Consider the following 66197-nt stretch of genomic DNA (forward strand, 5'->3'; position numbering starts at 1 on the left):
AAAATTTAAAAAGGGAATGTTTGCTCATGGGGCTGGCTGCCACTAAAAATTCTCAGGGACATTCCTGAAATTTTTTTTTTTTTTTTTTTTTTGGTACTGGGGATTGAACTCAGGGGCACTCAACCACTGAGCCACATCCCCAGCACTATTTTGTATTTTATTTAGACACAGAGTCTCACTGAGTTGCTAAGCGCCCCACCATTGCTGAGGCTGGCTTTGAACTCATGTCTCAGCCTCCCAAGCCACTGGGATTACTGGCATGAGCCACTGTGCCCAGCTGACATTCCTGATTTCTTGGCTAAGCTGCTCTGATCCACTGTTCATCCTGCCTCTGGACTTCTACACTGCTTCTCCCCAGGGTGCATTTCTAAGTCCTGAGCCTCAGCAGAATGGAAGCCCACCTGTTTACCACTTCTCCCTAGCCTCTGGTCTCCAAGCAATCATACCTACCTTTCCAGGGCTTCTGGGAACTTTCCTGCTAATAGGTTTAGAGAAAGAGTTGGGAATAGGAAGAAACTGCTGGAAAGTTACTCTCACAATAAAGGTGGTCTTGGGGGAGTAGGCCTGATGGAGATGTGTTCTCTGTCACAATTCTAAGAATTTTCCTCAGAAAGGAAGGCTGCTGGGGCCTTCCCTGGCCTGGTGGAGGTACTCATCACAGGGTAGCAAAGCAGGTCACCAGAAAACTGCCAAGAACCTACAGGCTCTTCCCACCCAGAACTTCAGGAGAAATGTACTTACTTTGCCTGCCACATGGAGGGCATCATGCCAGGATGCCACACCCAGCCTCACCCCAGATTCTGGTTCAACAGGTCTGAGGTGCCCGTTTCATCTACATTGAGAAACAGCCACCAGGGTACAGCAAGCATTTTTACCATGAGGATGGAAGGAGGGGTGGGGAAGTAGATATATCTAGTCTACCACAATGTCTATCCTGTTCATTTCTGATCATGGAGGCCGCCCTTTCCCAGGGCAGTCTAGAAGCATGGTGAGAAGATTTCTGGTCCTCCTTTCCGGTTCTTTTCTTTTGTTGCCTAAGGTCTGGGGCGGGGGAACTACAGGTATGTACTATCATGCTCAACTTCCTTGCCTGTTGCTCTTGGGGGCTGATCATGATTCAAACATTTACTTTTTGCAGATTATTGCTCCCCCTGAACGGAAGTACTCAGTCTGGATCGGAGGCTCCATCCTGGCCTCTCTTTCCACCTTCCAGCAGATGTGGATCAGCAAGCCTGAGTACGATGAGGCAGGACCCTCCATTGTCCACAGGAAGTGCTTCTAAAGTCACAACAGGTTCTCAGGATTCTCTTGAGACTGTTGATACCAGTTACTGAAACATTAAACCTGCAAGCCTTACTTCTCTATGTGGACTCTTTTTTTTCCTGGGCTGTGTCACATACACAATGCTAAGGGCTTTTCTCAAATTATTTCTAGTCTACACAGTGCTCCTTTGGTACTTTAGATACTATTCTTATCCCTGTGCTATAGAAGACAAAAATGAGACTCAGAGAAGTGAAGTCTTGCTGAGGATTACACAGAACCAAGATTAAAATTCAAGTATATCTGACTCCAAAGCTGTACCATCGTTTCTCCTCTTCCTTGAACATAAGTAAGAATATGAGCTAGATGACTTTGGGGCATTAAGAAACCTGGGCTTTCAGAGGTGTAAATCCTCATACGCAAGGGCAATCCACTAGAGCACACAAACCCAAGTCATATAGGATGTGACATAAGTGGCTCAAACACATGGTTATTTGTACTTAGAAAAGGAAACTCACAATGGGACTAAGATCTCTCAGGTCCTTTGTCATTGAAGACTGGGTTGCATTTGGCTCCAAAATTAATCAAGAAAGGAACAGCACCCTTGGGAAGAATTTTTATTTTTCTTCATTCGATCTCTTTGTCCCTTCTCTTTTTTCCTCTCCCATCTGCTTCATATTATATTTCTCTCTGTCCCCTGCCCTTGGTCAATTCTCTACTTTTATAAGTAGTTGCTGAATTTTGGGCATGTAGAGTTCCTGGGTAAGACCACATGTGATTTATGTTTCTCACAAAGACAGTTCCTTCCTATCAAGATATCACTGCATAAAAGGGGAGACAAACATGTGAACATGTATCACAATGACATGAGGGCAAACAGAAGCATCCAGAAAGTGCTATGAGAGGGGCTGGGGCTGTAGCTCAGTGGTATAGTACTAGCCTTGCACATGTGAGGCACTGGGTTTGAGCCTCAGCACCACATAAAAATAAATAAATATTTTTTAAAAGGCCACATATTATATTTTTTAAAGAGAGTGCTTTGAGAAAATAAAGCTAAATGTTAAAGTACTCACTAAATGTTAGTTGTACTTATAACATGCTAGGCACTGTGTCGAGAGCCTCACATGACTGCCTCCTCTTTTTTTTTTTAATGTATACAGTTCCTTTATTCAATTTAATTCTTATGTGGTGCTGAGGATCAACCCCCCCACACACACACACAGTGCTTCATACATGCCAGGCAAGCACTCTACCACTGAGCCACAACCCCAGCTCCACGATAGCCTCCTTTAATCTTCAACATAACCATATAAAGCAGGTACTGGTGTTATCTTCCTTTTACAGCTATTTACTAGTTACCAGGCCACCCAGCTACTCAGTAGCAGGACAAGGTCCTCAGCTCTGCCTGGTGCCTCTTCCTTCTCTCCCTGTAGCCAAGTTCCATGTTCCTGATCACATCTTGTCTAAGCCACCCCAGACACACCCACTTGGAGACAGTGGGGCTCCGTAGTTAAATGCAGGGACCTCAGTGTAAGATGTTTTTCTATCGCCATCCTTGCCCTTGCCTTCTGGAGATAGGTGGAGTCGAGGAGCATGTTTTCAAAAACTCTTAGAGGACTTCAGCCCAGAAGCAGATCCTGAAATGAAGATTCAAATGCAAGTGACTTACTAAGGAAGTGCTCTCAGGGAAACCTGGTAAATAGACTAGGAGAGGCACAAGAGGAAAGAGGAAGCCTAGCAAGGGGATGATCTCAGGCAAAGTGCCCCAGCAGGCAGCTTCAGCCTGATCTCCACACTGCAATTCTAGAGTCTAAGCTGAGCCTGACTGGAGGCAGGGAGACTGGGTTTCACAGTCCCACACCTGCCAGCAATTAGTGAGGATATACTCCAGGAGGATGTGAAGAAAAGGCTAGCTGTTGGAAGAGAAAGCACAAGGAGGAGGCTAGAGGACAGACACACACACACACCAGGACAGATAGCACTAACACGATGTGCTTTAGAGGGGTGTGTTGGAATCACAGCATGGGGGAAAGATAAGTAGGCTTACCATCTGATCCCCCCTACCCATCTGACTTCCTCACCACTTCCTCCTCCCGCTCCTCCCTCTTTTCCCCTACTTTCCCCTTTGCCAAATGCCAATGTCTCGGCTTGGCACAGAATCACGAGCCACCACACAGCTTTGTAGGTTCAAACAGCAATTCTTTATTCCCGATCTCACACCGCCTCCACACAGGTTCAGGGGCAATCCCCATCCCCCCCCCCCAGCACAATTCACGTCCTAAATACTTTCTCTCCACGAGAACTCAGCGGGAACTCAGGCAGCAGGCACGACCTACTCCCAGCAGGAATAATCTTCAACCTCCAACTTCCCTAAAACTCCTATTGTCACGCCCTAAACCCAAGGACAGGGATACTTCCTGCAGGATACACCCTAATCCTGGATCCACCCTGGTCATTGAGCAGGGTCACCTTTCTCAAACACACAAGCAAGGTCGCAGCAAATCTCCAAGGCAAGTCCATTTAACATGGGGTACGCTGGCAAGGATTACGATGCGTCATTCCTACTTGGCAATGGCTCTCAGCACCCCTTCTCCTACCACATTCTTTTTTCAAGAAAAAAAGTACTGCTGGGCATGTTGGTTCAAGCCTGTAATGCCAGCATTCAGGAGGCTGAGGCAGGAGGATAGATAGCAAATTCAAGGCCAGACTCAGCAATATAGTGAGGCTCTAAATAACTTAGTGAGATCCTGTCTCAAATAAATAAATTAATTTAAAAATTAAGAGGGCTGGGGATGTAGTTCAGTGGTAAAGTACCCTGCATTCAATCCCCAGTACTTCAGTGGATATTGAGTTATCTAGAAGAATAGTGTCTTGAGGAACATGAAAGACAGGTACTGCTAGTGGATTCTCCCTCCTAATCCTCACCCAGGTCATTTATTTTATTTTACTTGATTTTATTTCGTGGTGCTGGGGATGGAGATCAGGCCCCTGAGCATGCTAGGCAAGCACTATACCACTGAGCTATACTTCCAGCCCGAGGCCACATTCTTAAACACCTCCCTATATGCCTCCCTTTATAATTAGGTATAGCTGTTGAAGGGCCTTCAGGGGAGCAGAGTCAACAGTGAGTATTTTGGGAGTAAGGAATTTATTACAGGAATGAGACTTTACCCAAAGTTAGGAGGAGTTAGAGAAGTGAAGGTCTGCAAAAGAATTGTAGGAGGGGCTGGGGATGTGGCTCAAGCGGTAGCACGCTCGCCTGGTATGCGTGGGACCCGGGTTCGATCCTCAGCACCACATACCAACAAAGATGTTGTATCTGCCGAGAACTAAAAAAATAAAATAAAATAATAATGCTCATTGTTAAGGTCTGTAAACAAGTCAAAAAAACACCTGGTATTTAAAAAAAAAAAAAAAAGAATTGTAGGATAATTAAAGAGGGCTCCCTACTGCATGGGGAGGTAGCTGAGATCCATCTACTGGGCATGTTTGTCTGTCATAGTATCTGACAGTGATGATCTCCCCAGAGGAGTGGCTGGTGATCTCATTCTGCCTTCCAAATCTCACATCAGGTCTTCATATGGCTAGCTCAAGTAAGAGCCCTGTTGGCAGGGCATTCCGGAAACTTGCTTTTCAACAAGGACAAATGAGTTTAGCACATTAGAAAATTATTGATGCAGATAAGATGCAGATGAGATGTAGCTGACCACAAATCCAGGCAGCAAAAGAAAGTCACAATTTTGTATGCTTATCTCCAATTTTTAATGGCTGCATAGCATTTTCTATAATATGTATCAGCATTTTATTTATCACAGTAGCATTTATAATCATTTGGAAAATAGTACATCTTTCAGAGCTATACTCCAAGACCAAGCAATGTGTCTGACATCTAGTAGATGCTCAGCAAATATTGGATTCAATGAATGGATGCGACATGACTAGAGTCCCCTGAAGTACCACCACATTAGCTCTTGTTCATAAACTCCAGCAGATCTCTGACAATCACCCAGGAGAAGAAAGTGCCTCATTTTTCCAGGCAAGTGGGAGGTAATTCTGTTCACCAATATGCCACTACTTTCTGCAAAACACCCAGTTTACCACTGCCAGTAGGAACTAATCACCACCCTTTTGGGGTCTTCTTTTCTCATGCATAGAGATAGGATCCCAACATCTATGTTTATTCCGTGAGCTACAGATAATTGGACCAATACAGCTTTAGGAATTCCTGCCTGGAACTCAGGTGTCTTCTAAGCTTCCAAATGCACCTTCCTTTTGGTCTGATGACAGTTGGGCTGATCTAATTCTCTCTCCTAGGAATTTATAATTAGAACCAAGAAAGATACTGACTTTTTGTTTATGGTATAATAATCAAACAAGCATAAATAAATAAAGGGGGATAGGAATATCGTTACTAATGACAGCATTGGGTAACTAAACACTCTATTATGTATAAGATATTTTGGTTTATTAATTTATACTAAATACCAAACATAAAAAATAAGAACCCTTTTAGAAACAAACCACAGAGTGGGAGAGAAAATGTTTGCAAAGGACTCATACCCAGATTATATAAAGAACAAGACAAATAAAAGACAACCAATAGAAAAATGAGCACAATACTTGAACAGATCCTTCACAACAAAAGATATTCAAACAGTCAATAAACATTTGAAAAGCTATTCAACTTCATTAATCAGCAGGAAAATGCAAACTAAAACTATAGCAAGGCACCATCACACACAGGATAATAAAGTGTAAAAAAGGTGGTCATACCAGTTGTTGGTAAGAATGTGGAACAACCAGAACTATCTCTCATTGATGGCGGCCGTGTCAACTGGGATAATCAGACATTATGGAATTATTTGCTATTTAGGAATATCTACTAAGGCTGAGTATACACATAACTTATAACCTAATAGTTCCACACCCAAGAGAAATACATACTTTTGTTTACCAAAAGACATGTACAAGAATATTCATAGCAACGTTATTTGTTATGGCTCCAATCTAGCAACTCTCAAATGTTCATCAATAGTAGAATGGCTAAAATACATTCGTATAGTGACATGGTGGAATACTATGTAGCAGTGAAAATGAATGAACCACAACTACTGCACATGACATGAATAACTCTCACAGATATTATGTCAAATGAAATAAGTACTTCTTAAATGATCTCATTTATATAAAGAACAGGCAAAACTAATTCCTGCTGTTAAAAGTCAATCTAGTGGTTACCCTTGAGGGATAGTAACTGGCAGGGGACATGGGGCTTTCTGGGGATGCTGGTAATGCCTTTCTTCATCTGAATCCAGGTAACATGGGAGTATACAGTTTGTGAACATTTAACTGAACTGTACACTTACAATATATGCTCTTTTCCTCATACATATTATGCTTCATTATAAAGTTTTTTAAAATTTTTTTTAGTTGTAGATGGACACAATACTTTTATTTTATTTATTTATTTTTATGTGGCTCTGAGGATTCAACCCAGTGCCTCACACATGCTAGGCGAGCTCTCTACCACTGAGTCACAACCCCAGCCCAAATTTTTTAAATTCTCGGCGGACACAACATCTTTGTTGGTATGTGGTGCTGAGGATCGAACCCAGGCCGCACGCATGCCAGGCGAGCGCTCTACCGCTTGAGCCACATCCCCAGCCCCCCAAATTTTTTAAAAATAACTTTTAGGGGCAGATTAGTTGCCTGCATGAATATAAACCTGAATAAGGCTTCATTTAACTTTCTCATGGGCCCAGACTCTAAGGATGCAGACAGTCTGTCAAACTTTTTTGGATGAATATTTTCTGAGTTTACACAGCCAAAGAAATTTTTGTTTGTTTGTTTGATTTGAGTACTGGGAATTGACTCCAGGGGAATTCTACCACTGAGCTACTTCTTCAGCCCTTTTTATGTTTGTTTGTTTGTTTGTTTTGGGGGGGATACAGTGAGTTAAGTTGCTCAGGCTGGCCTTGACTTGAGATTCTTCTGCCTCAGCCTCCCCCTAAACCCCTCCAGTTGCTGGGATAACAGGCAGGTGCCACCATGCCCCATTTAATCAAAGAAAAGTAAAAAGGGGCTGGGTTGTGGCTCAGTGGTAGTACGCTTCCCACACATGTGTGAGGCACTGGGTTTGATTCTCAGCGCTGCAAATAAATAAATAAAGTTCCATCAACAACTAAAAAAACAAATGTAAACAGTATTTTTACACAGAGGCGGTTGCAGAAGTGGGGAAGGAAAAGGACAGACTTTACTCAGAACTCCATTAGCGCCACCCAGGTTATCCTAAACAAATCTTCAACCTGTTTTTTAAAATAACAGTGCTTAAAATACAAACATTTTGTATAACCCTGAGGATCGCCCAAATGTCATATAAGAGGAAAGGAGGGGTAAGACAAGTTAATACAAATGGAAGAAATGATTTACAGTAGAAGGGGTAGAGAGAGAAAAGGGGAGGGGAGGGGAGGGGAGGGGGGATAGTAGAGAATAGGACAGACAGCAGAATACATCAGAATCTAGAAAGGCAATATGTCAATCAATGGAAGGGAAACTGATGTGATACAGCAATCTGTATACGGGGTAAAAGCGGGAGTTCATAATCCACTTGAATCAAACCGTGTAATATGATGTATTAAGAACTATGTAATGTTATGAACGACCAATAAAAAAAAAAATACAAACATGATTTCAGTCATCCAGTATAAACATCAACATAAGAAAAAGGGCCTGTAATTTCTGTGCCAACAGCTTCAAACCAGTTGTCCCATTCACCACTCTGAGACAGTCTCCCCATTCACATTGTAATCAGTCAGATCCTCCTAAAAACCTCCCACATCAAGTCCTGCCATAATGAATGCCAGCTTGGCCTGTCTACTCCAGGTTTGACTCTTGTTTTAAGCATAGGGCCTGGGAGTGTCCTCTGACACCTGAGTAATTACTTCGGAGGTTCTGGTGACCACGGGGTGTGGCAGGTCAAAACCAGTCAGACCTCACTGGTGGCAGCAGCTCAGAACTCCGCAGGGCACTTTCTCCACTGACTGCAGAACTTGGGTTTAGTGCACCAGCAAGTCTCTACCGTGTCTCTTGTCAGCCTTTTACAAACCTGATTCTGAATCCTCTTACCACTTGCCCCGCACCTCACCCCTGTCCCCGCCTAGTTCACACACCTATCAGGTTCACGTCCTTGGGCCTCCGCCTCATTATCATGATGGGGTTCTTTGGTTATTAATCAAATTGATTGAGCGAACATTTATTTATTTATTCAAGAGGCAAAATAAAAGATGGAGTGTAACTAATGAACTAATTTGTTCATTTATTCAATAATGTTCCAGCATTGTGCTGGGAGTTCCTAGGAACAGGAAAAATTAATTCGTGTAAAATTGTCATTTTCTTACTTAAAATCTTCCAGTTTTTTTTCCCATATTAAGTAAAAAATAGACAACAAACACCTGGGGCGGGGTGTTTAAATTAAAATTACCATTATTTCGAAGTCTATAAAAATGCAAAAAAGTGATAGGATTGTACACTTGTGTCTTTTTTTAAGGGCTTTTTTTTTTTCCTTTTTTCCTTTTCAAATGTTACTTGTCCATTACACAAAAACGTAGGGGCTCTTCGCACAGTCGCAACTCCAGGAATCTGCAAACTCTACCGCACCACTACGCAAGACTTTCACAGCTTTCAACACTTGACCAACAGCGCGAAAACAGAGGGGTCCCTTGGGCCCCGCCCTCTCAGCCAGCTTAACCCCACCCACTTCCTGCCTGGATTTCGTCTGACGTCAGTAACGCGCCAAGGCGTGTAAACAGCGGTACCTTGGGCGGAAGTGCTCTCTGCGGAAGTGAGCACCGCTCTGAGCGTGGGTGGGATGGCTGTGGGCCGTCTCTTTTTAAGTGGGCTGCGCACACTCTTCGGTACCATGGCCCAGAACCTTCTCGAGGGTGCGCCCTCCTCCAGGGGCCTGCACGCGGGGCACGGACCCCGAAGGCTCTCCATCGAAGGCAACATTGGTAAGGGCCAGAAAGTGGCTGCTAAGCCGTGGCCTCCTCCAAGCAGGTGACTGAGGCTGGGAAAGGAAGCTGGGCCCAGAACCCCACCCCCACTCCGCCCCAGTCTAATGCGACTTACCGACCTGCTTGTTCTGTGTTGCCCTGGCCTTTCTTCTACAAAGTGCACTGTGGGTGTTTCCCTCTTAGGTTTTTAAGATTTGGGGCCTCAGTAACCGCCCACAAGGACACATTTGTTGGGGCGCAAAAACTACGCAGACTCTAGATAGGACAAGAATTCTACTAGATTGCTATCTTAGATCGAAATGGAAGCAACAAACAGGGTGCAGTTTGTTTGCCTAAGATGGGTTGCCAGATTTAGCAAAAAAAAAAAAAAAAAAACCACAGTTCATAGAGAATTTAAGATAAGCCAGGAATAAATTTTAGTGTGTCACTTGCAGTATTCAGAATACTAAAAAAAAAAAAAAAAAAAAAAAGGATTATTCATTGTTTGTCTAAGACTCAAATTTAACTGGTTGTTTTGTTTTTATCTGACAACCCTACTCCAAGAAAGTTGCTAAACTTCAGGCATTCAGATACCACTTTCACTCGTTTTGCCATGTCCCTGTGCTAGTTGCACTATAAATTTCTTAAGGTTTTCTTGGAAAAACCTCACTTCTTAAATTTAAAAATATGTATTAAGTTTAAAATAATTTTTTAAAAGAATAGTAACCCAGTATGTTAAGTAAAAAGTAATGAAAAAGTAAAATGAAAGCAATTAAAAAATTTGACTTGCTTCCTTGACCAGCAAAGGCCATAAAAAGGGGATTAGCAAGTGTTGAGTACTGAAGACATTAATTATAGCAGCAAACTGAGAATTTCTCATATAATTATTCAACAAATCACCTTTTGTGCTACTTCCATATGTTACTACTGATCTTCACTATAGAACTCTTTTGAACTCTAATAGAGAGAGTAGACAATAAACAACATAAGCACAGTAAAGTGTGTTAAAGTAACTAATGTCATGGCAGAAAAACCAGGGAAAGGTCTCACTGTAGTGTCATTTATCCAAATACGTTAAAAATGTGAGAGAATCAACCATCTGGATAAGTGGGAGAGGAATCTTCCAGGCTGAGGGAGGTGCATGTAGAAAACCTGTGAGGTTGGATAGCATGTTGAGGGAATAAAAGGGAACCTATTGTGGCTGGAGTTGAATGGAACAAGATGAGATCAGATGGGTAAGGGATGGATGGACATTATAAACTTCATAGTCCATCATGGTTTTTTAATCTGAGATGGGAAGCCATTAGATGGTTTGAGGTCTCAGGTGACAAAAGATCACCTCTCTAATATGTTGAAAGTAGGTGTTAGGAGGCCATTGCAATAATAGTTACAATGAAAGTTACATTTTAGGGTAGGGCCAGTTGAAGTTGATGACAGATTGAATATGTAGTGTGAGATAAAGAGAGGGCTCAGTGGTGGTCCCAATTATTTTGGCTTGAACAATGTGAAAAATGGACTTTGGATTTTCTTAAATAGAGAAGGCTGGAAAGAACAGGTTGGAAGAATAGTTTCAAGATTTTGGTTTTTAGTCAGGTGTGGTGGCACACACCTATAATCCTAAAAATTCTGGAGGTTGAGGCAGGACTGTGTCCAGTAGGCTGCCTCTAGCCTCTGTAACTTAGCAATATCCTGTCTCAAAAAAAAGGACTGGGAATATATGTAGCACCCCAGGTGGTAAAGCACCCTGTGTCCAGTTCCCGGGTACTTTAAAAAAATATATGTGTGTGTGTGTGTGTGTGTGTGTGTGTGTGTGTGTGTGTGATTTGAGCATATCTGGTTTTTATGTGCCTGTTAGATATTCAAGAGGATGTGTTAGGCAGTTGGATATAGGAGTCTAGAATTCAGAGACTCTCTGGACTGGAACTATCAATGTAGATGGTATTTAAAGCCAGGAGATTGTATTGATGGAGAGGACTGAGCCTTAGGGTAGGCAGATGGAAGAAATGGGAAAGAACAAGCAGAGGAGAAGTAAGGACCTCTAAGATAAGAGAACAAGCAGGGGCTGGGGTTGTGGCTCAGTGGTAGAGCACTAGCCTAGTGTGTGGGAGGCCCTGGGTTCCATCCTCAGCACTACATAAAAATAAATAAATAAAAGCAGAGGCATTAAAAAAAAAGGATTTATTAAAAAAAAAAAAAAAGAACAAGCAAAAGAGAATGATATCCTAGAAGCCAAGTGAGGAAACTCTACAGCGGGTAGGAATGTGTTTTACTATTTAAGTAAATGAAGGTCTTAGGTGAACTTGAAAGGAATAGTGTTAGGAATGGTAAGAGCAAAAATCTTATTGGCATAGATGAAAAGAGAATAGGAGGTAAGGAATTGGAGACAGTTGGTTAAGACAGCTGTTTGGAACAGTTTCTAGAAAGAGGAGCCATGGCGTGGGAGCTGAAATTAGAAGGGGATTTGAGAGTTTTTAAATTCCATTTTTATTTTTAGGAGGGAGTAGAGAATGTTTATAAGTTGATGGAAATGGCTAGTGAGGGTGGGGGGGACTGATGAATCAGGAGAAAAGTTAGAATTAACTAGAGTGCTTAAGTAAACAAGAAAGAATGGGATCTGTTGCCCAAGTGGAAAGTGTTTACCTTAGCTCAAAGCACAGTTTTCCCTAGTCACAAGAAAGACGCAAAATATATGAGTTGTGGTGGGAACTTGGGGGAAGGTCTTTTGATTGTATCCTCTTTCTTAGTGAAACAGGAAAGATTATGAGAGACTTTGGGGAAAGAGAAAACATGAAACAATTTAGTGAGTGAAAGAAGTGTCCGATTGCAGGGCTGCAGTAAGGATCTACCTGGAGTTAGTGCTTTTGAAGGGAAAGTGAGACCAGTTACCACAGCTGTACCACAGTTGTTTTTCCCCAACCAAATCAGAAACTTGGAAGAAAAATGAGAATGGAAGGTCCTGCTACCTACATGCTGTTTTAAAGGTGGTCTTTCTGTATTTGAGAAACACACCCCTAAAGGGAACACTGTCCTTGGACACCAGAGTATTTGTTCACAAATAAGTTCTTTGAACAGGTCATTAGGTGAAGATTGAGCTCCTAACTCTCCTGACCTTTGCTTCCTCACCTAGCCAGATTCTGTGCTGCTTCCTTGCTTTCTCCTGCAAGAAAAAGTGAGTGACTGCTATAAGTTCACCCACACACAGAGCACAGCAGTGAATGTGGTATTGCTCCTCTCCTTCAACAGGCTGACAATCAAGTGGGAGAAGCACACTTCTGAACATAATTTCCATGCTGAGTGATGTGATCCATGATTAAGCATAGAAACTCAAAATCTCTACAATAGGAATTCCCAGTATTCCTACAAAGAGGAAAAAATGTTACAAACATAGGAAGTAACATTTGCCAAAGTGGTAAAGGCTGAAAATGCACATGCCGTTTAAATAGAAGGAAAGTTGCTGGCTGTTTCTGGAGTTTAAAGGACCTGTGAGAGGGTGGCAAAACAAGAGGTGGGACCATGCTAGGAATTTATCCTGTTGGTAGTGGAAGGCTATTAAGACTTGAAGTTAGTGTGTGCGATGAGCAGATTAACTTAAAAAAAGAATTTGGGCCAGACCTTCTGGTGCACACCTGTAATCCTGGCCACTTGGGAGGCTGAGGCAAGAGGGTTGCAAGTTTGAGGCCAGCCTGTCTCAAAATAAAAAATAAAAAGCTGGGCATATAGCTCAGTAGTAGAGTGCTCCTGGTTCAATCCCCAGTACTGCCCAAAGAAAACAATTGACTATGAATGAATAGAAAGTTTCATTAAAAAGATAATTTTGTTTGTAAGTCTTATTTGCTGCTGTATCCATGGTGCCTTGCCTTCAGTTGAATGAATGAATGGATAAATTAGAATAGCTTGGAGTAGAGAGACTAGTTTGTGAATTTGGAAGGAAAACTGATGCAAGCCAGAACAGAAGGAATGAAGAGACAATGAAGTGATTGTTTGAAACATTTTGAGAGTTTAATTGACAGGTCTTAGTGGCTACTTAAAGTTCAGGGATAGAGAGAAATAAAAGAAGATGACACTGAGTTTCATAATTTGGATACTGACTCAATGCAGAAGATGAAATAAAGGAAGAGGTGGTCTGGGGGAGGTACCTGGACATAGAAGAGACTGGAGATGGAAGCTAGAATTTCATATCTGGAAGTTGTTGACTGATGGGGGTAGTTGTTAAGCCTTGGGAGTGGACTGGGGGACTTAATCTGACTCTTTTTACTTTCATCTTCCATTACTCTCCATTACTCCACATGCCCAGATGACTCTCCCAGACAGAATTAGTCACTCCTCCTCTGTGGGCTGTCATAACATTTTGTACCCACAACTGTGTCAGCACTTGAGTTCTGTTGAAGTTGTTTACATATTTAACACCTTCCCTTGGTCACAGCCACCTAGTGTCCTGTATCACCATCATATAAACCCCCTAATTGATCCATTGTACTCATTTATTGTAGATTCTTGAATCCTTTTCTGTGATATCCCTATGGAAGTTGGTCATTGGTACTTAAAGAGGGAATGTACAGAACTCTTTTTGGATTGGAGGTTTTGTTTGGGGGGTTTTGTTTGGTTGGGTTTTGTTTGTTTTTAAACAGGGTCTTGCTGTGTTGCCAAACTGGTCTTGAACTCCTGGGATCAAGTGATCCTCCTCCTCAGCTTCTTGAGTATCTGGGACTATAGGTACACACCACCATACTCAGCTCTTGAATGCTCAACTCTTTTTGAATCAAGAGTTACATTTTTCTCTGATCACAGGTGGCATTCTGAAACAAATCAGAATGAGAATACCCATTTGGGAAACTTGAACAGGGGTGAACCCTGGTTCCAAATGAAGTTAGATATATTTAAAGGGACTTTTCTTAGAGTTCTGCCATTCTAACTCCTATTCATCTGATCCTGAAATTACAGACAGCACCATGCAAGGAAAATGGATCAGTGAAGTAGCAACAAATGGCATTTAGCACGACTTATGAGTTCATATGCAGTGTATAATTGAAAGTCAAAAGGTTGGTACCTAGAATCCCTGAACATCTAAAAAATGTAGTACCTAACCTGTCTTTTAATACTCATCATCACTGAAGTGTATTATCTTCAAAGTCAGTTATTTTATGAACACAAACCTAAACTGAAGTAAGGATTGCTGTCTGAAATATAATTATCAATGAGTCATCTGAGACCATTCTTACTTTTTATTTTCAAAGATCTCAAGAGAAGGAAACTATTTTTTTTTAATTTTCAGTGTAGACATTTGTACAGAAAGCAGCAGAAGCCTTCTCTAATAGCATTTCCTCCACATTCAAAATTAGACATTATCATCACTACTTTGTCTTTTACTTTTATTGAATATAAAAATTGAGCAAAGAATCCTGGCAGGGAAAGCACCTATTTATTTCAGATATTGAGTATTGATTCTCTGATTCTGTGATTCACTTCATTCCTTCCATCCATCTCTATTCTTAGTACCTAACTGGATACTCATGATGCAAAGGGAGGAAGGTACAGTCTGTGTCTTCAAAAAGTGAGCTCCTAGGCTAGCCGGAGAGAGTGATGAGTGAACAAATAATTACAGTGTAATACCTTGGTAAGCCAAGGCAGGCAGTAATTAACTCTTCCTAGGGATGAAGTAGAGCTGGAGAGAGTTCAAGGAGGCTTCACAGACAAAGTGACAGTGGAAGAATGAATCATTGGGTAGGCAGAGTGGGGGAGGAAGATATGCCAGATCAGTGAGGCTCTTTTGTGCTCAACAGGATGAGTTCACATCATAGTCTGGAAGCTGTGAGGAACCTCCCCCCACCACCTCCTGGTTAATGGTTTCCCATGAAAATAAAATAAAGGAATCAAGGTAAAAATGTATTAAGTTTCTGTTAAGACTGCTGACTGATTATTAATTTTGCCCAGAATGCTTTAGTTTATATGATCCTGGGTACCTAGTCTTAGGATTGGAATAGAATAAGTTCTTTAAGGGCAAAATCTCAGTCTTTTCATCATTTTAGCACTACTTACTACTTGGTAACTCCTCCATAAACATCTGTTGATTGAATGAATGCAGTATCAAATGTGGTTCCTAACATAAAGACTACCAACTTTATTTGGGAGAAAATGTTTAAGTTATTAGATGATTTTATATTTACTGCCTTTGACTTTTGTAAAGGTCTTAGAATTGTATGGGGCTGGGTAGAGCGCTCGCCTAGCATGTGCCAGGTCCTGGGTTCGGTCCTAAGTACCACGTAAAAATAAATAAATAAAATAAAGATATTGTGTCCAACTACAGCTAAAAAATAAATATTTAAAAAATTTTTCAGAATTTTTTTTTCATGTTTTTCATCTTGTTTCAAGAAAATAAAATACCTTAAGTATATTAAGTAGGGCTGAGGTTTTACTTAAGTATATTAAGTAGGGCTGAGGTTGTGGCTCAATGGTAGAGTGCTCACCTAGCACTTGCAAGGCCCTGGGTTCGATCCTCAGCACCACATAAAAATAAATAAAAACAAAAATAAATAAATAAAAATTTTAAAGTATATTAGGTAAAGTATACTTTTTAAGTATATTATTTGGGGTATTATAACAGATACTGTTTTACTACTAGGTTTTAGCATAATTAGCTGTAGCTATAGCATTATAGTTCTTAGAAAAATTTGTGCAGAAAGTCATGTTTTAGGAAAAGATAAACATTAACAACAGAACACTCTGGTCTAGCTTGTGAAATGACAATTCAAATCAATATGTTGAAGTAATATATTCTAAGAAACTACCTCCCACCTTTTTTTAGAGTCATGGCATATATAAAGTACAGTGATAGCCAAGACCCTAAACGGAGGTTTGATGCTGCTTGTAGGCTCAAATACCTCCCAAATGTTAAGGTAGTAATAGTATATTGAAAGATAACAATCTGGAGCTAGATTGTGCTAAGTCTGAGGTAATGGTATAAAAGGCCAGTATTGCTGGAAGAAGTGGGGCTTTCTTTAGATGGTTATTCTGGTCACTAGGAGGCTTCTGTGGCAGTGCAGAACCAAACTACCACTCTTATGAAGCCCTTGGGAACACTTTATAAGACATTTAAAAATGCCCAAGCCAAAAACAAAAAACAGTATCATCAGATATCACCATGCCAGCAAAGTTATGCTATCTTTTTAATATATAACTTTGAATTTTTAAAGTAATTATTACACATCTGTGGATGGAGCTTGGCACAGCTTAGTTCCAGTGCAATTAGTTTAGTAAATATTGCCTTGTGGAGAATTACCTAGGGTGCACAACTCTTAGGACTTTCCACCATCATTTATTGTCATTCTGTGCTAAGGCTGACTTATGATTACTAAACTGGCTTTCCAGAAACCTTAGAAGGGGGAGTGGCATGAAGGGTGCCCTGGATATCAGAAGTGATTATTCCAGTAATTGGAACTGTATATTTCCCATTGTATCTAATTTGATGTTCTGTGTTTTATATGTTTAAATGGCATGAATTGGATTCTTAGTTCATATTGCCTTTAGATGAACTAACAGGGTCTGATGTCAAAGGTAAAGTTGGTTCTCCCTAACCCTCAGAGCTCTTCCCTTCTATCTCCAACAGTTTTTTAGGTAAGTGTTTTTTAACTTTTAAAAAATGCTAGTAATTCAACTGGACACAGAAGCATATTCCTATAATCCCAGCTACTTGGGAGGCTGAGGCAGAACAGTCTCAAGTTTGAGGCCAGCCTAGTCAATTAAGACCCTGTCTCAAAATTAAAAAAATAAAAAGGGCTAAAGATGTAGCTAAGTGGTAAATGCCCCTGGGTTCAGTTCCCAGTACTACAAATATATATGTGTATGTATGTGTGTGTATATGTGTGGGTGTGTGTATATGTACACACACATATATGTATATATTATTATTACCTTAAAAATAATAAACATGTCAGTAATACTAACACTCATTCAATCCTAACAAACAAGTCAGCTACCTTTATCTTTCCATATTATTTAAAGTAGCTTTTCAGCCCATAACTTTTCAACTGAACAAGGACCATGTTTTAAAGGTATTGAACAACTTGCAATCTAAATATTGACCACTGGGCTTGTATTTTAAAGTAAGGCTGACTCAGGGCAGGCAGATATCTGAAAATACATAGACACAACCAATTGGTAGCTGATCAGTGTAGTAGGACTTTGGTGTGAGCTAGAGAAGTCCTGAACTTCATGAAGGAAGTGGGACCTTAGGCTTGGTAGGGGAAAGGATTTTGACACAGGCCTGGAAGAGCAGAGGAAAACATTTATTCACTGATGTGTGGGAAGAGCAGAGGCTGAACAAAATGAAAAGACAAACATTGAGTGGAGGTGAGGACTGAGAAGAGCGTGACTGTACAGAATTCACAAATTCATGTTGTTTGTTCTTATCCTGTGTTTTCAGAAAGGAGTTGGAGTGGTGTGTAATAAATGTCACATATTGGATGTGTGGGCTCTTGTGCTGAGACATAGCACTCCTGATAAGTAACCACAATGGCTGATAGAATTGACTGGAATGGTGCCCCCTTCTTTCCCTTGGCTCCCTTTGGTGGAACTCATTTGAGAAAGACCATTTCCAAAAGAGGAGATGAAGCTCTAAATACATTCTGAAGTTTATATGTTTTGAGTTCAAATGCAGGTATCAGAGGGAACCACAATTATTATTTTGTGTGTTTTATTCATTAGTCAAGACATTAGGTGGACTTTGCTTTCTACCCTGGAAGAACCCCATCTTTAACTTGAAGCACAATTTTAATTGCAGTGATGGAGTCTAACCTAGAATATACAGCCAAGCACAGAGGAGGATTAACTAATCCATTTTAGAGGTGTCAGGGCCCAGAAGAGTCTTCACAGAAGGTATATCTGAGCAGAACCTTATAGATGGAGTAGGAGTCGGCCATGTAAAGAGAGGGGGTGCTCCAGAAAATGAGAAGGCAATGCAAAATTGCATTTGCCTGAGAGAATATGGCCTGATTGGAATTGTAAGGAGTATGGTCCAGCGAGTGCAGGAAAGCTGAGGCTAGGGAATATATGCAGGGGCCAAACCCTGTTGTTTCTCATAGTCTAGGTTAACAGGTTTGATTTTATTCTGAAGATAACAGGAATCTGTTGCATGTGTAATATGACTGCAGCATAGAAATTGGGTTGAAAAGAACAGGGCTAGAGGTGGAGGGGCAAGTGATAATGAGAACCCAATCTTGTGCATGGAGGTACAAATGGACAGAAAAAGCATGGGGGAAAGTTAGGAGCAAATGAAGAAGGATTCAGTGGCCACTTGAAGTTTGGCAGAAGAAGCAGTTCTGACAGTGAGTGGATGATGTTGTTACATCCTGAGATATGGGATACAGAAGGAAGTTCAGTTTAGTGGGAAAGGTGATGACTTCATTTGGGGAATATATTGACTTTGAGGTTTTCCTGGGATGTCCAAATGAAGATGTCTGGAAGGCTTTGCCTCTCTGGAGCTCAGGAGAAGTATGGGCCAGATATGGATGTAAATGGAAAAGATCACTTGGGTATTGTGGTACTAGATTGGATTTATCTTCAAATATTTCTCAAAGCAACCGTTACCTTTCCATATCCTTGCTATTACTCTGATCAGGCTACTGTCGTCATCTGATTGATCTGCCTACTTTCACTTCAGCCCATTTTAACACACCTGATGGAGTGGATTTTTAGAAGAAATGTAATTTTACTGCTTAAAACCCATTGTCACTGACTTCCCTTTGCCTTTAGAATAGAAGTCAAATTTCTTACCATGGCTTCAAGGCCCTGGTTGACGTTGACCCTGGACTGCCTGCTCAGCCACCTGCATCTTGAGCCAGTTTTCTCCCTCATTTGCCCATACTGTACCCATGCTGACTTTAGAGCCTCATTCTTCTCTTTTCCTGTGTCATGTGCCAAGTTTTTTTTTCTCTCTCTCTTCCAGGCTTTCATTCATTCTTCTCCCTCTGCATGGGTTATCCTTCCCCCACCCTTGGCCTGTCATAGAGCAAATAAGACTGTGACTGAAGCTTTACAATTTGTGTAGCTGATTTCATCTATTTATGATGGATCTGTTAAATTTTCAGCTATTACTAAATAGTCATTACCTCTGGGAGATTGAGACCTTAAAATTACAGATCAAACCTTGAGGGGATTTTTTCCTTCCTGTTATTTCTGTTCATTATGATGACTCTGGCCTTGCCAATTATCAATTCAAAGACAAGGGTATGGCTGCCGAGTTTTGAAATTGGTAAAACTTGTTCCCTTGAGGTGGGCATTTGTGATAGAACATAGCAGCCTTCTTCAGCCTGATTTAGAAAGCATCCCAATACATGCTGTTTGCATTGCAGCTGTGGGAAAGTCCACCTTTGTGAAGTTGCTCACGAAAAGATACCCAGAGTGGCACGTAGCTACAGAACCTGTAGCAACATGGCAGGATATCCAGGCTGCTGGCACCCAAAAAGTAAGTTTTCAGTTGTGGGTAGTTGGCAGGCATGGGTGAGTAATTTAATTGTAATAATTTAATTTGCTCTGAGGGGCTAAAATAGCCCAGTTTGAGTCTCCTTTTTTAAAGTAGTTTCATTCCAGAAAGCAGACCACATACACCAAGAGGATATGACTTGTTTAAATATGTTTAGTTTTGATTTTTGTGGCTTTTATATGTCTGTATCAATGCCTGCCTCTGTTCTTTGTGGTTTCCCAAAGCATGTCCAACCATCTTGGCTTTGAAGATGAATTTTGTCATTCCTACCCTTAAGTATTTATATTATTATTACTGAAACTGACCATCAGAATTAATAGTTGATGATGGTGGCTTTAATTTTTTATTTTAATTAAGTTTTAAAAGTTGGACTTTTTAAAAGAGAACTTAACAGAGCATCCTATCACGGTGTTTTGTTTGTTTTGTTTTGGAAACAGGAATTGAAACCATGGGCACTTAACCACTGAACCACATCCCCAGCCCTATTCATATTTTTAAATTTTGAGACAGGGTCTCACTAAGTTGCTGAGGGCCTTGCTAAGTTGTTGAGGCTGGCTTTGAACTTGTGATCCTCCTGCCTCATCTTCACAAGCTCCTTGAGATTACAGCATATACCACCATGTTCAGCTCCTGTTACTTTTTAAGTCAACCCAGAGTTTATAGCTAACATTTATGTATGCCAGGCATTGTACCATGCCAACCACCGTGTATTTCACTTACATCTCATAGCTTAAGTTAGGTATGCTGCATTGGCAAAGGCTGTAGGGTTGCTTTCAACACCAGCCACGTCAGTGTGAATAAGGGAGGGACTTGTTTGGATATGAACTTTAGAGTGGTTCAGGGAGTGGCAGCACAGTGCTCCCTGAACAACTCCTATAGCCACCTGAGTGTCTCATGTAGGTTTCTACCAACTCTTGTTAGATAGTTCTCCTTATATTGACCCACATTGAATCCGTATGACTCTGACTCGTTGGTTTAGTTTTGACTCTTAAGTCTTTTCCATGTGACAACCCTGTATAAAGTTGAAAGTTATGATGTGCCTACTTTCTTTCAAGCTGTGATCACCTTTAGTTTTCTTCATTCTGAAGTAATTTTTTCTAAGTTGTAAGCTCCAGTGTGCATTTTCTACTTAGAAACAACTAAGTGTGGTACTCAGAGCTGAACAGGACATGACGGATGTTTTCTTGGTGGTACAGAGTATCTCAGAACTTGTTCCAGGTGCCATTTTTCTGTTATTCCAGCTTAGAATTTGTTACAGTTTGTGGTAAGCACATAATGTTTATTGAAGATTTTTATTTTTTCTAAGTTGTCTCTTTATGTCCGTATGTATGTGTTTACATATGTATTTGTGAAATTAACATTTCTATTTATTTGTATATGTATTTGGAAATTAACGTTTGTATTTGCGTATGCCACAGGTTACCTGTTGGGATTTCAAAATAGTCCACAAATTGTTACTCCTTCCTTCATGAAATAGAGCTTAATTCTCCTCCCCTTGATTGGACTTAGTGACTTGTTTTTAAAATGTAGAACTTAGCAGATAACAGTGTGGCTTTCTAAGGTCCTAAAAGATATTGTATCTTTCTCTGGGGGAAGCCAGCTGCTGTCTCATGAAGTAGCCCTGTCAGGAGGCCCATACAGCAAGGAACTCAGGCCTCTTGTCCACAGATACGTGAGGGGCTCCTTGGAAACAGGTCCTTCAGCTCGGTGTAGCCTACCAACAATGGAAACCTTAGCCAACATCTTGATGGACAAGATGGACAAGGCAAAACCACCAGCTTATCTGCTTCCCAAATTCCTGCCTCATAGAATGGAGATAGTGAATATTTTTTTAATGCCAAATAATGTTGGTGTTATTTGTTAGGTAATATATCCAATGCTATAATACCATTTTCCAGAGATAAAATGATTAACATTTTTGTTCTTTTACACTTTTTTCTACAGAGGAGAAAAATGTATATATTTACATGTAAAATATATATAATTTGCCTTTTTAAGACAAAAATTGTGAATGTCACCTCCATGTCACTTAATAGACAAGGTCTTCCTTTCATAGTAATGTAATTTTAATGGCTACAGTATACTACATAGTAAGAAATTATCATTTAGTTGGGCATCCTTCATTTTGAATAGTTTCTCAAATCTCCCTATTACAAACGATGATAAATATCCTTGTAGTGAAATTCACCTCTCCTTCAGTACTGAGGATTGAACCCAGGAGTGCTCTATCAATGAGCTATATCACCAGCCCTTTTTATTTTCTGTTTTGAAATAGGGTCTTATTAAGTTGCTGAGGTTGACCTCAAACTTGTGTTTCCCCTCTTTTAGCCTCCTGAGTCACTGGGGTTATAGGCATGTGCCACCACACTTGACCAAAGTCTTTTTCTAATAACCAAATTTTATGTGTCTCTGTATTTTAAGATAATAAAATTCAAATTTTGATGTCCAAAAATGATCTATATTTTTGTTGTGTTTTACACAATTTCCCTTCAGAAAGGGAAGTATTCTCATACTCTCAGCAGCACTATTCCTTTTTATCCTTGCCAATGTGGGAGGTAAGAAAATGTTATATGTCTTTGATTGCCAGTGAGTTGATGATATTTTTTCCTCTTATCCTTTTATAATTGTTCTTTTTAGTGTCACTCCTTGCTTTTAAGCTCTTCATCTTTTTATTTAATATTTATTTTTTAGTTTTGGGTGGACACAATATCTTTATTTGTTTATGTGGTGATGAGGATCAAACCCAGTGCCTCACGCACGCTAGGTGAGCGCTCTACCTCTGAAAGGTAACCCCAGCCCCCTCTCTTCATCTTTTTGTAATGGCTTCATAAAGGCTCCAAGTTCTTTTTTTGTTCTTTCTTTTTTTTTTTTTTTTTTTTTGGTGGTGGTGGGGATTGAACCCAGGGCCTCAAACATGCTAGAAAAGTTTTGCCACTGAGCCACATCCTCGGCCCCATCATAAAAGCAATTTGTATGCAAAGTATATTAACTCTGTCGTGTATTACTGATATCTTCTTCTCCTGTTTGTCATTTTTCCTTTATATGTGATATATTTTGCAATTCTTTTTTTAAATATTTATTTATTTATTTATTTTTAGTTTTTTTAGGTGGATACAATATCTTTATTTTTATGTGGGTGCTGAGGATCGAACTCAGTGCCTCATGCATGCCAGGCGAGCGCGCTACCACTTGAGCCATATCCCCAACCCCTGCAAGTCTTAATACAGTTCAGTTTTTATGTAGTCACATCTATCTTTTTATTCATAGTTACTGCCTTTGATGTTAAAGTTTTAGAAACCTCCTTATAGCCCAAGATTTTAAAAATATCCATATCTATTTCTTTTTGTTGCTTTTTTTGCTTTTATGCTTTAAGTTATATGACTCAGATTTTATGTTTTCACAAGTGGGTATCTACTTGTCCCAGTAATATTTTTGTTTAGTTTATTCCCAGTTAGCATATTAATTTTATTGTTATTGTGACTAGTATCTTTTTCCCAGTCTTTTCAAACTGGTTATTGCTGTTTTGAAGGAAAGTAGTTGGTTGGATTTGACTTGTATAACTGATGATGATGATGATGATGATGATGATGATGATGATGATTTGCTTTATTTGCTTGGGGTTATAGAAAATAATAGTTTTCTGTAAGAGTTTCTAATATCCATATCTCATTTCTATTTTCTTTTTTTAAATATTTTTTTAGTTGTAGTTGGACACAATACCTTTTATTTATTTATTTTTATGTGGTGCTGAGGATCGAATCCAGTGCCTTGCACATGCTAGGTGAGCACTCTACCACTGAGCCACAACCCCAGCCTGTCATTTCTATTTTCTTCCTTTGAATAGAACTTCAAGAACAATATTAAATAATAGCAATAAAGAGAATCACCTTTATCTTTTTTTCTCCTTAATGAACTTCCTCTAATATGTCAGTTTTAAGTTCTATTACTCATTTCAGTAGATGTGGAGGAGGTACCCTTCCATTACTAGGATATTAACTTTTTATCAGGATCAAATGTTGAATTTCCATCAAAAGAATTTTTAGCATCTAGTGAGGTAACCATGGTTTTTTTAATCTCTTAGTATTAGTCATAGATTGATTATGATACCATTCTGACATTTCCAGAAGAACTTATTTTTGGTAATAGTGTAGTATTTTCCATTAATTTACTAATATGTTATTTGGAATTTTGCGTGCATGTTGGTGAAATTAATTGGTATTACTATTTGTATAGACAGCTTTGGACAGATACCACCTGAGTTATGAAAATAAACTGAGAAACTGTGCGTCTTTCTTACCATAAAAAAGTCTATTCCTCAAAGGTATAATATCATCTTTAAAATGATACATATTTGGTGCTGTTTGAGGGGAATAGTTACTAGACAACTGTTTTCTTCCTTAGTTATTATTCAGCTTTTTAAATTTTTTTTAACACCTAGATTCAATTTTGATAATTTCATTTTCCTGAAACATTATCCTTTTGAGATTTTCAAATTTAGTAGTGTACAATTAGTGCTTTTTGAAATATTTTAAACTTGGGCTGGGAGTGTGGCCCAGTGTGATTTAATCCCCAGCACTGCTTAAAAACTACACACACACAACCTGCACCTCAAAGCGTTAATCTCTGAAATATACAAAGAAAACAAAAACAAATAACCCAATCAATAAATGGGCAAAGGAACTGAACAGGCACTTCACAGAAGAAGAAATATAGTCAAACATATGAAAAAATGTTCAAAATCTGTAGCTATGAGAGAAATGCAAATTAAAACTACACTGAGATTCCATCTCACTCCAATCAGAATGGCAATTATTAAAAATACAAATAACAGTAAATACTGGCAAGGATTTGGGGGAAAAGGTACACTCATACATTGCTGGTGGGACTGCAAATTGGCGCAATCACTCTGGAAAGCAATGTGGAGATTCCTTGGAAAACTCGGAATGGAACCACCATTTGACCCAGTTATCCCACTCCTTATTATATACCCAAAGGACTTAAAATCATCATATTACAGTGACACAGCCATATCATTTTCTTATAGCAGCTCAGTTCACAGTAGCTAAACTATGGAACCAACCTCGGTGCCCTTCAACAGATGAATGGATAAAGAAAATGTGATATAATATACACATACATATATATGTATGTGTGTGTGTATATGTATATACATATACACACACAATGGAATATTACTCAGCCATTAAGAAGAGTAAAATTATGGCATTTGCTGGTAAATGGATGGAACTGGAGACTATCAAGCTAAGTGAAATAAGCCAACCCAAAAACCAAAGGCCGAATGTTCTCTCTGATATGTGAATGCTAACACACAACAAGGGAAGAAGAGGGGAAGAATAAAAGTTCATGGATTAGACAATGGGGAGTGAAGGGAAGGGAGAAAGGATGGGAATAGGAAAGACTGTAGAAAGATTCAGACATAATTTTCCTATGTTCACATAGGAATACATGACCGGTGAAATTCCCCATCATGTACAACTGCAAGAATGGGATGCTAATTAGAATAAGTTATACTCTGTGTATGTATAATATATCAAAATATACTCTACTTTCATGTGTATCTAAAAAGAACAGTAAAAAAATGCACATATATGAGATTATATAATATATATGTATGAAAACTCAAATTAGTGAATTTTTTTTTACATTCTATGGTGAATTACATTCTAATTTATTAATTTTGACCTGAATTTATTCATTTCTTTGGCAGACTTTCTTTGCATTTTATAAAGCTCTTGAGATCAAGCGATTCATTTGTGATTTTCTTTTTTTTCTGTCTTAATAAAAATATACAATTGGAAATTTTCTTGATCAGATAATCCTTGTCAAAGTTTTGAGATTTTGATATACAAAGTTTTTACTGAAATTTCCAAAAAGTTTATACTTGCAGTTTTTATTTATTCTATGCCCAAGTGCTAAATTACTTAACATTTTTATTAAATTTTTTGTGTGCAGAATTATTCAGTTTTTAATTTCTAGTTTGATTTTGTTATAGTTAGACAATGTAGCTTATATGGTTTCTAACTTGGCAAAATTTAGATTTTTTTCATAGTTAATGTATGATTACTTTTTGGTAAATGTGCTGTGAACTTTTAAGGAGAATACAATGTGAATTGTGAAGTTTGATGTGATTTTTCAGAGTTAATATGTTGTTTATATGACACAGAATAAATTTATTAACACTTCTAAGAATAAGATGTGTGTTAGTTTAATAATCATTGAAGAAATATTCTAGTTTCAGATGTGTAGAAAAGTAATGAATTTAGTTCTGTTAAGTTTTTGATTTTTTTTTTTTTTTTTTTTTTTTTTTTGTGGTGGGGAGGGTACCAGGGATTGAACTCAGGGGCACTCAACCACTGAGCCACATCCCCAGCCCAATTTTGTATGTTATTAGAGAGAGGGTCTCACCTATTCCTTATCACCTCACCGTTGCTGAGGCGGGCTTTGAACTGGCAATCCTCCTGTCTCAGCCTCCTGAGCTCCCAGGATTACAGGCGTGCACCACTGTGCTTGGCCAAATTCTCATTTTTGGTGTTTACTTTTTCTTTTAATACTGAGATGGTGAATACCTGTAATTACAGCAACTCTGGAGGCAAAAGTAGGAGGATCCCAAGTTCAAGTCCAGCCTCAGCAATTTAGTGAACCCTTAGCAGTTTAGATGCTGTCTCAAAGGAAAAAGGATGGGGTTTTAACTCAGTGGTGGAGCACTCCTAGTTTAATCCTCGGTACCAAAAATAAATAAATAAATTCTAAGAGAAGTATGCTAAAATGTGTACTCATATTTTGTCTGTCTCTTTATATTTTTCAATTTAAATTTTTAATTCTTATTCTTAATTGGCTTTGCATTGTATTTATGTGTTTCAGTGCTCTTTTATTCCCTTTGAAAAGGTTCAGGACTTCCTTATGGGGTCTTTAATTTTAGTTTATTGGTAGTTATTAAAAGTGTTCTTACAGCACTTAATGCTTTTTTCTTGATACAATATAGCCGCATTCACTTTCTTTTTATTTGTATCAGTAGATTTTGCTTTCCCCTATTTTTCAGTCAGTTCCCTTAGTTTTCAGCCAAACTGTTGTTTTAGATGTTACTCTTAGGAACAGGAATTTTTAGTTTTTTTCCCAATCCTTTCTTGGGAATTTTTTTCTTTATTATGATCATGTCTATCACCTTACTTTGTGTTTTCATCTTTATTTCTGTTCTATTTAATTTTTTCTTTCACTTTCCTTTATTTATTCAGACAATTTATTATTTTTATTCTACCAGTGGTACAGAGAAATTAAAATATACATATTGAAACCTATCTATCAATGTTAATGGAGTCTGTGAATGGAGAAAAATTAGTGCTTTTTTTATTATCTCTTTTTTTACAGACTCCATCCCAGGTTTGGTTTTGGTTTTTGTTGTTTTGTTTTTGGTTCCTGGTATTGAAGCCAGGAATACTTAACCACCGAGCTTTATCCCCAGCCTTTTTTGTTTTTTGAGACAGAGCCTTGCTAAATTGCTTAGGGCCTCTCTAAGTTGCTGAGGCTGGCTTTGAAATTGGATCCTCCTGCCTCAGCCTCCCTAGTCACTGGGATTACAGATGTGCATCACCATAGCCGGCCAACCCAACTATATTGAAATCATGAAATTTTGTAGATACAGAATGTTTTTTTAAATATTTATTTTTTAGTTTTAGGTGGGCACAATATCTTTATTTTATTTTTATGTAGTGCTGAGAATTGAACCCAGTGCTTCACTATGCTAGGTGAGCACACTACCACTTGAGCCACATCCCCAACCCCTACAGAATGTTTTTTGAAGTATGAAACTTCTCTCTTAATAGTGATTCTTAAATTTGCAATGTCACACAACCACATTAATAATAGTCACTTTATACTAAACTCTTTTCTGGCTTATTACCACTATTTTCTCTTTACAGCATCTTCCCATTTCTTAATTCTTTATTTTGATTCATTTTCCAGTTAACTGAATTACATTCTAGATAAATTTTTTTTTAGAAAGAATAAGGGGGTGGCATAATTTCTGAGTGGTTGCTTGTCTGAAACCATCTTTCTTTTGCCCTGGAATATAAAAGGTATTCTATTATAGGAAAGTGTTACATGCTTTGGACCATTTGTCTTTCTAAATAATCGTGTCATTTCCCTCTTCATGGGGTATTTTTGTAGTTGCTTTTGTTATATTTTTAAAGAACCGTTGGCATTTTGCCAGGATAGGTCCAGTTCCACAATTCCTTTTGTTGTGTCTGTGTGTGCACGCGCACATGTGCACATAAATGACTATATAAGTAAATACACACACACACACACACACACACACAAAACCTTAGTTCTGATACTCAGTGAATTTCTCTGCTGGAGTCTTTTATTTTATTCTCCACTTGATTCTAGCTTGTTTTTCATTTGATCACTTTAAACTCCTAGTAGTATCATGAAAATTTTTTTCTACCCCAAAATACCTAGAGCTATCACATTTCTATTAGGTCTTCTTCAGTGAAGAAGAAGATGTATACCTCATGAATGTCTTCCTCTGCTGCTTTTTCATTGGGAACTCTGAATTCTTGTTTCCTTAGAGTAAAAATGTTTCTTTGAATGGGTAGCTTTATCTTAGCTAAGGATCCAGTTGTTCCTTGGTATCTGCAGTGGATTGGTTCCAGGACATCCTCTGTTATTATACTCTTCAGTCATCTCTATCTTATTTGTAATACATAATACAATGTAAATACTATGTAACTACTTTTATACAGTATTATTTAAGGAAAAAGGACTAGAAAAGAGTCTATGTGTTCCCTATAGATGTAATTTTTTGTGTTTGGAATATTTTCAATCCACAATTGGTTGAATCCGTAATTGTGGAACCCACAGATATGGAGGACTTAGCTGTACATTGAAGTTGCTGGAGATCATATTGGCTCCTGTGTGTAAAGTTGATACAAAATTGTCTTAGTTGTTGGGAAGTGGAACCCAGGTGACGTTACATCTTGGTGTACCTTTTTATAGGTAAGAAAAGAAAAAGCAAAAATACCCTACAACTACATTACCATGTATATCAAATCTCCTCCTAACATGTCTTTTTATTTATTTTTTTCATAATTTTCTCTTTTTTCTTAGTTTAGGGGAAATTTCTTAAGCTGACACTCAGTATGGATTTTCTGATTCACTAATTGAGTTTGTCTCAGTACACAATCTGCTAGTTACTGTCTTTATATTTCTTTTGGAAATTGCTTTTTTTTTTTTTTTCCTTCTTTAAGAATGTTCTTTTTTGGGCTGGGGTTGTAGCTCAATGGAAGAGCATTCGCCTAGCACGTGTGAGGCCCTGTGTTCAATCCTTAGTACCACATAAAAATAAATAAATAAATAAAATAAAGGTATTGTATCCATCTACAACTACAAAAAGATTTTTTTAAGAAAACAAATGTTCTTTTTCTTTTTTAATGAATGTTCTTTTCCTAGTCAGGTGTGGTGGCATATGCCTGCCGTCCTAGCAAGGAGGCTAAAGCAGGAGGATCACAAGTGTGAGGCCAGCAACTTAACAAGGTTCTAAGCAATTTAGTGAGGTCCTTAGCAAGATCCTATCTCAAAATAAAAAATAAAAAGGGCTGGGGATGTGGATCAGTGGTTAACCACCTCAAGTTCAATCCTGGGGACCCCTTCCCCCCAACAAAGAAAAGAATGTTCTTTTCACTTTCTTTTCTTTCTCTTTCTTTTTTTTTTTTTTTTTTTTTTTGGTACCAGGGATTGAACTCAGAGGCACTGGACCACTGAGCCATGTCCCCAGACCTATTTTGTGTTTTATTTAGAGACAGGGTCTCACTGAGTTGCTTAGCACCTCACTTTTGCTGAAGCTGGTTTTGAACTCCTGCCTCAGATTCCAGATCCTTTCAGCTTTTATTATGACAGCCTCTTCTTTAAAAATTTCATTTTTGTAGATGGACTTTATTTTATTTTGTTATATGGTGCTATGGATTGAACCCAGTGCCTCACACATGCTAGGCAAGCATTCTGCCACTGATCCACACCATAGCCTCCCGACAACCTCTTTTTATTTTATCAATGATATAATCTCAAATCTCATTGAGATATTTCTGTTTTCTCCTGGTTTGTACAACAGCTTTATCTGAGCACACAAGTTGATCCTCTCTCCTTTTGGGTTGCAAAATAATAATATATCCAATTATTGTCTCTTTATTCGTTTATACAACTTAGAAGGATGTTTCCATTTGTTCTTTAACAAAGGTGGCTCTTTCACAAATCATATAGGCCCTTGTATAGTGTTTGTTCCAGAACAGTCTCCCTTTGGTAGTCCAGAGCTTACTGGTGCAGTAGCCCACACTTAGTCCACCTGCTACATCTGCCTGCCCAGTGCCCTACTCCATCATGTGGTCTCCAAACTGAGCAGCAGACTATGGCTGCTCCTACAGTCTCTAATGATTTTTTTTTTTTTTTTTTTTTTTTAGGTGTAGATGGACACAACACAATGCCTTTATTTTTATGGTGCTGAGGATGGAACCCAGGTCCCACCCATGCCGCTGAGCCATAATCCCAGCCCTCTAATGATATTATCAGAGACTTAAGGAGATTCAAATTTGTGCCCTTGCTGTTTCTATTAGGGGCCATTTGTGAGGCTAATGTGTGTTTGTGCATTGGGGGATTATTAGAAGGAGAGAATTCCTGAACACATCTCTGAGTGAATGACTTTCTGATCCATTCAGTTCAGTATACATTGCTTCTTTTAAAGCCTTTCAAAGAGCTGTGATCCTTTTTTATAATCTAAGAGTACTGCCCCCTCCACCAACTTCTGTCTTTGTTTCTACCTGAAATGCTTTCTTCTTCCTCTTCCTTTTTTTTGACTGGGGGAGACTGGGGATTGAACCTAGGAGTGCTCTACCACTGAGCCACACATCCCCAGTCTTTTTTTTTTTTTTTTTTGAGAGAGAGAGAGAGAGAGAATTTTTTAATATTTATTTTTTTAGTTTTCGGCATCGTTGTTTGTATGTGGTGCAGAGGATCGAACCCGGGCAACACGCATGCCAGGCGAGCGCGCTATTGCTTGAGCCACATCCTCAGCCCTCAGCCCCAGTCTTTTATTTTTATTTTGGGACAGGTCTCACTGAGTTGCTGAGGCTGGCCTCAAACTTGGAACCCTCCTGCCTCAGCTCCCCAAGTTTCTGAAGTTATAGAAATACTTTCTTCTTTATCCCATTTCCATTTCTGAAAATTCCATCTGTCACTCACTTCCCAGCTTAATGTCACTTTTTCCCAGAAACTTACTAATGTGATTGACCATCACATTTTGCCTATATTCTAGCTCTGTGTATCCTAGTATTCTTCCATTTGCATTGTGAGTTCATTGAGTTCTGGTTCACCTTCATAAGAAGCATTAGAATGAAGAGGTTAGAGGAGGCTAGGTTTTACTCCTCACTCAATTCTTATTCCCCATGAGACCTCAAACAAATAAATTACTTTAACCTCAGACTAAGTGGACATAGCATTACCTACCTCACAAAACTATTTTGAAAATAAAATGAGATAACATCATAGTAAACATTGAAATATTATTTCCTTTTTCTTTATCATTGTAGCACCTAGTTTATGTAGCACCTCATCCATGCTACAGGCCTTCAATTAATGGTGATTGAATTAATGAATCCAGATCCAAAGTGGTTTCCACAAAACTCACCTTTGATTTAAATCAATGACAGAACCCAGAGTAGAATCCAGGGCTCCCAAGTATCCCACACTTGTTCCCACCTACACATGTCAAATTAATGAAACTCTTCAAATTGCTTTTCATAAAGTCTCTAGAAAGGAAGAGGGTTTTGTTTTGTTTAATAAATTGTAACCCTTCTGTAAAATATATAGAATTCTGTTTGTTTGCTTGAACTTACAAATAAGCAATTGCTTTCTTACCTGCCTTGACATTTTAGAAAGAGCCACAGATGGAATCTTTAAAAAGAGTCAACATAGTGTTACAATGGAAAGATTTGATTCAGATTAGAATTTTAGAAAGCTGTTGGTTGTTAACTCTTAATACTCCACAAATCCTTCAATTAGTGAAATGTGTTTTGTTTTGTTTATTTGTTTTGGGGTTATTGGAGATTGAACCCAGGCATGCTCAACCACTGAGCTACATCCTCAATCCTTTAAAAAAATTTTTTTTTTGAGACAGGGTCTTGCTAAGTAGCCCAGGCTGGCCTCAAACTTGCAAACCTCCTGCCTCAGACTTTTCAATCACTAGGTATGCACCACTGTACCCAACTGTGAATGTGTTAATTCTGTATGGTTTTTCTCCACTCTTTTCTTTTTTTTAAAATGTTTATTTTTTAGTTGTAGTTGGACACAAAGATATTATACCTTTATTTTTTTATTTATTTTTATGTGATGCCAAGGATCGAACCCAGGGCCTCGCACGTGCTGGGCTGCTAGCACTGTATCCCTGAACCATGACCCCAGCCCCCCTCCACTCTTTATTTATATTGAAGGTGGCATATCATCTCCTGTATTCTTGTCTAATAAAGATAGGAAAATCTCTTTACTGATTATGTCATTTCAACTAAGCTGGAGGATCTGATTGTACTTTTTAGTGAAAGGAAACTTGTAATTTCTTGGATTGAATGTTAAACCGTGGGGAAGGGTGGGGAGGTATCGTATTATGGAATAAATACATCCTCTAGGAAATTCTCCTCTTTTGTATTTCCCTTTAGGACAGTACTACTCAAAGTCTGGGAAACTTGCTAGACATGATGTACCAGGAGCCAGCACGATGGTCCTATACATTTCAAACATTTTCATTTCTGAGCCGCCTAAAAGTACAACTGGAGTCCTTCCCTGAGAAACACATACAGGCCAAGAAGCCCATGCAGATCTTTGAGAGGTCTGTGTACAGTGACAGGTAAGATACCAAGCCCTTTGCCAGTTACAAGCCCCATGCTCAGTTCTGTGTGTTTGTTCTTCTTGCATGGACTCTGCACTGGTCTAATCAATTAAAATGGTACTTCAAAAAAAAAAAAAAAAGCTTCCTTGTAAAGACAATTTTACAGATTTCTCCATAGTTGTAATTCTGCTGAATTACATGTCAGAAAAGGAAGTTGTGTTTTTCATAAACTGTAGGCATTGAATTTCCCACAGTGCTCTTGACTACCTTATGTTTCCTTACTTTATGGCATAGAGGCAAACTTGTACTTATCTAGTGTAACTTAAATACTTAAAGTACAGAATAGACACTTAGGTAGCAGTATATGTTCCAGGGAACCAAATAAATCCGTGATTAATTATCACCTAATTGAACACTATAGACAATTAAAATTTATGTTGCCTAAATGACTACAGGAGCTCTATTCACTCTTTTTATTCTTCAGAAAAGGATGTCTAGGCAGAAATAGCACATTTGCAAAATTGGCACCTGTGTTCTATTTATCCTTTTTTTGATCCCTTCCTATGTATTAGGGCTTATTGCTGGCCAGAGTCTAGAGTAAACACAAAATACTTATGTACTTCAGGGGCAGGTCTTCATCGTGAAGGAAAGAGATGTATGGTTACAGCCTGGGAGGTGAGCCCATCTATTCCAAAAGAATTACCCCATCCAGGCACCAGATTTCCTGCATCTGTTTTGCCACAGAGACGAGGCTATAAACTTGGGGTTCGGCTACCTAGAGATGAAGTTAGGGTGGCTTGATCTGAATACTGCTGAGGTTTTTCATTTGTGAACTTTGTTTGTAAAATGGTAAGCAGACTTATTTATTAAGCCCTTTTGATCTATCAAAATGGAACTTTTTCATTTTCCACTCACTGCTAAAGATATTCATGATTCCAAATTAGATAAACTAGTTCTTAAGTGCTTGCATAAAGCCTCCTGGAAGAAAAAAAAATAAGGATTTATTTGTAAATGGCATGTGATTATCTGACTTTACCTCCAACTCATGCAAGACATGTGAAACAAACCCTGCAAGCTACACATTCCTTCTTTCTAGGCCCCAAGAGGAGTGTATTCTAAAAAATGGGTGGATTACAAGTGGTTGGGCTCTGAGTTTTAGTTCTTTTTCTACTATGTACTGGACTTCTCTCTGTTTTTCTCTCTTCTTTCAAGGCATGCCTCTTGAGACTAGGAAGTTGAGTTACATATAATCTTCTGGATTGCTTGGAAACATTCACAGTTGGTCTTTTGACTTCTGGCCCTTAGTGAGAGACCTCCCATAGGAAAACAGAAAAGTAGAAATACTACATTTATTAGAAATGCTTTGTTAAGCTACCTGGATCTTAACATTTACTTGTAAAGGAAGAGATAAAAATTGATCCCACTATGGGAGCTACATCATTCCAGGTACCTTCATCAGAAGGGGCTTTTTTTTAAGGATAACTAATTGCAAATTCTAATCCTGAGTATAATTTTATACCCTTTTAAAAATTCATTCCAGGGCTGGGGGTCTGGCTAGCTCAATGGTAGAATATGATGTTTAGCTTGCACAGGGCCCTGAGTTTCATTCTCAGTTTACACACATGCATGTGCATGCACACACACACACACACACGCACACACACAAAATCATTCCTTTATTTGTTGGCTCAATACAGAATGGCTCTTCTGTTGAGGCCTCAGCATGCTCCTGGGGCTGTATCAGAGAAGGCAGTCCCAGTCACTGCCTGTATGAGAGAATTCTAGTCTAATAGGGACTGTACACATGCGTGTTCTGAAAGAGGAATATGGGTTTTCTGGGAGAGTAGAGAATAGGAAGAAAGAAATTTAAGTCTATTCTGATTGAGTTAAAGGAAACACTAGCATGTGGTTTTAGAACAGAGACCCTGACTGCTAGGCCTTAAGCCCTGTTCTTCTCCACAGCCCCTACATTCAGTCTGCAGTAGAGGTCTCCTCTTAGTGCCCAAAACCTTATCTTCTACTCCCTCTCACCTATCACTACTAGCTTTGGAAAAATAAGGGATGTGCTCATCCTCAGGGCCCATTTTATAGAACTTCTGAATTTTTCTTTATAGCATCTGAATTTCTTCTTCTAGTTATCTGTGGAAAAGCTAACAACATTTTTCAGAACTTGATTTATAAAAGACACCTTTTTCCTTTTGCCTTCAGCTAAGCTATAGCAAAATCATTCTAGACTAAGAAAGTTTGCTTTTGGTATTTTCACATTAGCTTCTTTATAGCTATCAAAAAGCAGTGCAGTAATAACAAAGATATTTTAAATAATCCACCAGTCACTTTTCTAAGCACTTTATGAGTATTATGTGCAATCATCACAATAATGGATTGAGAGAGTTCAGGTGACTTTCCAATGTGTCATGGCTAGTGAGCATTACAGCCAGGATCAGACCCTGCAGAGTTACTCTGGAAACTATTCTCTTAAAGGCACACTCACTGCCTTCCCCAAGTCATTCATACACAAGGATTCTGAATTTCATTTTTCCAGAAGTAGCCAGTTGCTGAGCGTTGCCTTAGAAACTGGAGTTCATTGTTGAGGATGTAAATTGTGTTTTGTATCAAAATGCCTGTGATTTGAAAACAGAATTGACCCCTCCAAAGCCATGATTTCTAGTTAGCTCTGACTTCCTATTTACCAGAGCCTCCTTTTGTTGTGGAAGTAAGCAAGAAGCAAAGCTAGTTTGATTTGCAGCTTTAAAGTCTTTAATCTGACTTAGAAGTTTAGCAGCAGAGGAAGCAAGCCAGTAGGAGCTCATCCGTACTTTGGTGGAGAGCCTACTTTCTTGTTAATACTGAAGTTAGTAAGAAATGTATTTGCTGCTTCGTAGATGACACTACATAAAGGTAGTTCCCTCTTCATTTCTCAGCTAGTCAAAAGGGTAGCTTAGCAGGCAGAGGCCTTCAGTCCTTAAATATAATATGCTGAGTGGCTTTATGCTGGATTCACTTGTTTTTGTTTTTTGGGGGGTAGGTACTAGGCATTGAACTCGGATACTCAACCACTGAGCCACATTCCCAGCCTTATTTTGTATTTTACTTAGAGACAGGGTCTCACTGACCTCATTGGGTCTCACTGACTCTCTGTTGCTGAGGCCAGCTTTAAATTCATGATCCTCCTTTCTCAGCCTCCTGAGCCACTGGGATTATAGGTTTTGTTTGGGGCCTTGCTATCCCAGGAAATCTCAAAAGTTGCACCCTTTGCTATGTGTCTCAGCTGGTTGAAAAATTGTCCTGGACCAATGAGTTACTCTTCTGGTATCCCTTTTCTTGCAGTGACTTATTGCATCTGGAAAGCTGTGGTCTCAGCCTTTAAGTTGAGGTACTGTTTTCCACCATAGTGTTGAGCAGGGAGGGAGCTGTGGGTTAAGAATTTAGATTTCTTAAGGATTGATGAGGAGCTAGAAAGGTTAAGTGCTTTGAGCAGACATGGAACAAGTTGGTTATTGATTTTTGTGCTTGTCTCTCTCTTGTGCTTTTCATTCCATTTTCCATTCTTCCTCCATCCCCACCCCATCCCACTTACATTTCTAACCAGGTACATCTTTGCGAAGAATCTTTTTGAAAATGGTTCCCTCAGTGACATCGAATGGCACATCTATCAGGACTGGCATACTTTTCTCCTGCAGGAGTTTGCCAGTCGACTGTCATTACATGGCTTCATCTACCTCCAGGCTACTCCCCAGGTAACTCTGAACCTAAAACCTTCATTTTCAGGGCTTTATGAAAGTAAGAGGGTGACTTTCAGATTTTCTTGTTGGAGAAGTTAGAACACAGGCATTATCCAGGGCAGAGAGAGCAATAGGTGGACACCTCCTAATCTAGTATTGAGCAACCCATTTCCCACAGGTTTTGTGCAGCAGTGTGCTCAAGCAATTAAGTATGCATTAAAAGGTCCTGCTTAATGAAGCCACAAAGCAAGAATAAATTGGGCACTATCCCTGTCACTCTAGGTTTATGGCATGGACACTCTGAACTGTAGCCAGTGGCCTCAGTGCTTCCTTCCAGTGGCAGGGTCATATGAGATTGTAATGATCTCATTGGTTTTCTGAATAGGATGTGGAGAGGTGCCACAGTCTGGCTGGGCACCAAATCATGAGCCACCACACCTTGTAGATTCAAACAGCAACTCTTTATTCTCAAACTGTCACCAGCACTCTATACACACGTTCTGGGCAAAATCCACGCTCTCCACCTGGCTCCGAATCCCAAATACTCTCTCAATCCCCCGAGAACTCAACGGGAACTCAAGGAGCGGGCGCCTGGAGGCAGCAGGATACGCCTTAAATCTGGAACCACCCTAAACCCAAAGAGCGCCCTAAACCCAAGGAGCCCCTAAACCCAAGGAGCGCCCTAAACCCTGATCCGCTCTGGTCCTTGAACAAGGTCACTTTACATGCAATGTCACTGCAAATGACCTGGGTCATGCCATGCATCATTCCTACTTGGCAATGGCTCTCAGCAGAGAGGGAGAGAAAGAGGATTTTTCTCACCTCATCCTGATATTGCCCTAATTTATTGCCTCTTTTGGAATGTTGAGGAGGCCATGGGTATGGTAGGATGGACTATAGAAGTTCATTCTGTGGCTTTCTGACTTGCACTTTGAAGCCAGCCAACATACAGGATGACATCATGGCAGGAGACTGAAGTCTGTGGAGACAGCATGGTCTTTGGTTTCCACTGACTGGCAGTGAGAGTAGGCAGCCCCAGGGAAAACTTTGCACTGGAGGGGTCCTTGTCTATAAAATCCATGACTGAGACAAGATATCTCTAAAGACTTCTGGAGTAGGATTTCAAGTCAAGGTGAGAGGAACTTGCTGAGAGATGCATTGCTCTCAGCTTTTGAGAAAAACTTAAATGCCAACTATACCACGTAATCTTAGAAGAAAGGAAAGCTGTCTGCATGCTAAAGGCCGTGTTTTTCAGAGCTAGGGCTAAGCCTCATGGCAAAAATGAGCCTGAGAGCAGATTGAATAGGGTCAGAAAACAAGTAGGAGAGTCCCTGTCTCAGAGACTCACAGGCCATGGAGCAGAGGACTGGAAAGAAGGATCTTACCTTGGGAAAGGAGCATCCAAACAACAAACCTTGGGGCTGGGGATGTGGCTCAAGTGGTAGCGCGCTCGCCTGCCATGCGTGCTGCCCGGGTTCCATCCTCAGCACCACATACAAAGATGCTGTGTCCGCCAAATACTGAAAAATAAATATTAAAGTTCTCTCTCTCTCTCCCTCTTTCTCACTCTCTCTCACTCTTTCTAAAAAAAAAAAAGCAACAACAACAACAAACCTTTGAATATGACGAGATCCAGATACTGGGGATCTTTGTTTTGAGGGTTTCTAGAAATTATAAGGCAGAAGCTAAATTAGGAGGGAATAAGAGAGTACACAGAAATAAAGAGTCTAAGGTTTAAAATGAAAATAAACTAGAGGTTCTTGAGGCCAGAGGGCTGAGAACCTTTTATGAAGCTGCTGCTTCTTTTTTGTTTTAAATATATTTATTTTTTAGTTGTAGTTGGACATAATAATCTTTATTTTATTTTTATGTGGTGCTGAGGATTGAACCTAGGACCTTGCACATGTTAGGCAAGTGCTCTACTGCTGAGCCACAATCCCAGTCCTGTGAAGCTTCTTTTTATGACAAGAACCACTCTAGCCTGTGCAGTGGTACACATCTATAATCCCAGCAGCTTGGAAGGTTGAGGCAGGAGGATCACAAATTCTAAGCCAGTTTCAGCAATTTAGCAAGACCCTGTCTCAGATAAAAAGGGCTAGAAATATGGTTCGATGATTAAGCACCCCTGGGTTTAATCCCTGGCACCACAAAAAAGAGAACTAGGCTAAAGTTAGGTGCATTAATGCCATTTGACATTTCTGAGACTTCTTTCAGTGGTTTTCATTGCTTGGGAGCAGGTATATAAGAGGCAAATTAATGAAAGTGATTATTTTAGAGGTAGGTATCAGTGAATAGGGAAAGAGAAATCCCTTGCCAAAGAGGATAGCTTGAAGTAGCTGAGGGTCGGGTTTAAGGTGAGAGAAGGCTTGCTCCCAGGAGGGCTCACTAGTGATAGTACTATGTTGTTGGGTTGAGTGAAGATTGTGGTTGGCATTTAAAAAGGTGACAAGTTTTCCATGGGAGTCATGGGATGACTGGATTCAAGGAAGCAGAAGCTTGAGAGGTTGGGCATTAGAAGGGAGAGTTCTGACCCAACTTGTTCCAAGGGAGACAAAAAAGTTCAGCACAGCAGCTTAGTATCATGAAGACAGTGTTGGGAGGAGCAAAGGAGGAGGTGGGCTGATCTGTTCCTAAGAGTAAAACAGTGCTGCCTGGCCAACTCACAGGCCCCTTTTTCTGGGGAGTGGAAGTTGGACTTAGATACTGGGACCCACAGGAAAGTAAGCAAGTCTCTTTCACTTTTTTGTATGTACTCTGAGGAAATGACCTATGAGAGGAATAGGTGCAGTGATAGTGATGATGATTATCTCTGGAGGGTCTTGATATATTCTTTTGAGGAGATTAACTAAAGTACTTTAGCTGGTATAGGATGAACTGGTATAGGATGAAGTGAGTCAAAGGATTTTTGCAACTTAATGGCAGAGAAGGAAAAAAGCTTGTTGGGGATTAGATGGTGTTGTTTTTGTTTGTTTGTTTTTTTAATTCTAGGGGGTTTTTTGTTTTGTTTGTTTGTTTGTTTGTTTTTGTAGATGGACACAATACCTTTATTTTATTTATTTATTTTTATTGTGGTGCTTAGGATCAAACCCAGTGCCTCACATGTACTAGGCAAGTGCTCTCTCTACCACTGAGCCTGTACATGGGGATTTTAGTTCTTTTTTTGATGGCATTAGACCCAGGGATTCAGAAATGCCCACATCCTTCCTTGTTGCCCAAGGGAACAGCAGAACAGAAGTTAAAATATCTTTGTGTAAAAACTGTGCCAGTGCTCAATACTCAGCACAGAGTGCTGTCAATTCTGTTTAGAGCATGTGAGATGGATCGACCTCAGTAGGGCCTTCAGCTCCTTTTCACCTATTTTCCCTTAAATTCTAAAAAACAAACAAGCTTGTAATTTTAAAAAATCAGAAGAGAAATGGCTGGATCTTGGTGTTTCCTCGGTACCTTGGAATTAGGTAGAGTGTGCAGCCAGCCAGGGTGCCTCAAAGCCTTGCCTGGGACAGTGAAGCATGGAGACTGGCATGCAGTAGATGTGTGAGAACAAATGGTACCTGGGTTTGGGGATTGGGAGGCACAGTGAACAGACCCAGTGGTGGTCACCATCCAGTTCCTGTCTCTGACCCTGAGCGGTCATACTAGCTCTTCTCCCTGTTGTCTAGGAGGTTAGCTAAAGGATCCCTCCCTGCAGTATACACCTACATTGTCTTTCCTGTTCTCATTCAAGTGTATATTCCCTAGGAGGATTGTGATGAGTGGAGCCAGGCAAAAGCACTATTTGAACTTTTTAAAAAAAAAAGAATTTGTTATAACCATGTTAGCAAAGCAAGAATTATGCCACATGTTCAAAATAGGAGTATACCTAGGCTTCTGGGGTGGGGGGGGGGATGTTTGCTTTGTTTAGTAAATTAATAGTAAAAAGGACAATATTAGCTTATTTTAATAAATCAGTGTTCACATCAGCGTCTGCAAGCAATGAATTCTAAGTAGCTTTTGTAAGAATTGCAGTGTTCTAATATTTAAAAAATATTCACTAATTCAGATAATATTTTTTCTCTCAGAGAAGTAGAGAATCAGTAATAGTTTAGGAAATCCCAAACTACTTCCTGATGGGAATATAAATTGGTTGACTTCCAAGGAGGTAGTCTGGCAGTAAGCTCATACTTTTTGGCCTATTAATCAGTTGCTTGGAATTTACTCCGTAGATATGCTCACACATGGGCAGAGTGGCCTGTGTATCAGGCAGCATTGTTTGCCGTAGCAAATTATTGGAAATGACCCAGTGGTCATCAATAGAGACTTAGAATTTATTGTGGTCTGGCTATACATTAGAAAACTTTAAGGCCATAAAAAAGAATGAGAAAGTTCTTTATATACTAATGTGTTCTTTAAGATTTATGCTTAGTGAAGTAAAACAGGTACCAAGTATATGGTGGAACACCTTTAATATGCTTTTTATAAAAAAGTGAAAGTATGTGTATAAATTATTTCTGAAAGTACACAGAAAGTTAATAACATAGGTTGTGAGTAAAGAAAACTAGGTAGCTGGATGTCAGGGATACACTAAAAAGCTGGGATTGGGGAAGGAGAGGAAGGGGAGGTCTTAGAGCTGTCACCATTGAGGGTGGGGACACAGAGGTAGAAAGGTAGAAGGAAAGAAAAAGAGGCAGGTTCCAAGTGATAGAAAGTAGAAAAGAAAGTAAGCCAGGCATGGTGGCACACACTGGTAATTCTAGCAACTCAGGAGGCTGAGGCAGGAGGATCACAAGTTCAAAGCCAGCCTCAGCAATTTAGTGAGACCCCTGCCTCAAAATAAAATAAAAATAGCTGGGGTTATAGCTCAGAGGTAGAGTGCCCCTGAGTTCAATCCCCAGTATCCCCACCACCACCCTACACTCAAAGCAAATCAAAATAAGAGAAAAAGATAGATGGAAAAACTAGAGTAGAAAGTAATTTTTTTCCCCCAGTACTAGATATTGAACCTAGGGCACATTACCACTTAGCTACATCCCTTGCCCTTTGTATTTTTTATTTTGAGACAGGATCTCACTAAGTTGCCCATGCTGGCCTCGAACTTGGCATGCTCCTCTCTCTGCTTCCCAAAACAATAGGGATTATAAGTGTGTGCCACTGTGCCCAGCTAAAACAGTAAATGAATACATGCAATGAATATTTTTTGGCCACCTACTCAGCCATATCCCGTGCTTAGCCCTAAGCAGGACAGATTCTAACCCTGCCTCCTGGGTGTCCCCCAGTCACTGTGTGCCCTCCTAAGTGTCCTTTGCAGACCTCACTCTAAACTCTGATTCATCTGAAAAACAGTAGTATGTGTTTGCCCAGAGCCTTGCCAGCATTCAGTTCTCAGAGTGGAGCTCTGAGGGTGGGTCACAGGTAAAGGGGGACCTCTATAGAAAGTAGGAATTTGAGGTACCCTGCCTTTCCATGAGTCCATGCTGCCTCCTCCCTTATGTCCAAATTGCTAACAGCAAATCAAATTCCAAGGACAGTGCTATATTTAAGTTAGGGGCAATTATTATTAATTGATTAGGGGAAAAGCATAGAAGATGTAACAACTAAAAGTGTTAATCTTTGATACCTGTGTCTTCTCATTAGTTTGGAAAGCTGGACATAAAGTCCTAAGTGAAATTTGCTTAGTTGAAAGATAAGAGGGAAACAGCAAAGACCCCAAGTTTTTGAGAATATTGTCTACTACATTTAGGGATAATGCTCACATTTTTTAAGTATTTGAGAGAGGAGGTCCCAAATTAGTGGGTTAATCCATCTATACTTCTAGTTTACTTCCAGGACAGATGACATTCAATAATAAAACATTTTCCTGGCAGACAGAAAAACAGGGGCAGTTCAGGTAAAACAAACATTTAGAGCAAAAGTTTTGAGAAATGAAGGAGCTTGACCTGTCTCAGAGGAAGAAGGTCAAATCTGGCTTAAGCAACAAGGCCAGGGGAGGAGCTAAGGAAGTTGAGGAGAAATAAGAGGTATAAGAAGTATTTGTGTGACAAGTAACGAAGGAGACATCTGCTTTCTCTGAGCCAGTGTGCTTCAGACTTTCTACCAGATGCAGAATAAATATTGTTCATCACACGTTAATGCGGGGAGGTGGGTTGGTGTCGAGCCTCCCGTTTTTTTGTTTTGTTTTGTTTTGTTTTTCCTTTTCATTTCCTTGTTTTATCTTTGACCCATGAAGATTTTGCATCCTACTCTAGAGAGAGTGTTTGGTATAACATGAAAGAGATGTTTCAAATTACTTACATTTTATAAATAAAACGCCACTCATACTTCCTTGAACCTTGTGGTTATGGCTATAGGCAGTAAGAAGCGTGTAAACTATTTTAAGCAAAGAAAGTAATGTCATTACCCATTGCAGTGCTATAGAAGACTGGACTAAGGGGACAGACTTTCAGGGGAGAACAGCTTTTGCCAGGGGCTTGATATGCCTTAACATCAGTGAATTCTGGGGGATATGTGGGGTGGGTGGAAGATGGGGAAATGCACCAAGATGACACCATTGTGCATGATGGAGACAGATTAACTCCAGACTTCATGGCCTTTCCTCTTTTCAAATACTTCTTTAGAAGGCAGAGAGGCAAAAGACTTGCTATAGTCCAGGTAAGAGTCAGTGAGCACCTGATTAAGGCAGCAAGAGATAACCAATTAGAGATATTACAGAGAATTTTCTGACTTCCTCATTGATTGGCAGATGGAGAAAGAAAGGTACTACCAGGTTCCTGGCTTAGCTGACTGGGTGAATGATGTTTGCCATTAACTAGCTAAGTATACTCCAGAGGAGGAACAGGTCTAAGGTTCTGGTGGAGGTAGAAAGGATGGTATAGATCATCTGATGGAATAAAATTCCGGAACAAGGCAACAGAAGCAAGACTATGACTTGTGTTGCCCACGATGGACACATAGATATTATATTGGTCTCAGTGCTCCCAAGATGGCATTGCAACAGACACAACAGCAGATGAACTCAATAGACCTGGGGATTGTCTTTTAGGTTTGTTTGAAGAGACTGCATCGGAGGGCCAGGGAGGAAGAGAAAGGAATTGAGCTGGCTTATCTCGAGCAGCTTCATGGTCAGCACGAAGCCTGGCTTATTCACAAGACAACCAAGTGAGTTGGAGAAAAGAGCAATATCAGACAGAGATCTATTTTTCTACAGTTGATTGTTCAAAACAAGAGTTCAACCAGACATGTGATGGCTCACACCTATAATCCCAATGACTCTGAAGGCTGAGGCAGGAGAATCTCAAGTTTGAAGCCAGCCTCAGCAACTTTGTAAGACCTTGTCTCAAAATTAAAAATAAAAAGGTCTGGGAATGTAGCTCAATGGTAAAATGTCCCTGGGTTCCATCCCCAGTACACCGCCGCCCCCCCCCCCAAAAAAAAAAGTTGTTGATCTACTTTTTATTAGATACTATTGCTTCAGCTTTTTGTTTCTTTTCTCTCTTGTACATTTCTCTAGATTAAACATTGTAATTGATAGTGGTGACATTTGGCTCAGGATGGAGAATTTAAAAATTTGGAAAAATGTCAGTTTTACTTAGTTTCTGGACTGTCCCCCTTTTAGGTTTAATATGTTGTCCACTTAAAATGTTTAAGAGCTCTGACCTTCAGAATCAGTCTCAGGAATAAAAAGAAATCTTAGCCATTTTCTTTCGAGTCAGCTTTATTGAGGTTTCTGTTGTTATTTTAATGCTGTTTATGTGCTATTTCATTGAGAAGCTATGTGAATTGAGATCTGTTCTCTGAACTATTAAAATTTAATGAGTATATGAAGCTTGGTTCAGATTTCTTTTTTGTGTTCATGCTTCCCATAGGCTCCATTTTGAAGCTCTGTCAAACATTCCGGTTCTGGTATTGGATGTCAATGATGATTTCTCTGAAGAAGTAACCAGACAAGAAGAACTCATGAAGAAGGTGGGAAGGACTTTTTTTTTTTTAACTTTTAAGTTGTAAATGGACACAATCCCCTTATTATGTAGGGTAATAATTATTGAATAATTGACTTGTAATATATGCTTGCCAGCTGACTTCCTCCTCTAAGGTATTCTAAAACTGGAGAAATGAGACTTCTGGATTTTATTCCCAGCTCTGCTACTTGCCGCTATACAACCCTGGGTAGCTCACATTTCTTCTTCAGGCCTATTTTCTCTTTCTCACAAAAACTCATGGGACTGCATACATACACATTGTGGATAACCATTGAATAGTCTGCTGAAAATGTGAAATTTAACTTGGATTTTCTCTTTCCCACAGGTAAACACCTTTGTAAAGAATCTGTAACCCATACTAAGATGTTTTGGCTGTGATCTGGGCTCTCTGACTTTCTGAAGCTAGAAAATATTAAACCTCCTACCCACCTTTTCATCCCCTTTCCCTTTTACCCCTCAAGCACTCTTGACAACAGGGGTGTGGTTTGTGCTGTCTTTAGATTTTGCCATTATCTTTCTTTATATGTATGTATGTATCAAGGACTTTGAAAATAAAGTTGATTGACATTTCTTTATTTTTCTAATCAATTTATTCATTTTATTTCAGGATATCTCTATTGGTGCCTGCTCTGAACTCCCCCATATCAGTTTTCTTTTTCTTTCTTTCTTTCTCATCCCCCACCCTCCCAACCTTTCTATGTTGGGGATTTAACCCAGAGCCTTATATCTCCAGACCTGGTCAAAAGAAAGAAAAGGAGAGAACATCAAGAGCCCAAAGTTCGGCATCTAACATTTAGGGGCAGGCCATCCAGGATGGCACTCTGGCTTACTCAGAATACCGTGCCAGGTGAATTTCAGATACCCTGAATGGAGTATCACTCTCTGTACAGAAAGAAGTTTTTGTGCTGCTCTTCAAGCTTCAAGGACAATTTATTGTTAAGGAGGAAAAATACATGGCTGTATAGAATTAAAATGTTCTATTGTAAGAAGCTTATAGGCCCGTGATTCACCAGTATTGAATTTCCTACACTGAACCTTGAAAAGTTCTGCAGACACACAGGAAAATGAACTTGAGACTTGGAGTATCCTGGAAGACAGAAATATGTGTTTCTGTTCTTCATACTTTGGGAAATGAATGAGAGACTGGCTTCTAACAAATGTGTCATGTTTGGGGAAAATTTCAACAATTTCTTTATACTACTTCAAAATTTAACAGCATTATTAATATATTATTCATAATCATTAATTCATTTAAAGGGTACAACTCAATGGTTTTTAGTATAATCTTAGGATTGTACAACCAGTAGCAATTTCCAGAACATACGAATCACTCCAGATAAAGCCCATATCTTGTTTTTCCCCCCAAGATTCTCCCCTGCCATTTAATCCTATATAACCACCAATTTACTTTCTGTCTGTCTAGATTTGCCTAATCTGGACATTTCATAAATGGAAATACATAGTCTTTTTTTACTTAGCATAATGTCTTCAAGTTTCTTCCAGATTGTAGCATGTCTAATGTTTCATTTTATGGATATGCCATATTTCATTTATCCATTCATTGATATCTATCATTTTGATATAGCTGTCCTAGAGGTGTAGAATGATACCTCATTGTAGTTTTGATACACATTCACATTCCTCTGATGGTTGATGATGTTGACATCTAGTAGGTACTTTCTGATCATTTGTATGTCTTACTTGGGTAACTGAATTCAAATCCTGAGAGTTCTTGATGCTGATCAGATAGATATAATGATTTACAAATATTTCCCCCATTCTACCAGTTGTCTTTTTGTTTTCCTGATAGCATCCTTTGAAGCACAAACAAATATTTTTTTCATTTTAATGAAGTCCATTTTATTTATTTTAGTCATTTATGCCTTTTGTAGCAAATAACCAAAATTAACCCACAATCACAAATATTCTGTTTTCTTTCTTTTATTTATTTATTTTTTATTTTGAGACAGGTTCTCACTAAATTGTCTGGTCTGCCTTGAGCTTACTGTTTTCCTGCTTTGAGGTCCTGCGTACCCGGGATTGCAGATGTGTGCCACGATACCCAGCTCCTATATTTTCTTCTAAGAGTCTTACTATTTTAACTCTTATCTTTAGATTTATGTATAAAGAAAATAATCCAAGGCTGGGGTTGTGGCTCAGTGGTAGAATGCTTCCTAACGTGTGAGGCCCTGGGTTCGATTCTCAGCACCACATATAAATAAATAAAGTAAAATTTCCATTGATAACTAAAAAAATATTGAAAAAAGAAAATAATCCAGGAGTTATCGAGTTATGGCTCGGTGGTAGAGTACTTGCCTGGCATGTGTGAGACCCTGGGTTCCATCCTCAGCACTGCATATAAATAAATAAAATAAAAGATCCATTGACAACCAAAAAAATGTGAAAAAAGAAGAAAGAAAAGAATCCTTCATTCCTTTGCATGTGAGTATCCACTTGTCCCAGTGAACACCATGTGATGAAAAGACTGTTCTCTTCCCCTATTGAAGTGTCCTGACATCGTGTTGAAAGTATATCCCACTTATTCTCATGCTTGGTTGCTGCTTCAGATTCTGGACAAGACCAGAGATGAAGATAGGATATTTGATGTGTTTTGGAAACAGTGATTTTAGCCATGTAGCTTTGAAGAGCCCAGTTATTTAATTCCCATCTGTATTTCCAGGAACCAGTAATGTAGAAATCACCAGTAGACCTAGAATAATAGCAGTAGGCCCTCACTCTTCACTCATCGGCAAATATTTTTTAGTATCTGCATATTCTAGATACCAAGGAGATAATGGTGAACATGACAAAAGGCAGACTGTCCTATGAGAACTTGTCATATATTGAACAAGTGATATAAATAAATTGCAGAAGTGATCATCACATTTTAAAAGAAGTACAAATGTACTATAAGGGTCTGTAAATCAAGGAGCCAACATTACCTGAAATAGGGCCCCTAAGAAAGTGACAACTGTTGTGAAGAATAAATGGGGTAAAATGTTGACATAGAGAAAAAAGTCATGGCCACAGCCTTCATGTAAGAGTGTAGCAACAGGTTCAGTTGTCAAAGCAAAAGACTGAGATAACTATAGTTTGGGAATACTCTCCTCTTTCAAATTTTGAGTCTTGAATCAAGCATTTATCTATCTATCTATTTTTCTACTGGGGATTTAACCCAAGGCCACTTAACCATTGAGCTCCGTCCCCACACCTTTTGTTTTTTATTTTGAGACCGGGTTTTGCTAAATTGCTTAGGGCCTCACTAAGTTGCTGATCCTGGTTTTGAATTTGCAAACCTCCTGCCTGGGCCTCTGAGTTTCCTAGTGCTAGGATTGCAGACAGGTGCCACCATGCTCAGCCAAATTCAGTATTTCCTTCTGTAAGCATTACCTTTTAGAATATCAGTGTCCTCTAGGATAGTCAGCATCAACAGTCTCACTTGGGTGAAATAATTTGTTGTTTCCAAATTGGTAGTAGATCATTTGGAGATAAGCAGTAATTTTGAATTATAAGCATGGGGAAGAGGGGAAGATCTGAGTGGAACCCTAAAATATGGGGAGAACTGCATGGAGACAGGCTAAAACCTTCAAGCACCTCAAAGATTAAAAGGGGTTCCTGGGGATTGTAAATAGCACTGGAATAGACAGAATCTGCTAGCATTTTGCCTAATGGTCTCTACACTGTCAGGTCAGCCTGTGGCTGTTCTCACTCTTGATTTGGACTATCCCCCAGAGTCAAATAACTTGGATTAACACATAAAAATAGCTGCATTTTTTTTTCTGGCTTATAATGTGGCAAAACCTGCTGTTCTGGAACCTGTGGTTTATAAGGTGGATCAAGGTTGTGAAAGTTCTAAGTGAGGCAGAAGGTGATAGTTTCTGGTGAAAGAGACTGTTTGTTAAATGCAAATGCTAGAATCACAGAGAGTGGGGGTGGGGATTTAAAATGCACTTTAAAATGTAAAGACTCTTCAACCTCCTTCAGCCTTCTCTTTAAATAGTAAGCAGTTTAAATACTCTGGCCCACTTTCTCCTTGCAACTTTTTCTGTTTGTTGATATCTTTGACTCTTCTACCTCCCTTTCTGTCTCCTGGGCTGACATCTTTTTCTCTCCTTTGAAGTGTTGTGTCCCCAAGGCACCCTTGGTCATTTCTGACTTTACTCACTCCCCTCTGTGATTATATTAGCTTTCCATGACTCTGACAAAATACATGGGAGAAACAATGTAAAGGGTTTTTTTTGGGGGTTTTTTTTTTTTTTTTTTGCAGGGGGGGCCGGGGGAGGGTGCTGGTTCATATTTTGGCTCATGCTTTTAGGTTTTCATGGTCATTTAACTGTTATTTCTAAGCCTGTGGTGACGCAGAGCATAAGGGCAGAGTGCATGGAGGAGGAAAGCTGCACATCTCTTAGCAGTTTGGAAGTAAAGAAGCAGAGAGGGGCCCAGGGACAAGATATAGCCTTCAAAAGCATGCTACTAAGGACTTAACTTCCTCCAACTAGACACTGCCTCCTCTAAGTTTCCACTACTTCCTAATAGCCCATTAAATTATAAATCCATCAATGGATTAATCCATTGATGAGGTTAGAGCCCTCATGACCCAATCACCTTCCAAATGCCCCACCTCTGAATATAGCTGCCTTGGGGACAAGCCTATAACACATGAGCTTTTGGGGGATATTTTAGATACAAACAATAACAGTGATCTTATAGTAATTTTTGTTGTTGCCACATCAAATGCATAGATACAGAAGCATAAAGCAGCACAAATTTATAACCTTTCAGTTCTCTAGGTCAGAACTCTGGCATGGGTCTCAGTGGTCAAAAATCAAAAGTTATCAGTAGGGCTGCTTTCTTCCTAGATGGTCTTTTCCTTACCTTTTCTGTTCTCTACAGGCTGCCTGCATCCTTGGCCCATTCCTTCATTCTCAAAGCCGATAACATTGCATCTCTGACCATAGTCAGGAAAGTTTCTCTGTAAGGACCCATGTGACTACATTGGGCCCACCCCAGTAATCCAGCCTAATCTCCCCTCTTCAAGGTCTTAGCCTTCACTACATCTGTGAAGTACCTTTTGCTTTATAAGGCAATGTATTCACAGGTTCCAGGGATTAGGATTTTGGTTTGGGTGTAGGGATTGCTATTCTGCCTTTTACAGATCTCAAACACTCCCATTGCTTCTACCGTTAGCATGGAGTAGGCCTTTTTAAAAACTTGAAAATGTTATGGGAATTGTATAAATGACTAAGGAATTAGCATAAAACATTCCTGTATCCCTATTACCCTAGCCTGTGAGCACCAGAAAGAAACTTGAACTTTGACAAAGGCAGATTTATTAACTTGAAGGAGGAAAAGTTTTTCATCCCACCCACACTGAGGCACCTCACCAATCAGAAAGAGTTGTAGGGTTTTGAGGTAGGGTAGATTGTAGGTGAAATTTAAACAGCAGTGTTTTGATAGGTGCAGAGCAAAGCAGGATTGTATAAAAGAATCAACAGCTTGTTCCTACGTGCCAAGCAGACCCATTTTTTTAGAAAACAAAGTTAAGAAAAATGGAATATTGTGTCCAGAAGCCCTTCTCTGGGCCTCTGAAACTGGGTTGGAAATCAAGACCATTTCTTTGTGTCAAAGTGACTTAGATCCTCCTGTGATGCTTTATTTTTACTGATAAAACTTCAGTCAGTGATAGTCTCCCATTTTATTTTATTTTTTCCATTACTGGGAATTGAACTCAGAGAGCTCTACCACTGAACAACATCCCCCATCCTTTATTTTGACACAAGGTCTGTCTAAGTTGCCCAGTCTGGCCTTGAACTTGTGATCTCCTGCCTCAGCCTCCCAAATCACTGGGATTATAAGCGTGTTCCACCACAGCCAGATCTTGTTATGACATTTCACCCCTACTGCATGTCCTGAGGAGAACTACTATTTCATAGTAACTCTGTAGCTGGCTCTACCTCTGTCTCTCCCCATAGCCTGATGAGTGGCAGGGCAGCTTTTGACTTAGTATGAGCTATTTCCTACCCACTTCAATTATTTACTCAACCAACTTTGATTCACCTATAGCCTGCCTTCCACGCTCAGCTTATTTGAAGCAAATCCCAGACAGGAAGATGACTTTTGCAACTAGAGCCTCACAGAACTCTAGATGCCATAACCCAAATCCTTTGTGCTCAATGAGCACAAAATAAGTTTCCATAAACCAGGCTCGTGGTGCCTGTAATCCCAGCTATTTGGGAGGCTGGGACAGGAGGTCTAAATCAGCCTCAGCAACTTAGCAAGGCCATAAGCAACCTAGCGAGACCCTGTCTCTAAATAAAATTTTAAAAAGGCTGAGGATGTGGTTCAGTGGTTAAGCGCCCCTGGGTTCAATTCCCAGTTTAAAAAACAAAAATGTATAGAAATAGCAGAATGACGATTACAAGGAGATGAGGGAGGGAGAAGAGTTCTTGTTCAGTGAGCGTAAAGTCACAGTGAGATGAGTATGTTCCAGAGATCCACTGTACAACAGAGTATCTTTAGTTAACTATGAAGTATTATGCACTTAAACATTGTTTAAAAGTAGACCATGTTATGTTCTTAGCACCAAAAAGGATAGGAGGAGACACAAGAAACTTGGAAGTGATTGATGTATTTGTTTCTTGAGTTGTAGTAAAACAGGTACATATATATGTTCAAACTCAGCCATTTATTTGCAATAGCCATGTACAGTCTTATATACCACTTACACTTTAATAAAGCTGAGATGGAGGTAAAAAAATAAAGTTTTCATCCCCACCCACACACCTACCACCACACCTACCCAGCCCAGCCAACAAAACCATTTATTCTGTTTCCCAGTTCACCTAAATGACATTAGAAACCTTGGTGCTGTCTTTGCCCCTCCTACTCTTTTCTAATACCCATTCTCACCAAATTCTGACCATTCATCTCTGAAATCTTCTCTGTACATCAATTTCTTTCTCTCTTTGAAGGTGTACTGGACACTGTAATTGACCTCCCAACATTCATTCATTCTACCTCTCTTTTTTTAGCAGTCATATGGATTTTGCAACTGTGACCATGCCTTGGAGCAGCTAGAAGCCCACTGTCCCCCTGCCTCCACATTCACTACTACCCCCGAGCTAAACAGCATGCAAACTAAACAGCATGCAAAAAGAACTGTGGTTGCTATGCAGAAGCACAGGTTCAAGACTGTTCTTCTGCACATCAGCTCCACCTGTGTGGAAACACTAGAGTCCTTTATCTCCCACACAAACCCCACAAGAGGCCAAGAGCAGTGGTGCATACATATAATTTTAGCAACTTGGGAAGCTGAGGTAAAAGGCCAGCCTCAGCAACTTAGCAAGACCCTATCTCAAAAAATAAAAAGGTTGGGGGATATAGCTCAGTGGTAAAGCACCTCTGGGCTCAATGCTCATGAAGAAGAAGAGGAAGAAGAAGAGGAGGAGGCGGAGACACACTATTAAAATTCTGTCAAATCTATTGATTTGTTTGGAGCATCTCTTTGATGTCCTTGGCTTTGACCTTCTCAACACAGTTCATGTCTTGGTCATTTGGCACATTTATTTTTTTGATATTGAGTAAATGCCTTCTGTGTGCTAAGAACTGTAAGGATATGCAAAAAAAAAAAAATGTTCAACATCTTTAGCAATTAGAGAAATGCAAATCCAAGCTACTCTAAGATTTCATCTCACCCCAGTCAGAATAGCAATTATGAAGAATGGCAATTATCAACAACGATAAATGTTGGCAAGGATGTGGGGGAAAAGGCACACTCATACATTGCTGGTGGGGCTGAAAATTGGTGCAACCACTATGGAAAGCAGTATGGAGATTCGTTAAGAAACTTGGAATAGAACCACCATTTGACTCAGCTATCCCACTTCTCGGTTTTTGCCCAAAGGACTTAAAATCAGCATATTACAGTGATGCAGTCACATCAATGTTTATAGCAGCTCAATTCACAATAGTTAACTATGGATCCAATCTAGGTGCCCTTCAATAGATGAATGGATTTAAAAAATGTGATATATATATATATATATATATATACACACACATATATACATACATATACATATAAATAAACAATGAAATATTATTTAGCCTTAAAGAAGAATAACTTATGGCATTTGTCAGTAAATGGATAGAGCTGGAGAATAGCATGCTAAGTGAAATAAACCAACCCCAAAAAACAAAGACTGAATGTTTTCTCTGATATGCAGATGCTAATTCACAATGGGGGGTGGGCTAGAGAAGAATAGAGTTACTTTAAATTAGGTAGAGGGGAATAAAGGGACGGGAGGGGGTATGGGGGTAGGAAGGATAGTAGAATGAATCAGACATTATTACCCTCTGTACATACATAACTATATGACCAGTGGGATTCTACATCATATATAACCAGAAGAATAAGGAATTATACTCCATTATATATGATGTATCAAAGTGCATTCTACTGTCATGTAGAACTAATTTTTAAAACAAGTTTTAAAACTTTAAAAAAAATTAGTTGGGGATGTGGCTCAGCGGTTAAGTGTTCCAAAGTTCAATCCCTGGTACCACCAAAAGAAAAAAAAAAAAAAAAAGGTTTGTATCCACATGCAAAGTGGCCTATTGGATTGAATTCCTGAACAGAAAAAGGACATTGTGGAAAAACTAGTGAATTCCAAATCAGGTCTGGAATTTAGTTAATAGTAACATATCAGGGTGGGCTTCTTAGTGTTTGGGTTTTGTCTTTTTTTTTTTTTTTTTTTTTTGTATCTGGGTTGAACCCAGAGACACTTTACCACGGAGCCACATCCCCAGCCCTTTTCATTTATTTATTTATTTATTTATTTATTTATTTATTTATTTATTTATTTATTTATTTATTTTGAGACAGGGTCTCCCTAAGTTGCTTAGAGTTTCACTAAGTTGCTGAGAGGCTGGCTTTGAACTCCCAGTCCTCTTGCCTCAGCCTCCCAAGCTGCTGAGATTATAGACACACACCATTACACCCAAATCTAGACATGTGTACCTTGTAACTTAAGATGCGAGCATTAGGGGAAACTGGGTGAGGGTATATAGATACTGTGCCATCTGTGCAACTTTCTATAAATCCAAAATTATTTCAAAATAAAAGTCCATTTAAAAATGGTATCCCAAAGCTGGGGATATAGCTCAGTGGTAGAGTGCTTGCTAACATGTTCAAGAATCTGGATTCAATCTCCAGAACTGAAGGAGGAGGAGGAGGAGCTCAAGACCACTAGCTCCATTACCTGGGTTTAGGAGGAGGAGGAGGAGGAGGAGGAGGAGGAGGAGGAAGAGGAACCTCTCAAGATAACTAGCTCCATTACCTGGGCTTTTGGAGCCTCCAGTCCTATCTTCTTCTCTCTATGAAAGAAGTATCTGTTCTAGCTAAATGATTTTACTTGTCCTTTGAACAAAGTCCTCTGTCACCAAAGAATCAGTCATGGTCCTTTCTTGCAAATTGCAAATAGATGCAAGTTACTCTGACCCTAATAAGCTTAATTTTCAGAGCCTGTCACTTGCAAGGCCCCAGGAGGGCCCACCATGGCTGTTATGAGAATGTGATCTCCCTGCAACTATTGCTGCTGTCACAGAAAGTTCCTGATGGACCAAAACTCTAGTACATATATCTGGTTTGCAAAGCCTAGTCTTCGTGCCCTTGACATATCAAGGGAGTCCAGGAAGGACTATCTAACTCTCCATATTTCCTGTGGGAGGTGGGCTCCGCCTCCAACCAAGGTGAGTCAGTCCCCAAATATAGGAAGGAAATTTATTCACTGTTTCTCCCCAAAGAATGGCAGGTGTTGACTATGGATGAGTTTTCCAGAGCCAGGGTTTCCACTAGGCTCCATCAGGCTCAGGTGACATTTATGTACTCCAGTTGATTTGAACTGTGTTCCTTGATTCTCTAGACTAGGGTCAAGGGGACTTCATCTCCAGAGGGCACATTATTTAAAACCCTTAACATGAAAAGAGCCCATGGCATGCCTTTAGGACCAATCATGCAAAATTGAAGCACAGGGAGGTTTTATTCTATGAAGCTGGGGGTATTTCCAAGGCAAGAAAGTGCTGGGTGGTTGGGAGAAGACCCTGTATTCTCTATGTCAGTGGTCATCCCATCCAATCCCTCCAATCACCCCACCTAAAAAACAGAGCCTCTCACTTCTCTCTCATCCCCACATCCAGGCCATTATCTGGTGCTACCAGTTTCCCTTAGGATTTCTCAGACCTGCCAGCTCTCCCGCTCCTCTCCTGAGTCAGGTTCCCATGCATCGCTGTCTGACTTCTCCTAGATCCCTGCTCCACACAGCAGCCACACCACTCTCAAGAACACCGACTTTGTGGGGCCATTGGCTGTCTCCAGAACGTGCCTTTGGGTCCCCTGAGTTGGTGAGTAGGCATATGTCCAACCCAACCCTCCTCTGCTCCAGTTTACATCAAAAGGTCATTGTTCCCCTGTGCTCCATTCTACTCAAATTGTATTTGTCACTCATTCTGGAATGGCTTCATCCTCTAACCCTGCCTTCAGTGGCCATCTTCAGGCAGCCTCCATTGACTCCCTCCCCAGCTGGCTCAGGTACTCCATCTTTGAGCTCCAGTTAAGTGCATTTACCTCACTGTTGCACTGACCAAATAGCATTAAAATGATCTCTTTCTAGACTGGGAGTGGGTTCAATGGTAGAGCACTGGCTAGCATGTGTGAGGCCCTGGGTTCGAGCCCCGGGGTGGGGAGGATCTCTTTTCTCTCTCTTAGAGCATGAAATAATCTTATCTCTGTTTATATAGAACTGCAACATGGCCCTTAACTTAAGACTGCCACCTCCCCCAGTATTGGGAACTGAACCCAGGGCGCTTTACCATCAAGGGACATCCCCAGCTTTTTTTTTTTTTTTTGGTACTGGGGATTGAAATCAGGGGCACTTGATCACTGAGCCATATCCCCAGCCCTATTTTGTATTTTAGTTAGAGATAGGGTTTCACTGGGTTGCTTAGTGCCTCACTTTTGCTAAGGCTGGCTTTGAACTTGGGATCCTCCTGTCTCAGCCTCCTGAGCAGCTGGTTCTTTTTTTGTTTGTTTGTTTTGTTTTTTTGGTACTGGGGATTTAACTCAGGGGCACTTGACCACTGAGCCACACCCCCAGCCCTATTTTATATTTTATTTAGAGACAAAGTTGCTTAGTGCCTTGCCTTGCTGTTGCTGAGGCTAGCTTTGAACTTGTGATTCTCCTGTCTCAACCTCCTGAGTCTCTAGGATTACAGGTGTGTGCCACCGTGCCTGGCCACTGGTTCTTTTTATTTTATTTATTTATTTATTTATTTTTGAGAGAGAGAGAGAGAGAGAGAGAGAGAGAGAGAGAGAGAGAGAGAGAGAGAGAGAGAGATTTTTAATATTTATTTTTAGTTTTCGGTGGATACAACATCGGTATTTTATTTTTATGTGGTGTTGAGGATCGAACTCAGCTTCCCATGCATGCCAGGCGAGCGTGTTACCACTTGAGCCATATCCCCAGCCCTCTTTTTATTTTTTATTTTGAGACAAGGTCTCCCTAAGTTGTTGAGGCTGGCTTTGAAATTGCCATCCTCCTGCCTCAGCCTCTGGTGTGACTGAGATTACAAGCATGCACCATTGCACTCAGCTCCTCAGACTTCTTGAACATGAGAAAGCTGTAACCGTTGTTTAGGGTTTCTTCACTGTCTACAGCTGAGCTAATATATCCTGTGGCTTTGAGCTGTGGTAATATTCTCTCTTGCCTAATTTGAGGCCCTACTTGAAGTGTGCCAGATGGCTTACAACTAGAACCCAAGGCAAATGTCCCTGGTACTGGGAGTCTCTGCAAATGATAGGTGTGGCTGGGTCACCAGGGCTGGCATGTGGGAGAAACCAGGTAAAGGGATTGGGAGAAATTATATCACCTTGGGCAAATCAGTAAGCCTCCACTGTCCTTGCTTTGAAAACAAGAAAGTTGATCTTCAAAGTCCTCACTGTCTCATGCTCAAAATGTTTGCTTTATAAATGAATAAGTAGCATGAATGGATGGAGAACTTGAGTTTGAGCATCAGAACAACCTAGATACAAATCCTGGCTGGACCCCTAGCCAGTGGTGTAACTTGGACAAGTTCCTTCACTTCTTAGAGCTTTGGGTTTTGGTTTTTTGTTTGTTTGTTGTGGTACTGGTAATTGAACCCAGGGGCACTTTATCACTGAGCTATATCCCCAGCCCTTTTTATTTTTATTTTAAGATGGTACTAATTTTCAGCATTGTTCCAAGGATTAGAAACACTGTAGACCAGAGAAATGCTTCAGTGGTCGAGTGTGTTCTAAGCCTGCTTAGAGGCCTGAGTTCAGTCCCCAACACCAAAAGAGAAAACAAATGATATTGTAAATAAACTTTTGGACACAGAGTAGCACAGTAGTTCCATTCAGTAAATGGAATTGATAGGTATGGGTGAGTGGAAAGATGAGAGAGTTGGACAGTTCTTCACTGAGTCTCTGAGCTGAGCTTTGGAAGCTGAGGTGAGGAATGTTCTGGCAGTCAGTAGGAAGGACATTCCAGGTAGGTATGGAGCTTGGACAAAGGAGGGGCTACACATGACGTGATGGGGGAGTGGAGGGGCACCATGGTCACACTTGGGAGATGGCACACCCCTGGGTGGGATGCACAGTCGACTGGAACACTTGCTGCTTCCAACTAAGGCATCTTCATAGATCACACAGCATTTGAACTGAGCATCAAGTGACAGCAGGATTTTGGGAGCAAGAGTTGAGGTGCAGATGGTTTGGAGTAGACACCATGAGAAAGGCAGGGAGCTAAGAAAGGGGTCTAGGTGTCTGGGGACCGGGAGGCAGAGAGGCTGGAGTGTGGGCAGCAGACATGAATGAGAAATATGCGAATGTTTTAAATAAACTGACTTGGTCTTCATTGCTGTTCTATTACCTGCCTCTTTCAGTGACTCTGGGCAGGCTGTCTTTGAGACCAGTCAGAATGCCTGGGTCTAGAAAGAGCCTGTGAGGTCTCTTGGGTGACCTGGCAAAGGAGCGGGTGTGGGACTTCTTCTGCTCGGAAGGTGGAGGCCTGGGCAAGCAGGCAGGCATTCACTGCGGCTTCCTTCCCGCCTGGTGGCTGGCTGCAAGCCCTGAACTCGACCTTAGATGACCTGTGTGTTGGAAACCGTTCCATGGCCAGAAGCAGTTGGGCTTCATCTTCGACTTTTTTTGTCCTTCAAATAGGGACTCTGTCTCAGCTCCAACTGGCTTCTGCTGCTCTGAAAGTCTCCCTGTTCCCTGGCAGGATCTTGCTTTCTTTAGCACTTGCCAGTGGGGTGTCTACTGTTAGCAACCTGCTGTCTTTGACTCTTTTCAATTTAGAAAGTCTGACTATTCGGGTGCTAAATCATTGCATAGATAAGGAAATCAAGACCCTAGGGGCTGTGTTCTGTTTTCCCCAAGGTCGCACAGCTAGTTAACAGTACTACCAAACAACCCAGGTGTTGCTCGGGGTTGGTGACTCTCGATCTCCTGCTGTGAGCTGCTTAACCTGTACACCTCAAATGCATCAAGGCCCATATACCTCAGCTCCTTTTGCATGTCTGGATTAATGTCAGTGTCTTGAAATCCTCATGTGAAAAAATGAGTTCTTCCAGGTGGCGCACACCTGTAATCCCAGCAGCTCCAGAGGCTGAGGCAGCAGGATCGCATGTTCAAAGCCAGCCTCAGCATCTTAGCAAGGCCCTAAGCAACTCAGTGAGACTGTGCCTCAAAATTAAAAAAATAAATAAATAAAAAGGGCTGGGGGATGTTGCTCAGTGGTTAAGCATGGCTGGGTTCAATCCTGGTTACCACCTCCCTCCCAAAATGAGTTATGATCTGGTTTTGTTGTTATTAACAATACCATGTTCAGATGTTCTGTGGACATTAAAAAAAATAACTCCCTAAATGCCTAGATTTGTCCAGTGTCACTGACTAGTGGTTGCCTTAGGAAAAAAAATCCAGCTGTAGCTTCAGTAAGTTAGTGGGAACTATATTTTCTCCTGGGTCAAATGCTTAAGATAGAGATGTAGCATATTTTTTAAAAAATTTTTAGTTGTATATGGACACAATATCTTTATTATATTTATTTTTATGTGGTGCCAAGGATCAAACCTGGTGCCTCATACTTGCGAGTTAAGCACTCTACTACTGAGCTACAACCCCAGCCCCAAGATGTAGCACATTTATCAAAGGAAGGGATTGACTAGAATTTATTAGTCCCAAACTGTTGCTCAGAGACCTTGTCAGAGTTACCTTTGGAGCTAGTTTGTGGGTCACAATAGAACGAGGTTTTGTTCTCCGTTCAACAAGGACATGTTGAGCATCTGTCTGCCCAGCGCCAGGAGTATGGGTAGCAAGACACACACATGTGTGCTTCCAAGTGACCTCTTCACTTTAGAAAATAAAATGTCTTACCTAATCGAACACTACCTTAATCATCAGGTTTGGTTCTGAAAGATATTTTTGGCTGCTTTCTAAAATTAAGCTCCTCTTTGAAAGATGGAGAATGAATTCACTGGTTGAAAATATTCAGAAAAAAATTATGTAGCTTAGACAAAGGCAATCTCAAAAGAGGTATTCCCAAGACGTTTTAAGCTATAGAAAGACAATCTCCCAAGGAAGCGATTTACATAAGAATTTTTATTTGGAACTAGAAATTGTGAAGTGTTTGTTTCAAATGCAGACGCAGATTTTCATGAGAAAGAGGTTTTGGCTGCTAGACGAGAGCCACTTCTCAAAGCAGGAATGACCAACTGGTCTGAATCAACCCAGATCTATGGGCTCTTGTCCACTGTATGAGCCCTCTGGCTAGGGCTGCCCCAGGCACCCACATTTGACAGCACCTGCCTACTATAGGCATTCCAAATCAAATGAAATCACAAGGTGGATACAGTTTACAAACAGACCTGCTTATTTGCATGTTACCAAGGATATTCCAATGAGCAAAGTTAATTGTCATGTGAGTGGCAGACTCTAACAAGAATACTTTTTGTTTGGGGTGGGGGCGGTACCAGCGATTGAATTCAGGAGCACTCAACCACTGAGTCACATCCCTAGCCCTATTTTGTATTTTTATTTGGAGACAGGATCTCACTGAGTTGTTTAGCACCTCACTTTTGCTGAGGCTGGCTTTGAACTCATGATCCTCTTGCCTCAGCTTCCTGAGCTGCTGGAATTACAGGCATGTGCCACTGCACCTGGCTACAAGAATACATTTCTGTTTCACATAGTGCTTCCTCCTATCCTCTCCTTGAGGCCACAACACAAGCAATAGGCATTAAATATTCCCATTCTATGGATAGACAAACTGAGGTTCAGTTAAGCAAGTTATCTAAATCACACAGCTATAGAGAACCACCTGTGTAGCCAGAAAACAGGTCTTGCAGTTGCTCCTCCAAGGCCCTCTCCATCAGACCACAGGGACCTAAATGCTGAACTCAACTTCTGGTCACTCCTGCAAGCAGTGGTTCCCAGCCTGGTTGCACTTTAGAGCATGTCTCACGAACCTAGAATATGACTGGATGTTGTCAAAGACACCCTGAGGTGGGACATCCCAGTCCTTTCAACCAGAGTCTTTGGGAGTGGGGTCAGGGCATCAGTATTCCTCAAGTTCTCCAGGTAATTTCCATGTGCAAAGTGTTCATCACTCCATTAGAGACTAATCAGAGTTTGCTTTTTTCCCTCTCAAGGACCTATTTAAAGTTATTCATGGCCAGGCATGGGGGGGGGGGTCACACCTGTAATACCATCTGCTCTGGAGGCTGAGGCAGGAGGATTACAAATTCAATGCCAGCTTCTACAGTTTAGTGAAAACTTGTCTCAAAATAAAACAAAAAGACTGGGAATGTAGCTAAATGGTAGAGCATTTGCCTAGCTTTTGTGAGGCTCTGGGTTGGATCTCCACTACCACAAAAAATAAATAAGTAAAGAGCAGCTGGGTGTGGTAGTGCATGCCTGTAATCCCCGCCCCCCAGTGGCTTGGGAGATTGAAGCAGGAAGGTTTGTTGTTGTTGTTGTTGTTGTTTTTGGTGATGCTGGGGAACCCTAATCCTTTTGCATGGTAAGCAAGCACTCTACCAACTGAGCTATATCCCCAGCCCAGCCCCAGGAAGATTGCAAGTTTGAGGCCAGCCTCAGCAATTTAGTGAGATCCTGTCTCCAAAAAACCAAAAAAAGCTACAGAAGATATGGCTCAGTACCAAAATAAAAAAAGTGTTGATGCTGTTGATGCTTCATTTCTCCCTCCCTCTCTCTCTCTCTCTCTCTCTCTCTCTCTCTCTCTCTCTTTCTGTGTGTGTGTGTGTGTGTGTTACTTTTTATCTTTTAAATTTTGAGACAGGGTTTCCCTAAATTGCCATTTGGCCTTGAACTGGGTATCCTCCTGCCTCAGACTTCCAAATTGCTGGAATTACAGGTGTATACCACCAAGCCTAGCTTCATTTCACAAATTTTTGTTAATACTTCAGTAATTTTTTTCATTTGATTTCATATGTTCAATATTTTCCAATGTTAGCAGATGTTTTAAACATTTTAATATTAAAACATTTAAAATGTTTTTGATAATGACAATCACAAACAGTGATTGTCATTGGACTACAGATTCTTTTTAGATTTTTCTTTTTGCTTATTTCTATAATTATCCAGTATTTGCTTAATTTTATTTTTTTTTGGTTCTGGGGATCAAACCCAGGACCTTTGCACATGCTAAGCAAGGGTTCCTTCACTGAGCTACATCCCCAGCCTTAATTTTTTAAAATATATTTTTAGTTGTCAAGGGGCCTTTATTTTACTTATTTACATGTGGTGCTGAGAATTGAACCTACAGCCTCATACATGCTAGGCAAGTGCTCTACCACTGAGTTATAATCCCAGCTTCTCCCATCCTTAATTTTTAAATTAATAAAATTATTATAATGATTATATCATATTTCAATGTGCTTATATACTCTGAAATTATTTAATTGTTCTTTAATGTTGAACATTGAGGTATTTTCTTTTTTTCTGTTATAAATAAGTCTTTCATGAGGATACTTGTACCAAGTTATTTTTTATTTTTTATTTTTGGTACTGGGGATTAAACCCAAGGGTGCTCTACCACTGAGGGACATCCCCAGCATTTTTTTATTCTTTATTTTAAGTCAAGGTCTCCCTAAGTTTTTAAGGCTAGCCTTGAACTTGTGATCCTCCTGTTTTATCTTTCCTGTGCCATTTATACCCAGATTTTTATGTACTACTTTTCTAGAAGTGCAATTATTTAATCAGAAGATATAAAATATTTTTAAGGTTATTGATAAGCATTGCTAATTTTCTTCCCAGAAAGAAATACAAATTTATGGTTCTATCAGTGGCATATCTTGGAAAAGAAAAATTGTCCAGTCTTTGCTAGACTTTGTATTTTCATTTTATAATCTGTCAATTTACTATAGTTAATGAGGCTGACCTTTATATATCTTTATTAGTCATTTGTGTTTTTTCTTTGGTGAATTTCACCTACTGGGCCTTTTTTCTCTCCTGGTGGGTGTTAATTTTCTTTCTTATGTATTAAGTAGATAACACTTTTATGTTTATTTATTTTGTAAATATTTTACAATTTGGTTTGTTGACATACAGAAGAATCTTATTTTATGCTTGGAAATATTCTTGATCAGGTAGATAGTTACATCATTTTCTTTTGCAGGTCCCAATGAATAAATGTCTGCTTACCAAGCAGCAATTTATCTAGTTAAGCAGGATCACGTTGTTTTGGACAGAGAAATAGTTCATCTCCTACTGGAACCCAACTTGGAATGATCAAAATTACATTACTGTATAGTGTACATTCCTTAAACTACCCCATCTGATGCAGAATAATATGAAAAACATGTTGGTAGTTCCCACCTTTGCAGGGAAAAACATTTTACAAAGTAAACAATATAGCATGGCCTCTCACAAAAGATTGTCCCACCCCTAAACTAACATTGCCCAACCACATTTCCGTCCTAAGTTCAAAAATAGGGGGTGTTAAGTTAATACTGCTGGTTCTCTCCAGCCCATGTGGAGACTTGCATCCAACCCAAATTTCTCCTGGTCCACTGCCTTGGGGTCAGACTGATCCTGAGCAGAGGGACTCTGGCATGTAATATTTGGTGCATATGTATACTAAGAAATTATTTGCGGTGTATCTGACATTCAAATTCAACTGGAAGTCTTGTATTTTTATTTGCTAAATATGGCAACCCTAATCCTGAGGTTTTTTTCTGTGTTGATGTTGGTGACCAAGTCCCAGGAGTGCCCACGTCCCAGAAGTACCCACAGGAGAGCAGACTTCTGACATCCCACATCAAGGATTTTACCTGCCTGCTTCCAAAGAGGTCCCTGGGGCCAAGGAACAGCCTCGTCCTTGAACCCAAGAAACATTTCAAAAACCCCCACTGCATTACCTTTTGCACAGATGAGCATGTACTTAGAGACTAAATTCTTCAGCCAGGCCTCATGGTTTTTTTTCCCAGATTCCTGCACCTCTTTCTTCCTTTTTCTAACAGACGAAACTCTTCCCAGGCCTGTGGGCTTGGGCAGGGCCTGTTGAGTGCCCACCAATGCCTGGCTCAATGCCCTGAGTCCACCACACATTCCTATTTGAATGTCTAATTTGTTAGTTTCCTCTTTCTGCCTTTGACACCAGTTTTCTGTCATACAAATTTTTTATTAGTTAATAATTAGATTAATTTTCTTGAAGCTGATGTTCAAATTCAAGTCTGTGGTTTGAGATGACCAAATGTCATAGCCTAGTTGTGTCACCATTAGGACAATCCTGTGGAATGACAAGAAGACAGAGATATTCCCTCCCTTGCTTAAGCTGATAGAGAATACAATGCTGGGAATACAATGTATCTCCCCAGGAACAATGTTAGAGTGACCTCGTATGACTCTATGACTCTGAATCCAGGTATTCCCTGCCAGCTCCACAAGGGATGCCTATGTGCTTTTTATCTCTACCCTGACTAACCCTGTTCCCAAAAGGCTTCTAAAGCAGAGCTTCTTCTTCACTAGGGGGCCAATGAATCACCTGGAGGTCTTGTTAAACCAGCTTCTGATCAGTAGTTCTGGGACCTGCTGAGATACTGCCGTTCTTCAGACTCTCAGTGTTCCTGCTGCTGGAAGCCCATGGCCAACACTCTGAGTAGCAAGAGTCTGAAACTGTAATTCCTGATTGGTTGCAGGAAAGCCTAGGTGTCCCATCAATTTGCTTCCAAGACATTGGTGGGACTGCTCATTCCCAGGAAGTCAGAATCAAAGGCAGTGTAATTCTTGTCAGTGAGAAAGGAGACCAGAGGAGAAGGGAGGTAGGCTGGAGTGGTGAGTGCAGGAACCCTAAGAGAGGAGTTGAGCAAGACAGATTAAAATGGAGCTCACAGAATGCAGCATTGATTGAATGCAAAGGGAGGAAGGTGGTTAGTGAACTAGGGTCTACAACTGGGAAGGCTGAATGGGGCTCTTACTCAGTGCCACACCTCATGCTGGGCATGACACCATTATATCCCATTACCTTATGTAACCTATAGTGTCCTCATTGATTATTGTGTATATTTTAACTCTGGTTGTCATGGTTACATATGGTTAAAGTATTATAAGATCATTTCTTCTGTGAAGTGGAAAGAGGAATCAAAGGATTGGGTGGGAATGGAAGGATGGGACAGTTGGAGCACCTACTGTATACCCAGGACTGAGATAGGACTTTCCCATAAAGTGGCTCATTTGATCCTTCTGCAAAGGAAGTAGCATTAGTCCAATCTTTATGAAGGATGCAGAGTGGATGGGCCTTATGTCACCCACAGTCACAAACTAGTACATGGATGGGCTGAAATTGGAACTTAGGCATCCAGAGGAACTATTTCAGTATAGGAGAAGGGGAGATGTCATGGGTGGGGGACATAATGTCCAAGTGGGAAGCATATGGTTTGTTGTGAAGGCTCAGAGGATGGATACCTTTGCATTGGGAGGTTCCTACAAATGAGGCTCAAAAGGATATGGGGAGGCCTGTCGCAGTGGCACATGCCTGTAATCCCAGCAATTTGGGAGGCTGCAGCAGGAGGATCATGAGTGCAAAGCCAGCCTCAGCAACTTAGCAAGGCCCTAAGCAACTCAGTGAGACCCTGTCTCTAAATAAAATACAAAAAAAAAGTGGGGGGCGGGACTGGGAATATGACTTAGTGGTTGAGTGTCCCTGGGTTCAATCCCCAAAATTAAAAAAAAAAAGGATACGGGGAGGGGAAGCCTCAAAATATAAAAGAGGTTGATACATTCAAGTCTCAGATGGGGCAAGCAGATTTTTCTGCTCAGCAGGATATGGGACAGAAGCAATGTGGAAAGCAGATCATGGAATAAACCAGTGAAGCTGAACAATTTTTAGGGATGTGCATTCAGTTCATTCTATAAAGTCCATTCAATGTACTGAATGAATGGATTCTTGTGGGAGACCATCCTTGCACGTGACTGAGTTTCCTCCCTGGCTGGGTGTGAGGCGCTCAGTCACTTTTAATGTGGCAGAGCTGTGGAGGCTTGTCTCACCACTGCCCCAAAGATCCAATCATTGCACCTAACCTTGCCACATTGCCCCCCTTGACCTTCATTGGATGGGATTTTCCCCAGAATTCTTTATTCCCCAATAAATGCCCTCTCCCTAGCATACTCGCTCTCTTGCTAGCCTCTTCAGTAAAACCTCACTGTCCCCCTGGGGAGCTTGAGGCTGAGGGTTTGAGGAGCCATCCAGGAGCTGGTTTAAAGGTAAAATGGTGTCTGTGTCTTTAATTTAAACTCCCTGAGGATTTTCCCACGTGACTGAACTGTTTACACCATCTGCACTGGCCAAGGACTAAAGATTCTTAGGAATTTATAGTTCAGAAATGTCACCATTTTGGTTTTTTTGCTACTTATATTTTTCTCTGCCCCCCCACCCCCATTCCAACCCCCCCCTCCTTTTTTGGGCAAGTCTCTTTGAAAATGGAGGATTCAATGTTGAAGTTTAACCAAGAGGCAAATCATAGGATCTGGTCCCAGTTCATTTCTCCCACCTGAACCTCAGGCCCCTCGGATGCTGCTTCCTGGATCTCTCTTTGTGAGCATGTCCCGTAGGCATCTTAAGGGGAAATGTGTCTTAGCTGACCTCATCAAATTGTCTCTGGGCCCCTGGGTGCCACTATTCACCCTATTGCTCTTCCAGAAAACTCCTTCCCTTTTCCCTTGTCAAATCAGCTCTCAACCTGTTGATATGACTCCCTAAATATTTACTTATACTTCTCTCCATTCTCATCTCCACCACCCCAGTGGAGACTATGTCCTCCCCATCTTGATTTCTGCAACAGCTTTCTGGTTGGTCTCTGCTTCCATTCCAACACTCTACTTTAGTATAGTCCCATGCAGAAGCCAGCACAAGGAGTCGTCCCTGTCCACAGCCCAGTGGATAGGACAGAGCCAGGCACCACCACGATGTAAGTGGTGGGTCCCTTACCCATTCTTGAGAATCATCAAAGGCTTCCTGAAGTGTCATGAGTTAACCAGGGAGGATGAGTGGGAGTTAATGGCAGGAAATGCCTCTGCCAAGGCTGTGCTGTTTTAGGAGTTTTAGCAGGTAAGCCTAGGTATCACATATACCTTTGCTAGATATTTTTCTCTGTTTATAAATTACTTTCCACTGAGCTTGTCCCATGGCCACTCACCTCCTCTTCCATGCTTCCCTCAACTTAGATTTCTTTCACCATCATTAAATCTCTGAGTCTGCCCTAGTGCAAAGAATGATAGTCCATTAGAGTGGGAATCTCTGTTATGTGTCCCCAGGAGGGAGAAACACCCTGGAAACGGACAGAATCATTTACACTTACACATAACTC

General features: G+C 40.2%; 2 protein-coding genes across 4 annotated transcripts in view; both read left to right on the forward strand.

The window, feature by feature from the left end:
• The window catches only part of Actg2 (actin gamma 2, smooth muscle), a 22683-nt gene extending 21336 nt beyond the window's left edge, over positions 1-1347 (forward strand). The window contains exon 9 of the mRNA XM_026397432.2: positions 1139-1347. Within this exon, the coding sequence (XP_026253217.1) occupies positions 1139-1282 (144 nt within the window). The 3' untranslated portion in view covers positions 1283-1347. The remainder of the gene's footprint in view (positions 1-1138) is intronic.
• A 7726-nt stretch (positions 1348-9073) lies between these two features.
• Dguok (deoxyguanosine kinase) lies at positions 9074-44864 on the forward strand. 3 transcript variants are annotated; one of them, XM_026397435.2, is made up of 7 exons: positions 9074-9269; positions 19598-19710; positions 32448-32635; positions 36207-36354; positions 43355-43470; positions 44178-44277; positions 44617-44864. In XM_026397435.2, the coding sequence occupies exons 1-7, from the start codon at positions 9128-9130 to the stop codon at positions 44641-44643; spliced, it is 834 nt and encodes a 277-aa protein (XP_026253220.2). In that variant the 5' UTR covers positions 9074-9127; the 3' UTR covers positions 44644-44864. The 3 variants fall into 3 exon arrangements, with proteins under 3 accessions (XP_026253220.2, XP_026253221.2, XP_026253222.2); XM_026397437.2 differs by lacking the exon at positions 19598-19710 and having other exon boundaries at positions 9190-9269; XM_026397436.2 differs by lacking the exons at positions 36207-36354; positions 43355-43470.
• Positions 44865-66197: the final 21333 nt, after the last annotated feature.

Source organism: Urocitellus parryii, chromosome 12 (genome assembly GCF_045843805.1).
Source record: "Urocitellus parryii isolate mUroPar1 chromosome 12, mUroPar1.hap1, whole genome shotgun sequence".
Classification (NCBI taxonomy): domain Eukaryota; kingdom Metazoa; phylum Chordata; class Mammalia; order Rodentia; family Sciuridae; genus Urocitellus; species Urocitellus parryii.

Coding starts and splice junctions, on each gene's coding strand:
- Dguok (XM_026397435.2), top strand. CDS start 9,128: ATGGCTGTGGGCCGTCTCTTTTTAAGTGGGCTGCGCACACTCTTCGGT. Junction 36,355..43,354: donor ACCTCCAGGCTACTCCCCAG/GTAACTCTGAAC, acceptor ATTGTCTTTTAG/GTTTGTTTGAAGAGACTGCA. Junction 44,278..44,616: donor AAGAAGAACTCATGAAGAAG/GTGGGAAGGACT, acceptor TCTTTCCCACAG/GTAAACACCTTTGTAAAGAA.